The 71,511-nt window shown below is 47.3% G+C and overlaps 2 protein-coding genes and 1 long non-coding RNA gene across 3 annotated transcripts; 2 read left to right on the top strand and 1 right to left on the bottom strand.

Moving 5' to 3' along the window:
* Nucleotides 1-31,139: 31,139 nt before the first annotated feature.
* Nucleotides 31,140-42,179, bottom strand: LOC144142173 (uncharacterized). Its single transcript, XM_077673553.1, has 5 exons — nucleotides 40,705-42,179; nucleotides 39,476-39,613; nucleotides 38,396-38,515; nucleotides 34,855-35,115; nucleotides 31,140-33,319 (listed from the first exon to the last, which is right to left on the bottom strand). Exons 1-5 carry the CDS (start codon nucleotides 41,978-41,980, stop codon nucleotides 32,538-32,540), a joined length of 2,577 nt encoding a protein of 858 aa, XP_077529679.1. The 5' UTR covers nucleotides 41,981-42,179; the 3' UTR covers nucleotides 31,140-32,537.
* Nucleotides 42,180-44,059: 1,880 nt separating this feature from the next.
* On the top strand, nucleotides 44,060-56,110 carry LOC144143447 (uncharacterized). The gene is made up of 7 exons (XM_077675202.1): nucleotides 44,060-44,803; nucleotides 45,219-45,313; nucleotides 50,264-50,414; nucleotides 50,923-50,991; nucleotides 53,185-53,297; nucleotides 54,887-55,100; nucleotides 55,956-56,110. The coding sequence occupies exons 1-7, from the start codon at nucleotides 44,623-44,625 to the stop codon at nucleotides 56,108-56,110; spliced, it is 978 nt and encodes a 325-aa protein (XP_077531328.1). The 5' UTR covers nucleotides 44,060-44,622.
* LOC144142174 (uncharacterized) lies at nucleotides 48,034-50,019 on the top strand. The gene is made up of 3 exons (XR_013316872.1): nucleotides 48,034-48,124; nucleotides 48,186-48,230; nucleotides 49,959-50,019. It is a non-coding gene; the product is annotated as an uncharacterized LOC144142174 (long non-coding RNA).
* Nucleotides 56,111-71,511: the final 15,401 nt, after the last annotated feature.

Below are 71,511 nucleotides of genomic sequence, written 5' to 3' on the forward strand. Positions count from 1 at the left end.
GGTGCTTATGGCAACAGCACGCCAACGAGAACTCGCTAGCGCGCCAGTGCCAGCCTGCGCGCGTTTTGTGAACTAGTTTGTGGAGCCATGAACGTTGCGGCCCAAAAAAAAGGTGAACTCAATGTAGAAAACATGGGCAGAAAACGAAAAAGTTAACTTACAAAAAAAAAGCACGTACCCGCGGGGACTCGAACTCGTGACTTGCAAAACACTTGCGGCAACATAGCTAGCGCCCCAGACCACTCAACCACGGGACGGGATCCGCCGGCCTCGGTAATATCAGGTATATATTGTACAAGAAGTTTACACTTTTATTTAGTTTTGGCATTTCAAGCAGCTTAGGTGACTATTTGTTGTATTGCGCTCATGCAGTAAGCGGCCCCCGAGTTTCCACAATAGCTCACGTCTAGCAATTGCATTTCGTAGACGGAAAAGCGTTCGCAGATGCGTAGTCGCGTAGTCGTGCTGCTGACCGCTGTGCTTGTTCGCGCAGCGCAAAAAAGTGCTTCCCGCACCCTATTTTTACGCTGTACGGTAAAAATATCAGTCGATTTTATTTCCTTAGTACCTATGTCTGACTCTCCTCCCGCCTTCAAGAGGCCTTATATTTTCCTACTGGCGTACCAGTCAGCGAAGCGTCGCATGTGCGCTTGTGCAGCGCTTGTGTGAAGCGACCTTGACTTGGAGCTAGATACAGTGTACAAACTAACCAAGTAAAGAAAGGCCCATTCTTCCATTCACAAACGTGTCCTGGCTTCGTTTCAACTGAGCGAACGAATTGCGACGACCCGTCAGCGGCCGGCGGACGAAACGCTGGGCCGACTGACTCTGTCTGAAAGCCGGGGAGCCGTGCAGTAGCGCAGCCAATTGCGAGCTCGGCTCCTCGCGGCGTCACAGGAAAACGCCGCAGAAAATGGGCGAGCGTAAAGAGAGGAGGACAGCATTTTCTAATTACTTTTTCTACTAAATAAAATCGCGTAAACGCGCCCAGAGTGGTCATAACATGGCCTGGGGACTCCGGACTACAATTTGCGCAAGTAATCCCGCAATGTTTACACATCACTTCAGTGTCCCTTTAACTCGCTGACGAAACGCAGCCGATGACGCGCGCCGTAGTGGAGGGCTCCGGATTAATTTCGACCGCCTGGGGATCTTTAAAGGGACACTGAAGTGATTTGTAAACATTGTGGGATTACTAGCGCAAATTGTAGTCCGGAGTCCACAGGCCATGTTTCGACCACTCCGAGTGCGCTTACCCGAATTTAGTTTGTAGAAAAGTCAATTCGAAAACGCTGTCCTCATTTCTGCATCCTCGCCCGTTTTCTGTGGCGTTTTCGTGTGCCGTCAGGGGGAGATGACTTTGATTGAGTTAGCTAGTGCACGGCTCGCCGATCTTCCTGCAGAGTCAGTCGAACCAGCGTTTAGTCCGTCGGCCGCCGACGGGTCGTCGCAATTCGTTCGCTCATTCATTGATTGATTGTAAGGTTTAACGCGCCGACGCAACGCAGGCGATGAGGCGCGCCGTAGTGGAGAGCTCCGGATTAATTTCGCCACCTGGGGATCTTTAATGTGTGCCGAAATCTCGTACACACGGGTGTTTTTGCTTTTCGCCTCCATCAGAAAAGCGGCTGCCGCGGCCTCGCGACTCGCGACCTCATATGAGCTCAGCAGCGAATTCGCTCGCTCAGTTGAAATAAAGACATGACACGTCTGTGAATGGAAGACTGTGCCTTTCTTCACTTTGTTAGTTTGTACACTGTATCTAGCTCCAAGTCAAGGTCGCTCCACACAAGCGCTGTACAAGCGCACATGCGGCGCTTCGCTGACTGGTACGCCAGTAGGAAAATCTAAGGCCACTTGAAGGCGGGAGAAGAGTCGGTGAGAAGAGTCGGCGGGAGAAGAATCCGCAAATCCAACAATACGAAACGGTCAGTCTCGCCAGTCTCTCACCAGGAGTCCCAACAACGGAGCAGGTCACGTACCAAAAAGAACAAGGCTTCTCAACCGCAGTCATCAGAAGCGTGCTCACTACCAATAGACGAACAGATGCTCGTCCAACGTGATGCCAAAATCAAATTCGAGAAATAAAAAGAATGACAGAAAGCTTTTAATGGCATCAGCGAATTACAGGAACAGTTTAACTGCCTGAGAAACGACTTGCAGCAGGTAGCCGAACAAGTGCGCCAATTGCTCCAAATGGTCGACACGGAGGTTGTTAATGCAAGAGTAAGCACACCCGCTAAATGACGCTTTCGTCGCTTCCCGTTGCCAATCGGTTGATCATACAATGGAACTGCCGCAGCATCACGCAAAATGGACCTCTGCTTAACTATCATATATCTACGACGGGGCCTCTTGCTTTGCTTTTACAAGAAACTAGGGGACCGTATAAAATTCCTGACTACACTACTTTTATGGACCCAAAAATTGCTCATGCTTCCAAAGATCCGGCAAAACCAAAAACCGTCATTGGACACGTTGCGGTGCTGGTTCATAAATCTTTCCAAGCCGTTCAACATAGGTGGGATGCCGCTAGCATCTGTAATAGAGAGGTTATCGTCGTTCGAATCCAGCTTCTGAGAGGCAAACCCATGCTTGTCGTCTCCGTTTCCTACAGGCCACAATGCGATTGTAAAACTATAGACACTCACGACTGGATAACTCACCTATTTTCGCTGAAGTTTTCTAGTCCAATAATTAAATAAAGGATACTTTAATGCAAAAAGTAGCCTATGGGGATACTCTCACTCCGATCTACCAGAAAAAGTCTTAGAACAAGCCCTCGAACTCAGCTCCCTCCAGCTAAGAAATGAAGCATTTGTACCGACCAGAGTTGGGCTTCACACTTCTGAGCGGGACACCACACCGGACCTCACGATAACTACATCTGGTATAATCAAGGAATAGCACACTCAAGACTCCACTGGGGGTAGCGACCACTTCCCGATGTTCCTTCATCTCAACCAATAAATACAGAACGGAAGCCGCCGGTGACACATCCATTCCTGTTGGTGTTTTCAGGAATGGATGTGTCACCGGCGGCTTCCGTTCTGTATTTATTGGTTGTTCGTGTACTTTGCATTTCGTGTGTCGAGACGTTCCCTGCACCATTTATTTATTCGTGTAATTCGCATGAAAAGTGTTTTTGAACAGCTCCCTACCCTGTCTTTTTTTTTAATGGATGAAGTTGAATATTGCTGGGCTTTTTAGAAAAGAGTTTGTAATCATGTATAGTGCCACATGTATAATGCCCTTCCCTTCCCTGTTCCCTCGCCCCAACCCGCCAATGTTGTTAAAAAAAGGGTACACTGCAGCACACTTCCTGCCCCTATATAAGCGTGCGTGCTCCAACGTTGTATGTTACTCAAGATGAAGACTGGTCTGTTTCTGTTTTTATTCGTGCGTCTACCATTTTCTCAAGTATTTCTTCTGGCTCCTCGAGAAGTTTCTTTTACTGCTTATATATATATCTATATATATATAACACAGAAGTAAGAGTTGGCAGTCAAGAAAAACCTCGAAAAGCAAAGGGAAGGATGTGGTAGGTCATTGAAACAGATAAAGAATTTGGAAAGAAAGAAAGAAAGTGGATAAAAAATGCCCGCCAGGTGGGATCCGAAACCACGACCTCCAGAATACCGGTCTGGTGCGATAACCACTACGCTACCGCCGGGGCTACTTTAGCCTCCACTTTCTGGGGTATTTATGTTTAGGTATTTTTGTTTCCTGTGCTTGGGGGTGGTAGCCAGCTCCACTCGGACTACTCGGGGTAAAGGGGACCTTCTTTTTAACCCCCGGGCCGTGACTCGAGTGTCTACGACATGTCCAGAGTGGTCAACCAGCGTTGAACCCTCTTAAGCTGCCTATGGCACCAAGACTGCCAGAACAGAGGCCCTCGCTATTCATGTAGCGAATCAGGATAGGAAATGAGGGGCTCGTTGAAAATAACACCGAAATAAGAGTTGGCAGTCAAGAAAAACATGTGAAAGCAAAGGGGAGGATGTGGTAGGTCATTGAAACAGATAAAGAATTTGGAAAGACAGAAAGAAAGAAAGTGGAGAAAAAATGCCCGCCAGGTGGGATCCGAACCCACGACCTCCAGAATACCGGTCTGGTTCGGATCCCACCTAGCGGGCATTTTTTCTCCACTTTCTTTCTTTCTTTCCAAATTCTTTATCTGTTTCAATGACCTACCACATCCTCCCCTTTGCTTTCCGAGGTTTTTCTTGGCTGGCAACTCTTAATTCTGTGGTATTTTCAACGAGCCCCTCATTTCCTATTCTGATTCGCTATATATATATATATAAATATATATATATATATATATATATATATATATATATATATATATATATAAGAAAAGAAAAACTTCGAACAAGGTAAAAGCACGATTGTGGCCTACGTTTCAGCAAAGAGAACTTGCTTTCCTCGGAAAGCAAGTTCTCTTTGCTGAAACGTAGGCCACAATCGTGCTTTTACCTTGTTCGAAGTTTTTCTTTTCTTGTGTTCTCTACCATCTTCAAAGTTCTACTACTCCCTGGATTTTATATATATATATATATATATATATATATATATATATATATATATATATATATTGAAAGGGGGTTTATTGGTAGCGAAGCGCAGTCACAGAAACGGGCAGTCCAGGCTATGTCGGGCAGGCTAGTCTTCTGCTTCTTCTGTCTCGCGGCCGCTGCTGGCGATGATTCGTGAACCAGCCATACAGGCGGGTTGGCCAGTGGTTGCACCAATTTCTCATTACAATTACCCCCCCGGAGAAGAGAGAGCCATCCTGGCTGTTGCGTCATGGCGCCGAAGAAACGATCGGTTCGTGGTAAGGCTTCAAACGCTGCACGTGCACGGTTTCACGACCACGCCTTCGGAGGTCCGCAGAAGGGGTCGTAGGCTCTACAACGTAATTGACTGGGGAAACCCGTTCAATGACGCGGTAAGCCCCGTGATATTTCGACAGTAGCTTGCTGGATAGTCCCGGTGTAGTAGAGGGCACCCAAAGCCACACCAGGGAGCCAGGTAAATAGGTGGGGTCTGCAGCAACGTCATCATGACGATATTTTTGTCTCCACTGTTCTTCGGCAGTGAAACGTCGCGCCAGTTGTCGGCAGTCTTCCGCGCGTTTCGTGGCATCACAAAGGGGCGTACCCTCTGAAGGATCGGGTCGGTAGGGTAGGATGGTGTCCAGAGTGCACGAGGGCTCACGTCCGTAGAGCAGAAAATAGGGAGAGAAACCCGTTGTAGCTTGGGTGGCGGTATTATATGCGTAGGTGACATGGGGTAGTACGAGGTCCCAGTTCTGGTGATCGTCGCCGACGTACTTGGCGAGCATATCCCCTAGTGTGCGATTGAAGCGTTCTGTCAAGCCGTTTGTTTGTGGGTGATAGGCAGTAGTTGTGCGATGCACGACGCGGCATGCCTTGAGCAGTGCTTCAACAACTTGGGACAAGAACACGCGTCCGCGATCACTAAGGAGCTCGCGAGGCGCTCCATGTCGCAAAATGAAGTGACTGAGAATAAAAGAAGCGACGTCTCCTGCTGCAGCCGTTGGCAATGCAGCAGTCTCGGCATAGCGCGTCAGGTGGTCGATACCGACAATAATCCACCGGTTACCAGCGGGCGTACAGGGCAGAGGTCCATAGAGGTCAATGCCAACACGGTCGAAGGGTTTCGCTGGACATGGTAACGGTTGTAAGGGACCGACTGAAGTAGCGGGAGGAGACTTGCGGCGCTGGCACATGGCACATGACTGGACGTACTTCCTAACGAAGTTGTACATGCCACGCCAGTAATAGCGCAAACGGACCCGATGGTACGTCTTCAAGACACCCGCGTGACCGCAGGTTGGGTCGGCGTGAAGGGAAGCACAAATGTCGGCACGGCGATGGCGCGGGATAACAAGAAGCCATTTGCGTCCTTCATCGAGGTAGTTACGGCGGTAAAGAAGGCCGTCGCGTAGTGCGAAGTGGGAAGCTTGTCTGCGGAGGGCACGGGATCCTTGGTGTGGGAACGGTCCAGAGAGGACGGAAATAATGGAAGAGATCCATGGATCCTTGCGTTGCTCAGTGCATAAATCTTCCAAGGAGAGAGCAGAAAGAATGCTGTCCTCAGTCAAAACACAGGCAACCTCAGGAGGAAGCGGCGATCGGGACAGAGCGTCAGCGTCTTGATGTTTACGGCCCGACCGATAAATGACGCGTATGTCGAACTCTTGAAACCGAAGAGCCCATCGCCCGAGGCGCCCGCATGGATCTTTTAAGGAGGACAGCCAGCAGAGCGCATGGTGGTCCGTGACGACGTTGAAAGGTCGGCCGTACAAATAGGGTCGAAACTTTCCCAGCGCCCATACAATGGCCAGACATTCCTTTTCCGTCACGGAGTAGTTGAATTCCGCCTTTGTCAACGTGCGACTCGCATATGCGACAACGTACTCGCTAAACCCAGGTTTCCGTTGTGCCAGCACTGCGCCCAGGCCAACTCCACTGTCGTCAGTGTGGATCTCCGTGGGAGCGCCCGGATCGAAGTGCCGAAGAATAGGCGGTGAAGTGAGGAGGCGCCGCAAGGTCGTAAATGCTTCATCGCACGCTGGCGACCAGGCCGATAGATCACCGACGCCGTCAGCGAGAAGCCGTGTAAGCGGGGATATGATCGACGCGAAGTTCCGTACGAAGCGGCGGAAGTAAGAGCAGAGGCCGATGAAACTCCGTAAAGCCTTCATAGTTGTCGGCTTCGGGAATTCGGCCACAGCACGCAACTTGCTCTTGTCCGGGAGTATTCCATCCTTAGACACGACGTGACCCAAAATGGTGAGCTGACGCGCGGCAAAGTGGCACTTTTTAAGGTTGAGTTGTAGCTGGGCGTTGGTGATACAGGTAAGTACTTGCTGGAGACGTGCAAGGTGCGTTCCAAAGTCAGGGGAAAACACAACGATATCGTCTAGATAGCACAGGCACGTCTTCCACTTCAAACCTCGAAGCACACAGTGCATCATTCGCTCTAAGGTGGAAGGGGCATTACAGAGCCCGAACGGCATGACCTTGAATTCAAAGAGGCCATCCGGGGTTACAAAGGCCGTTTTCGGGCGATCAGCATCCGCTACAGGCACCTGCCAGTATCCAGAGCGTAAGTCCAGGGACGAAAAGAATTCAGCTCCTTGTAAGCAATCGAGGGCATCATCAATGCGTGGTAGAGGATAGACGTCCTTGCGCGTAATGCCGTTTAGGCGCCGATAGTCCACACAAAATCTAATCGAGCCGTCCTTCTTCTTTACGAGAACAACGGGGGAGGCCCATGGGCTGTTCGATTGGCGAATGATGTCCCGTTGGAGCATGTCACGTACTTGCTCATCGATCACTTGACGCTCGCTAGGAGACACCCTATACAGTCGCTGCCGCAGCGGCGCATGCGATCCAGTGTCGATGGAATGCGTGACGATAGAGGTACGGCCAAGCGAGGGTTGTGCGCAGTCGAACGACGAACGGAAACGGCACAGGAGTTCCAGAAGTTGACATTTCTGCGCGGGCTCGAGAGCGTGATCGATTGAAGCATGAAGCACGTCGTTGGAAAGCTGTGTCGTCGTCGAAGGGGTAAGAGCGGAAATGTCATGATCAGGCGTATTGTCTGGGACGTCAATGACCCGACAGGAATCCACGAGCTCGACAGTGCCAAGGCATTTTCCCCGTAGCAAGGAGCACGGGCTTGCGGACGGGTTGGTAACAATCATGCCAGTTTCGCCAGAATGAATTTTCAGCACAGCGAAAGGCAGCGGTATGCACCTGCGGCGGAGGAAGACCTCGGATGGCGTGAAAATGGCAGTTGCATCCCCAAAAGAAGTACAACATAGCGGTACTACAACGGCGGACTGGGGAGGAATGGTCGTGTCTGCGGCTGCGACCAGTGTAGCGGCGGATGACGCAGAATTATCGTCATAGGCGTCGTCTGGTAGGACAGAAAATTCAACTTCGGCACGCGCACAGTCAATAAGGGCGTTTTGCCGAGACAAAAAGTCCCATCCCAGAATGACGTCATGAGAGCAGTTGGAAAGCACGATGAATTCAATGACGTACACTACGCCCTGGACGGAAACGCGAGCCGTACATGCAGCCAAGGCATGAACGGGTTGGGAGTCGGCGGTTCGTAAGGATAGTCCAGAGAGAGGGGTCATAACTTTACGAATTTTGCGGCAGAGATCGGCTCGAATCACGGAAACTGCTGCTCCGGTATCGACCAGCGCAGCAGTCGCGACACCTTCGACTGACACGTCAATAACATTTGCGGGAGACAGTGGAGGGCTTGGACTTTTTGACGGCAACGCAGTTCTTGCCTCCGGAACTGCGGCTGTCAGTTTTCCTCTGTGGCAGGAGTGGAACGACGACGCATCGGCGAAAGCGAGCGGCGGCGCGGGGACTGAGAACGACGGTCGGCGAAAGGCTGGCGGCCGGAAGCCGAGGGCGCGTACGAGTCCGAAGCGGTTTGGGGCAGCGTCGGGGGGGAACCGTATGTGGGTCCGTAATATGGATAGCGGCATTCCGGTGGAGGACCGTTGGCAGGCAGTACGCGGCGGCGACAGTAACGTGCGACATGTCCTGGGTAGTGACACGAAAAGCAAATCGGCCGGTTGTCCGGAGTACGCAAGGGATTCATGGATTGAGTTGGAACCCGCGCCTGAGGAAAAGGTCTTGGTGGAGCCGGGAGTCGGAACGGCGTTCTCGTCTGCGCAAGCCGTCCCGCGACGTCGGCGAAAGTAATCGGAGCAGCCACGGGAGTCTGCTGGCTAAAAGAAGGCAGCACTTCCGCCACCTGTTCTTGAACTACATGCCGAAGAGTAGACTGAGGAACAGGGGCCAGCTCCGGAGTAGTATTTGAAGCGGCATGGCAAAGTTGTCGAGCAACCTCTTCGCGGACAATCTCTTTTATACGGACCAACACAGATGGATCGTCGAGGTCAACGGCTAAACTCGCAAGCGGCTCATTTTGGGCGAGTGGACGCAGAGTGAAGGCCCTTTGCTTGCGCAGCTCGTCATAACTTTGGCAGAGTCTGATGACGTCGCTAACGGTCCGGGGATCCTTGGAAAGCAGCATCTGAAATGCGTCGTCGTCGATACCTTTAAGGATATGTTTTACGTTCTCAGTTTCCAACATGCTGGGGTCCACGCGCTTGCAAAGGTCTACTACATCTTCTATGTAGCTCGTGAAGTCTTCTCCAGTTTTCTGAGCCCGTACTCGTAAACGCTGTTCTGCTTGAAGCTTGCGCACTTCGGGTCGCCCGAAAGCTTTCATAAACCTTTCCTTGAACTCGGCCCAGGTACTCATCTCTCGACGATGGTTATTGAACCAAAGTTCGGCGAGATGCGTAAAAGAGAAGCCCACGTTGTTTAATTTCATGGCGTCGTCCCACTTGTTGTGCGTGCTGATGCGCTGAAAGGTAGAAAGCCAGTCTTCCACGTCACGATCGTCTAGCCCGCTGAACGAAGCGTGGTCCCGCGGGCGTATGGTTCCAGGGCAGACAATCTGTGGCACCTGGCCCGCCGGAGTAGGCTGATGGACTGGTTCGTGGGACATTGTGGTGGGCAGCCGCCGGTTGCGAAGCTCCAGGTTTTACGATGGACCCGCACACTCCACCAATTGAAAGGGGGTTTATTGGTAGCGAAGCGCAGTCACAGAAACGGGCAGTCCAGGCTATGTCGGGCAGACTAGTCTTCTGCTTCTTCTGTCTCGCGGCCGCTGCTGGCGATGATTCGTGAACCAGCCATACGGGCGGGTTGGCCAGTGGTTGCACCAATTTCTCATTACAATATATATATATATATATAAGTATATATATATATATATATATATATATATATATATATATATTGTGAGCGCGAGACTACGAAGCGTAGAAAATCATTTATTTCACTGCTCCATTATCCGCATCACCAAACACATCGAGGAACGCTTCGTCTTCTACGAGACTGATCATCATCATTGTTAGTGGCTGGTCCGGTGTTCCGAGACGGCTTAGTCGTACAATAAACGCCTTACCTCACCGAGTAACCAAGGCCCTTACAAGTGGTGGAGGTTGCGCTCGATCCCGTCCTCAACGCCTTCCAAGCAGACCCCTGGAGCTCCGTTCAGGTAGGCGATTGGCTGTAGCAGCGATGCAGCGTGAGGCCGGAAGCAGTCCCGCTGGCACCTCCCCTGCTGCGCCTCTGGCATTTGCTACCACCAGCTGCCAGCGCGATCCCCCTCATTTCGCCGGGCTCTACCATGAAGACGTTGAAGACTGGTTGGGTCAGTTTACTCGAGTCAGTGCGTTTAACCGTTGGGATGACGTGGCGAAGCTACAGAACGTTGGGTTTTCCTTGGACAAGGTGGCACAAGCATGGTTTATTAACAACCACCACCGGCTCGACGACTGGGCCACCTTTTGTCAGGAGCTGCGCCAGATATTCGGTAGGCCAACCGCGCGGTCAGACATGGCGAAAAGGAAGCTGGCCAGTCGCCTTCAAGGCCCTGAGGAGACGTATGCTTCTTACATAGAGGACGTTCTCGCTCTATGTCGCCATGTGGATGCAAGCATGCCGGAAGCCGACAAGGTTCGCCATGTCCTGAAGGGCATAGCACCTTTTGCCTTCAACGCCCTTGTAATACAAAATCCTTCGACCATCAGCGATATCCGGACAACCTGTCAGCGCCTGGACGAACTGCAAGCCGTCCGTCTGCCAGCAAATGGTCTTGCTATGCAACCACAGGGGGACGTGGACCTACGCGCCCTCATACGTCAAATCATCCGCGAAGAGCTCCAGTTCAATGACCCGCCATCTCCTCCACGTGATTCCTTTCGCTCGGAAGCGCTCCAGTTGCGCGACCTCGTGAAGGAGGAGCTGGCATCCATGATGGGTGGGATGCCGACGCCACCCCCCATTACTACAACTCCCACCCCGTCCTACTCGGCGATGGTATCGCGACCGCCCCTGCCTCAAGATGCCCCGTTCGCACCCGCACATGTAACAGCGATCTCTGCAGCGACCGTTCCACGGGGGTACTACACCAACGTGCGAACCCCTCGCCAGGCTTTCCCGAGCGACCGACCCGTCTGCTATTACTGCGGGATCCGGGGACACATATCCCGCTTCTGCCGACGCCGCATGCAAGATGAACGAAGAGGGTACGCACCGTTTGAACGAGATTTCGGTTATCCTTACGGTTCACACCGTCGTGTCTATGATTCAACCCCGCGACGCTCATCGCCACCCTCTCCCTCGTTTGAACCGCCTCAGACCAATCGTCCCTCCCGCCGCCGATCACCCTCACCGTATCGACGGTCCGTGTCTCCTCTTCACCCGGCTTCCCACGTTCCCGACAACCACTCGGAAAACTAGCGCCTGCAGTTTTCGGAGGTGAAACTGCGTCGCTCGGAAAATGCTCAAGTCCTCCTCAACGACCATCAAACTTTTTATCTGTGCTAGTGGAAGGAATTTTTGTTAATGCTCTTGTGGATACTGGTGCAAGCGTTTCGGTTATTCATGCAGATTTGTGTTCGCGTCTCCGTAAGGTTAAAACTCCCTACACAGGTCCTTCACTGTGCAATGCTAACGGAGTCGTACTGCAACCCTCCGCGCAGTGTACAGTTCGAGTATTCATAGATGGCAGCCGTCATCACGTTCCCTGTGCAGTGCTTACTCCGTGTGCACACCAATTGATTCTGGGGTGGGACTTTCTATCTTCGGCGTCCGCTGTTATTTCCTGCAATTTACCGGCTGTCGAACTCACGGCTACCCACTTCTCCAGCGTTGATGATGAGGAGCCGCCTCGGTTGGTGGCACAAGCTGATCAAGTTTTGCTTCCTGGGCAAGAGACACTAATGACAATGTGCTCAGATAGGATTCAAGATGGTGACATTTTAGCCGTTCCTGCAGGGTCCTTCCTTCCTGAAGGAGTCGTCATTCCCACCTGCCTCGTTCGGTTTTCGAATGGGTCGGCGGTACTTGCTGCAACGAACGTCAGTTCAGAGCCGATCTTGCTGCCCAAAGGTGCTTCTATTGCTACTGCTGCTGCTGACAGCCAGGTCATGTCTGTTATGCCGCTTTGCTCGTCGTCAGCAGGCCAGCGCCTTTCGGATCCTGCATCGTCATCGGCCGCTCTTGTCGCAACCATTAGCTCTGACCTCAGCCCTAAAGAGGCAGAGTCCCTCCTTGCTTTACTTGAAAGACACGCAGCTTGTTTTGACTTCTCTTCGTCGAAGCTGGGGCAGACTTCCGCAACAGCACACCGCATTGACACGGATGGCTCTCGTATCATCCGTCGCCGTCCGTATCGTGTATCCTCGTCTGAACGAAAGATCATCGAGGACCACGTTTCAGACATGCTTGAACGCAACATCATGCGCCCTTCTGTTAGTCCGTGGTCGTCGCCCGTCGTTTTGGTTCGTAAAAAAGACGGATCAGTGCGTTTCTGCGTTGATTATCGTGCACTAAACAAAATTACCCGAAAAGATGTATACCCCATGCCCCGGATAGATGACGCTCTGGACTGTTTACAAGGTGCGGAATATTTCTCGAGCATTGACCTCCGATCCGGCTATTGGCAAATCCCGATGCATGAATCTGACAAAGAAAAAACCGCGTTTTCTACCCCGGACGGACTTTATGAATTCAATGTTATGCCTTTTGGATTATGCAATGCCCCAGCTACTTTTGAGCGTCTCATGGATACAGTCCTGCGTGGACTCAAATGGAGGACATGTTTATGTTATTTGGATGATGTTGTGATCTTCTCATCGACTTTTCCTCAACATCTTGAGCGCTTGAACGAAGTACTTACATGCTTAGCAAATGCTGGACTTCAGCTCAACACAAAGAAATGCCGTTTTGCCAGCAAAACAATCAAAGTCCTCGGTCATGTCGTCAGCAAAGAAGGCATCCAACCAGACCCTGACAAAATAACAGCTGTGCTCAATTTTCCTCGACCGCTCCAACAAAAAGCCCTCCGCAGTTTCCTCGGCCTTGCCTCTTACTTTCGCCGTTTTATTCCCGGTTTTGCCACCCTTGCTTCACCTCTCAACAGGCTTCTGCAATCCGACGTTCCCTTCACCTGGTCGGACGACTGTGAAAAAGCTTTTCACGCTCTTAAAGGTGCGCTTACTTGTCGCCCAGTGTTGTGCCACTTCTATGAGACAAGACCCGCACTTCTCCATACCGACGCCAGTGGGACCGGCATTGGCGCCGTTCTCCTCCAACGGGACGACCAATCAAGAGAGCGGCCTGTTGCTTATGCCAGTCGCTCTCTCACGCCCGCCGAAAAAAACTACAGCATCACAGAACAAGAATGCCTTGCCGTCGTTTGGGCTGTCCAGAAATTTCGGCCATATTTATACGGCCGCCATTTCACCATCGTAACCGATCATCACGCACTCTGCTGGTTATCGACTTTAAAGAACCTTACTGGACGCCTTGGACGGTGGATTCTTCGTTTACAAGAATACGACTTCTCTGTCACATACAAGTCGGGCAAGAAACACCTCGATGCAGACGCGCTATCGCGCTGCCCGCTATCGTCTTCACATACTGCTTGCGTAACGCCGCCGGCAAAAGCGTTGCCGCTTGCGCCTGTCAGCTCCGTTGCGGTCGGTGAACGCTTTGAGCTTAAAAAGCTCCAACAAGAAGACCACTATTGTCAAAGCATTGTCGTCAGACTGAGTGGTAGAACACAGCCTCCAAACAGTCGCTTGCGCCGCCAGCAAACAAAATTTCGGGTTGTTGATGGCGTGTTGCATCGTCAAAATTGCCATCCTACTGGAGAAAAGTGGGTTCCCGTTGTACCCCGGGCCCTGCAGCAGAAAATTTTGGAGGCCTTTCATGACGATGCGACCGCTGGCCACCTCGGATATCAGAAAACGTATGACCGCATCCGAGCCCGTTTCTTTTGGCCTGGCATGTCCACAAGCGTATCCAAGTACGTCGCGTCCTGTACCTCCTGTCAGCGTCGCAAGCGCCCTACATCACCTCCGGCTGGACAGCTACAACCTATCTCGTGCCCCGCTGAGCCTTTTGAGGTTGTGGGGATTGATTTGTACGGGCCGCTACCTAGAACTCCTACCGGTTACCGCTGGATCGTCACAGCTGTGGACCATCTGACACGCTATTCTGAAAAGGCTCCCTTGCGTACTGGATGTGCCGAAGAGGTCGCTAGCTTCTTTTTGCACCGCATCGTCTTGCGGCATGGCGCCCCTCGTGTCCTGCTAAGTGACCGGGGGAGAACGTTTCTCTCGAACATCGTTGCAGAAGTCTTGCATGCTTCACGAACTGTTCACAAATTGACCACCGGATATCACCCTCAAACTAATGGACTTACTGAAAGATTTCATCGCACGCTTTCTGACATGCTTTCAATGTACATTGCACCTGATCACAGCAATTGGGACCAAATACTCCCTTTCGTAACATTCGCTTACAATACGGCTACACAACGCACCACCGGTTATTCCCCATTCTTCCTCGTATACGGCCGCCAACCGTCCTCGCCACTAGACACACGTTTCTTTACCGCCCCTGTATCACGTTCTGCTCCAAGCACTGAACAGTTCATCTCTCGCGTGAAGTATTGCCGCCAGCTTGCCCGTGACCGCACTACTGAGTGTCAGCAGGACAGGACAGAGCGCTACAACGCATCTCACCGGACTGTTGATTTCCGACCTGGCGATGAAGTTTTGCTTTGGACCCCTTTCCGGGTTCCTGGACTTTGCGAAAAATTCCTTCACCGTTTCCTTGGACCGTACACCGTCCTAGAGAAAACCTCACCGGTCAACTTCCGCATAACCCCCGTAACTCCACCTGCCGACCGCCGATGCCGTGGCACCGAGATTGTGCACGTGTCTCGGCTCAAGCCGTTCCATCGTCGCCCTCCCGTGTGATTGCGGCCGGGAGGCCGCCTTATCGGGCGGGGGGGAATAAGTGTGAGCGCGAGACTACGAAGCGTAGAAAATCATTTATTTCACTGCTCCATTATCCGCCTCACCAAACACATCGAGGAACGCTTCGTCTTCTACGAGACTGATCATCATCATCGTTAGTGGCTGGTCCGGTGTTCCGAGACGGCTTAGTCGTACAATAAACGACTTACCTCACCGAGTAACCAAGGCCCTTACAATATATATATATATATATATATATAAATATATATATATATATATATATATATATATATAATTACAGTCACCACGTAAAACAACAATAGGCAGTTTTAGCATATCGTTACCGCGTTTGCGTTACCGTTTACCGGGTTTGCGGGAGTCGACTGCGCATGCGGGAGAGTTACCGTGAATGGTAACCTCTGTAACTTACCGGCACAGGCTTTACCGTCGCCAGCGAGCTTCCTGAGCAGACGAAGTTTACCTTCGCGTATTGATTACAGCAAATGCAGTGCGGTCGGCGCTTTATGCTTGGTACGGCCGAATAAAGTAATCCTACTTGATGCTGTTTATTACGTGTTTCTTGCTAAATAACGCTCAGGAAAGCGACAATCGACTATTTTTCTCGGATGGGTGAGCAAAATGGCCGTCCCTACTGGTTCTAAGCCTTGCCCACCTCAAATATTTCAGATAGGTTTCTGAGCTCGCAAAGTGCTTTTAGGCCTCCAAACTTGTGCTAGGCAAGGTAGTGTAGGTTACTGAGTAATTGCTACGACATATTTCCCTCATTTCTTGCCTAAATAATTAGCGCGGGGGCAAATTCTATTTCACCTTCATTCTAACTCTCCTCAGTAGATGGCGCCACCAACTGGTTTTCTTTTTTAAAGCTCTACAAGTGATGGCTACAGTATTCTCAAAACAACTACAGTTAGTGTGAATGCTTTACTACAAAAGTGAAATATTCAAGTTACTTTAAACGAATGCAAATCGATATGAGTAAGAAAATTATGAGTGATTTGCTTTGAGATTAATTCATCAGATGGCGCTACCTGCGTCTCGGCGGCCGGAATACGCAAACCGCAAACGGTGCGCTAAAACGTGCCCTACCGTTTTCAGCGGTAAACGGGAACTCAGGCTTCCGGTAACACGGTAAACGGTAACGCAAACACGGTAACGATATGCTAAAACTGCCTAATATTTATTACGACGTTTCGGCTGGGATCCAGCCTTTTTCAAGTGAAGTACAAGGGTCAAATACAGGGTATATGTAGGCTCGTAGGGAGCGCTGTGAGCACGTGGACACATGATTTCAAAAGTGTACAAGAAGGAAGTACAGGAAGAAAAAAGTGGAAAGAAACGTACTGCACGACTGGGCGCGCAGGTAATCCATCTCAATATACAACGCGGCGAAAAGCAAAAGCGAGGCACTTAGGAAGTTGTTTCCTTCAGCCACCGCCCACCCCCGCACAGCAATATTAAGAAAAGTAAACAAATAAGGAAGGGGTACTGAGCATCTCACTCCAAAGGAGCGGAAACAACCTGCCCCATCAGGCGGAAGCATAGAATCGACGATTAGTCATCCAGACAGTGGGGAACGCAAAATGGCAGAAGGCGACCTTGAAGTTCAAGAATGCAGGCGGGCGGATTAGTGAGGGGGCCGCGTCCTCAAAGGAAAATGCCGCCGCTTCCCGAGGAGACCAGATAATAGCCACAAATGGCTTATCCGCGGCCCGCGTCCCGGGCACAAGGCGGACAATGACGACCCCTCGATGGGCGCCGACGCCGACAGAGGTGTGTGTAAGCCACCCAAGAAGAGCGAAGGTTGTGCGAGGATTTTGAGAAATGACACACAAGGCAGGAAATAAAGAAAGAAACAGCACACAGAAAAAAGCAGCTGAACGAGCCCCCGGCTCATGACATGAAATGGATAGATAGAACAAATTGTTAGCTTACATTTGATATTTTTGCAAGTAACAAGGGCTTGCACATTATGAAAAAAGTAAAACAAAGATGTGACGCACGTACGAGAACAAATCTCCAGTGATCCAGGAAAAAATGACACTTAGTAGCTAGTCATCAATGGCAGTATGAGTTCGCACACAGCATTCTTAAACAAACTGACAAACGAAAGAACAAACAAAGAATACACGCGTACAAATCGTAGAACACGGGGAACCATAGCAGTGAACAAAAATAGCTTACAAAGTAACATTTCGGGCAAAAGAGCAATGAAGCACACGGAGAAAATAACTTATTCACAACACTAGACCGAATAGTGCTTGGAAAGTGTAATGATGGGATACAGAGAGATTTCGTGCATGAGAAGCATTAAAGCATACGGAAAAGTAACCTGCTGACAACGATGAACCATCCAACGCTTGAAAAGTGGTAACATGCGATAGGTGCCGCTACAAGGTCTAGGTTTGAAGGCACGACAGCCTTCCCGGAGACTCATTGATACCTCTTGTGAGAGTGTTATATTTGTAGATCAGATAAGATTCGCAGGCTTCGCCGTCGAAATGGGTTTTAAATCCTGATTGGAGCACTGTAGCCTTAAATTGGTCGAACGGGTGTTTCAAAGAGTTGATATGTTTTGAAAGAGGGAGATAAGGTTTTGTTTTTGCATCGGATCTGTGATTATAGATGCGAGTTCTAAAAGAATTTTCAGTCTGTCCAATATATTTCGCACGACAAGTACCACATTCCAGGAGGTAAACTATATTTGCAGTGTCACAATTGAAGTTGCCCCTGACGTGCATGGAAAAGTCAGATTCCCTGCTTTGAGCGCTTGTTGGTGTTATCATCAGACACAATTTGCACTGGGGTTTTCCACATGGTGTGGAACCTGTGAAACTAGTTTCTCTTGATCGAGATGATGTTATAATGTCTCTGATGTTTCTTGCCCGGCGATACACCACGCGTTGTGGGTCTGGAATGACGTGCTTCATTCTTTCACTCTGGAGCAAGATGTTGTGGTGTCTTCATAAAATTTCATTGACGTTTCGGCCAGATGCCGAATATGTCAGAATCAGATTGGTTTATGACCTCGAAGTGGAGGTTTTATTGCCACTAATAAGTCTGAGAACGCTCCTGTTCTGATGCCTTCCTGATTGAATCTTCAATGAGTCGTAGTGGGTATTTTTGTCGTGTGAGGTCAATGCGGAGCTGATCACAATTAGAAGCGAAGTCATTTTGGTTAGAGCAAATTCTGCGGAAGCATAGGGTTTGGCTGTATGGAATGGCCGTTTTGCAGTGTCTCACATGGCTGCTGTTAAAGTTCAAGTATTGGTGTCAGTCGGTGGGTTTTCTGCACACCGAAGTATCCAGTCTGTGTCCGTTAGTTGTTATCTGCACGTCAGCGAAATTTATTGTAGAAGTTGAATACTCATGTGAGAATGAGATATCACTGTGAGCACTGTTGTAATGAGATATGAATTGATTCAGGGCTTCCCCGCCATGAGACCAAACCAAGAAAATGTCGTCGATGTATCGCTTGTAAAACAGTGGTTTTAAAGGGAAGTTCTCCAAGAGCTGTGTCTCAAGGGTTCCAATGAATATGTTTGCATATTTTTGGCCTATTTTTGTCCCCATAGATGTGCCACTTATTTGGGCGTAGTGCGGGTTATTGAATTCAACATTGTTTCATTCAAGTATTAAAGTTAATAGTTTGGCCAAAGTGTTTCTGTCAATAGGTTTGTCCCCTTCAGAATTTTCGTAGGCTCTTATGACGGATTCGATTCCACCGGCGTGAGGTATGTTTGTATACAAAGAGGCTACATCTAATGTTACTAGGAAGGAGTTATCTGGTATCGTGAGGTCTTTTATTTCACTTAGAAGATGAGTAGTATCCTTTACGTACGAATTGAATGTGGGCGGGATTTCCCTTATAATGTTGTCGACATAGCTAGAAATGTTCTCGGTCACGGCTCCTAACCATATCTCCCCCTTTCAAAACATATCAACTCTTTGAAACACCCGTTCGACCAATTTAAGGCTACAGTGCTCTGATCAGGATTTAAAGGGACACTGAAGTGATGTGTAAACAATGCGGGATTACGAGCGCAAATTGTAGTCCGGAGTCCCTAGGCCCTGTTTCGACCACTCTGAGCACGTTTACGCGAATTTATGTAGTAGAAAAATCAATTCGAAAATGCTGTCCTCCTCTCTGCACTCTCGCCCATTTTCTGTAGCGTTTTCGTGTGACGTCAGCAGGAGAGGAGCTGACAATTGGCTGCGCTACTGCACGGCTCGCCGACCTTCCGCGACCGAGTCAGTCGGCCCAACGTTTAGTCCGCCGGCCGCCGACGGGTCGTCGGAATTCGCCCGATCAGTTGAAACTAAGCCACAACACGTTTGGGAATGGAAGAATGTGCCTTTCTTTGCTTCGTTAGTTTGTACACTGTATCTAGATCCAAGTCAAGGTCGCTTCACACAAGCGCTGCACAAGCGCACATGCGACGCTTCGCTGACTGGTACGCCAGTAGGAAAATATAAGGCCTCTTGAAGGGGGAGAAGAGTCAGCGAAGTCAATATAGGCACTAAGGAAATAAAATCCACTGATATTTTTACCGTACAGCGTAAACCTAGGGTGCGGGAAGCACTTTTTTGCGCTGGGCGAACAAGCACAGCGGTCAGCAGCACGACTACGCATCTGCGAACGCTTTTCCGTCTACGAAATGCAATTCCTAGACGTGAGCTATTGTGGAAACTCGGGGGACGCTTACTGCACGAGCGCAATACAACAAATAGTCACCTAAGCTGCTTGAAATACTAAAACTAAATAAAAGTGTAAACTGGTTATACGTTATATACCTTATATTTCCAACGCCCGGCCGCCCCCGCGCGGGGCCTAGTTGTCTGGCGTGCTAGGTATGTCATCGCAATTGTTTTGCCAGTCGCAAGTTCGAATCCTCGCGGGTACATGCTTTTTTTTTTATAAGTTAACTTTTTCGTTTTTCGACGATGTTTTCTATACTGAGTTCTTTTTTTTTTGGGCCGCAACGTTCATTACTCCACGAACTAGTCCACAGAACTCGCGCAGGCCAGCACTGGCGCGCTAGCGAGTTCTCGTTGGCGTGCTGTTGCCATAAGCACCGACTGCTTGCTGGCAGCGGACACAGGCCAGAATCAACAGACCCTTGGCCTGGTGCGAACACGCTTTTTACGATACAGGCATGAGTGAGGACAGCTGCAAATATGGGGGAAAAGCGCATGTATTTGAGCGTCTGCGGGGACGCGGAGGGTGTTCATGCACTGCGTAGGCCTCAGCTAGTGAATGCTACGATTCCAAGCCGTCCTGGGATGCTTATCTTATGCATTTTACAGCCGACAACATGGCAGAAGCGCGGTACTACGATTACTGGGATATTGAGAATGCCCATCCAACGACGCCATCGGATGTCAAACAGGTTGTTTTACAGAACCGAAACCGAAACCGAAACTTGTTTGATTGCTAACCTTGGGCCTCGTCCAATCACGGTGCCCCCTCCTCTTAACGTCACAGCTTAGTTGGTGCGGCCGCCGCAAACCGCGCATGGCAGTTTTTCTTCTTTCGCGCTTTGTAAAATAATTACCGATTTGTCAACCGGATACACGATGAAAATTGTGCTATTTTGAGCCAGTCTACGCAGTGCAAGCAAAAACGGGAGCTTGACAAATTCACTTCAGTGTCTCTTTAAAACCCATTTCGACGGGGAAGCCTGCGAATCTTATATGATCCACAAATATAACACTCTCACAAGAGGTATCAATGAGTCTCTGGGAAGGCTGTCGTGCCTTCAAACCTAGACATTGTAGCGGCACGTATCGAATGTTACCACTTTTCAAGCGTTGGAGGGTTCATCGTTGTCAGCAGGTTACTTTTCCGTATGCTTTAATGCTTCTCAAGCACGAAATCTTGCGGTATCCTATTATTACACTTTCCAAGCACTATTCGGTCTAGTGTTGTGAATAAGTTATTTTCTCCGTATGCTTCATTGCTCTTTTGCCCGAAATGTCACTTTGTAAGCTATTTTTGTTCATTGCTATGGTTCCCCGTGTTCTACGATTTGTACGCGTGTATTGTTTGTTTGTTCTTTCGTTTGTCAGTTTGTTTAAAGGATGCTGTGTGCGAATTCATACAGCCATTGATGACTAGCTCCGAAGTGTCATTTTTTCCTGGATCACTGGAGATTTGTTCTCGTACGTGCGTCACATCTTTGTTTTACTTTTTTCATAATGTGCAAGCCCTTGTTACTTGCAAAAATATCAAATGTAAGCTAACAATTTGTTCTATCTATCCATTTCATGTCATGAGCCGAAGGCTCGTTCAACTCCTTTTTTCTGTGTGCTGTTTCTTTGTTTATTTCCTGCCTTGTGTGTCATTTCTCAAAATCCTCGCACAACCTGCGCTCTTCTTGGGTGGCTTACACACACCTCTGTCAGCGTCGGCGCCCATCGAGGGGTCGTCATTGTCCGCCTTGTGCCCGGGACGCGGGCCGCGGATAAGCCATTTGTGGCTATTATCTGGTCTCCTCGCGAAGCGGCGGCATTTTCCTTTGAGGACGCGGCCCCCTCACTAATCCGCCCGCCTGCATTCTTGAACTTCAACGTCGCCTTCTGCCATTTTGCGTTCCCCACTGTCTGGATGACTAATCGTCGATTCTATGCTTCCGTCTGATGGGGCAGGTTGTTTCCGCTCCTTTGGAGTGAGATGCTCAGTACCCCTTCCTTATTTGTTTACTTTTCTTAATATTGCTGTGCGGGGGTGGGCGATGGCTGAAAGAAACAACTTCCTAAGTGCCTCGCTTTTGCTTTTCGCCGCGTTGTATATTGAGATGGATTACCTGCGCGCCCAGTCGTGCAGTACGTTTCTTTCCACTTTTTTCCTGCTGTACTTCCACTTGTACACTTTTCAAATCATGTGTCCACGTGCTCACAGCGCTCCCTACGAGCCTACATATACCTTGTATTCGACCCTTGTACTTCACTTGAGAAGGGCTGGATCCCAGCCGAAACGTCGTATTAAATATTGTTATGTTTTTCGTGGTGACTCTACCCATCAAACCAGTAACATCTCTGCGACGTCCCAAAAAGATCCGAACGTCTATGTCCCAGCAGTATCTCTATTAGACATCCGTACAACGTGCAATATTTTAATAAAAATTTTTGGATGTTGAGATAAGGTTGCTGGTACCCTAATGTCGGACGTTCTTTCAGCTTTGCTAAAGACGTACTCTCGATGTTGCTGCTGCTTCATTTGGGGACGGTATTCAGACATATTTTGCTGAAGTTGTTCAGACGTTGCTGGTATGGCTGTTTTTTACTTAGAAAATGTCTATCGCAGTTACATTTATTTTAACTACATCTGCTATACTTTATTTTCAAACTCTCCGCAGGCGTACTGTATTGAAGTTACCGAGGGGTTTTGTATGTGTTTTGTAAGGGTTTTGTACGGAGGTGTTTTGTGCAAATATTGTAATCCACCACTATTTCTTTGAACCTTTGACCTTCAAAACAGTAGCGCAATACCGAACCTCACGGAAAGAGGCAGGGACTTAGTGCAGAATTCGTTTACAAGCGACGTTGCCAACGAGCCTTTTAAGTTTTTTGGGGGGGGTTGGGGGTCATTGCCATCAAATCTGAACAAAATAAGATAGGATGATGAACGAAGACGCAATTAGCACAACTTTTCTTGCTACTTGATTTAACCTTGATGTTACGTATCGACTGCAGCTTCATGAATTCAAAGTGTGAGCAAAGCACTTTTCGGGGCTGCCTTGATACTGAGGTTACCGTCAAACGTCACTTGTAGGTTAAAGGGAAAGGTACTCTGCCTTTTTTTGCCTTGAAAAAAAAAAGTCGATGACACCCTCATTGCAAAAAAAAAAACTAAAAAGTCCGTGATGTTTTGCGAAGATTCGAGCCATAGACTTTCAAAGCACAACACCAGCACCTAAGTTCCAATCCACTCGACCACGCCGGAAAACAATGCGGGGACCCGAGAATTTGGTACCGTAACAGAGGCTGCCAACGAATATTGTCGGGTGATTCGTTTTGGTCGTATTTGACAAATTTCGGCAGTGCTAATGCTTGTTTCTTCCACACCGATCTTGGTGGCGAGGCTAATTATGCTAATACTGCAAGTGATGTAACCAAAGCTCCCTTATTTAAGCCAAGAAAAGCTATCGCGCTTCATCGTTCCCCCTATATGCAAGCTACGCTAGCCGCGAATGAAATTGAATGCACCGCCAGATTTCTGGCGTTGATAAACTGATCGTTACGCACCGATCTTGCAGACAAGCCCATCAGGCTAACACTACAAGCGATGTAGCCAGAGATCCCGTATTTAACTCGCAAAAAGCTCTCCCAAACCCCTGATCTCCCCGATTTAAGTCAAGCTAGCCATGGAGGAATCCGCGCTTTCGAACAGAAATAGCTTGTAATTTGCCTCAAGGCACCAAATTACCGCACGTTAAAAATAATGATTGTTTTCTGCGAACGTAATGACCCCAATCGAGGAGATGGACATGCAATCCGGACGATGTCGCCTGCTTTCGAATGCTTTCTGGCGCTGCGTCAACGCTGATATCTGGCGAGCAGCATATATACATCTGCGTAGCTACATACGAGCAGTGGGAGAGTGAACTTGCCAGCTCGGACCTAAGTAAGCAGCTTTGGCTCTCTGAAAGGGCGAAGACGGCAGGCGCACCAACGTAGTCCTGGACTGAAGACCCCGCCCACTTCGAAGCTCGGTCTACCTGTTCAATAAAGTTTCTCCTCTTCCTCCCCCTCCTACTCCCGCGTCAGTTCACGTCGCCGTGCATTTTGCCGACGCAGTTAACGCGGGGCGATGTCGACGCGCGAAAGCGCGGAAAACACGCTTCTAGTGGTTGCGGCCTCAGAACAAACCGTAAAATTACGGCGCCCACAACCCCACGGCAGCTGTATTTCCACCGCAGACCCTGAAATTGCCTTAAATGCCGTAATCTAGATTGTCGGTACAATTACTGTTTTCTTTAAAAAGTCGCTGCGCGGTGAGTCCGATCATCCGACAGTGGTTTAACCGCACTCCGTATCGATACGCCCCGATCGCAAATCCCAGCATAAGTCGTGCTGGGAAATTAGGTGGGCATCCTGGAAAATCAGGTGGGAATCCTGGAAAATCAGGTGGGCATGGTGATGAATGCTGGCAACTTTCCTGGGCAAGGTTTTTGTAGCTGGGAGTAGGTGGGAACTTTGGCGGTAGGTTAGGTGGGCACGGCCGCTATCCTGGGCAATAGTGGCGGCGATCGCTGGCCAGCGCGACCCACCAGAAGCTATCCTGGGCAATAGTGGCGGCCTGGCTGGTCAGCGCGACCCACCAGAAGCATGCTGGGTTTAATAGTCTTGACATACATGGCCGTAGCTAATTTACAAAGATTGAGGCGAATGCAGGCAAGGCCATATGAGCGCGTGATAACAGCGGTGTAGAAAACGGCAGTGCACGTGGATTAAGTGCGGTCGCTGCGGCCGAAACGCGAGCCTTGCGAGTGTTCGAAAGCAGTGGAGGGCACAGCCGCAGTGCTCATCACTACGGTCCGATCATGTCTGTACGCACATGTACGTAGGTTCAAGTGCTTAGCGAACGATTTGTATACTTCAAGCTTAAGACCCACTAGAGAATCTACGCCTGATCTAGAGGCTTTACCGAAGCCTATACTCGGATACAAGTCAAGAAAAAAGGGGCGTCGCCTAATCCCCCACTTCCACCATCCCCTTCCAGCCAATAGTGTCGCTCTATCAAGGTGACGTCGTGGCCGACCGCATTGCACCTGCGGGCAGCACTCGGAGCCACGCTTTCTTAATGCGTCCGTGCCGAAAAGTAGTTCGTAAGGGCGCCTTCACTTTGAGCGGAGATAAAAACCTTAGCTAAAATTTTTTATGTGCCCGTTTTAATGCAATGCGTGAAAGAATTTATCGTCAGCTGCAGTAGCGAGTTTCAATTATATTCCTGATGGTGAATTTCTGCTCTTCCGGGTTTTCCCTCAGCCGCTTGCTTCTGGCAGCTTCTGGTTTTATGCATTGCCGGCCCCATTTCCCGCCATGGATCCCGAAGAAGTCACATCTGAATGTGCTTCATCGTTCTCGACTGAGAATTGTGGTGCGTTGCCATCTACGCCACGCCGATGGTACAAGAAAAACAAAAGCGGCCGTGTCATCTGCAGCTGCGGACGGGAGATGATCCGGAACGCGTACGTTCGTTTGCGGCATCTTCACCCAGAGCGCAGCGTTGAAGAAACGGCCGCGACCGTGAGCGATCTTCTTGGAGTCAGCGTGAGCTTGGTGATGGACGTGAAGAAGGAGATGAAAAATAACGACGGAAATGTTGCGACGCCCTCCCGAAAGCGCCCGCGAAGCGCCGGAAAGAGACGACGCACAGAAGTGTACGACGACTTCACGAAGTGCGCATTGCGGTCGTCCGTGCATCGTTTTTTTCGCAGCAATGAGATTCCGACAGTGAAGGCAATTGCTGCGGATTTCAACGCTAGCGGCGATGTTACTCCTCTCAAGCCATGGACTGTGCGCCGCCTGCTGAATGACATCGGGTTCAGGTATGAGAAGAGGGGCCGGAACTCGCTGCTGATCGAGCGGGACGACATTGTCGCGTGGCAGCAGAAGTACCTCTACGACGTCGTCAGGTACAGGATGGAAGGTCGAAAAATCTTCTACCTTGATGAAACCTGGGTGAATGCGGGACACACGCTATCGACTGTTTGGACGGACACGACGGTTGCTTCCCACCACGACGCCTTCATGCGTGGTCTGACGACAGGTTTGAAGCAGCCGTCAGGGAAAGGACAGCGCCTGATTGTAACGCACATCGGCAGCGAGGACGGCTTCGTCAGTGGTTGCCTGGATATCTTTCGGGGTACGAAGACCGGCGACTACCACGAGGAGATGGACGGCACCCGCTTTGAAAGGTGGTTTGGCGCCGTTTTGCCGCAACTGCCACAAGGTAGTGTAATTGTCATGGACAATGCCTCGTACCACTCGCGGCTGGAAGAAGCAGTGCCTACGACGTCTTCGCGCAAACAGGTCGTTCAGGACTGGCTGACGTCCAAAGGACTTGCTTGGGATGAAAAAATGCTTAAAAAAGAGCTCCTCAGCCTTGTGACCTCTGTAAAGACACGGTACATCAAATATCGTGTTGACGGTGCAGCTGAAAGGGCAGGATGTATTGTGCTTAGGCTCCCACCCTACCATTGTGAGCTCAATCCCATTGAGCTCATATGGGCGCAGATGAAACGAGGTGTCGCAGCCAGAAATGCCACATTTAAGCTGGCAGATGTAGAGGTGCTCCTGAGGGAAGAAGCTGCCAAGGTAACAGCTCAACACTGGGCAAACGCAGTTCAGCATGTGATCAGCATTGAAACAAAGTTCAGGGGAGACGGTGGAGCAAGTGCGCATGTTCAACCTATTATAATCCATCTGGATGAAGATGACATGGACTCCGACAGTGACCTATCTGGTATCGAGTCCTTTGAAGATGTGTAAGGCGGCCAGCTATTCGCCAGTGCCGCCTTTGCCCCTTTCAGTTAGTGTGGAGTGCGCAATTTAGCTTAAGTAGGTGTGTTTCCATAGCTGCAGGAGCAAGAAACTCCATCAGACAGCAGAGAAGACCAGACATGCTGTTTGTGTGCGTTATTAAGACTTATTTCTGGAGTTAACTGAGCTGCCTGTGTGTGCTGCGTAACTTGTTCATGGTTGATTGCTTTGATATGTAGCTATGAGAATCAGAAGATGGAATTGCAGTGTTTGGTTTTTATTTCATTTGCCATTACTGAATCTTGTATGCTGTGTTGTAGAGTCGACAGGGATTTTCCAGTATGACAGTGAGGGTGACAAGTTATTTCAACAATCGATGCATGCTATCATTTGCTGTAGTGAACCGAGCGGTGTATTGTGTGGTGCTGGCTCAGGACTGGTTGCCTTGATATGTAGCTATGAGAATCAGAAAAGGCTGTTGCAGTGCTTGGTTTCTGATTGCATTTGTTGCAAGTGTGGTGCAGGAATTAGGCGGAATGAATGCAGTCCTGACAAGACACTGCGTGGCAGACGTATCCATAAAAGAAAATTGTACATCTCGAGCTAGAGGAAACCCACACTGTTCCAAACTATTTTCTGGAAGCAGGGCCACGCTTGCACTATGCGATAGTTTTCGCTGCACAGGGAGGATGGCTATTCGCATGTGTAGCATGAGGTGTGTGCAAGCAGAGTCAAGCGAGTTCGCAAATTCACTTCAAGCAGAATCATCTGCAGTGTGTGGCTCTACGGCTCCTTGTGCGACACTATATAAATGGCTATAAAGGCAAGTTTCACCTACAGGAAAAGACGCTAGCTCGAGTTTTCACCCCACGTGTTTTACATTGTTTGGACACGTATGCGTGTATTGGATGCAGAAACAAAGTTGCAAATTAAATGCCTACTTGAAAGCATGTAACTGAACATTGTGTGTCCGTGTGGCTGGCTGAGCCAAGTTGTCTTCTTGTAGAACATTGAGAACAAATAAATCTGTTTAAGTGTCTTATTGCTCGTTTCATTTGCTATGCATAATTCAGCAGTGCGTCTGTTTAGCTGTCTGAGCCAAATCTGACAGGATACAGCAGTGAGGACAAGAAACGTTGCTTCGGTGTTTTATTTCTAATTTGATTCTATTTAGCTATCTGCTGTCTTACGCATGACTTAGGATAAATAGGTTTTATCTGTTGCCTACTCCACTGGATAAAATGCAGAATCACAATGTTAAAAACAATCCCCAAAGCTTTAGGAAGGGGAAACAAGGTTGGTTTCAATCGATCCTCCCATGTATGGGAATCATTTCATGTAGTGCATATTTTGCGAGATTATAAATTTCCTCCTGAACATATGATCCGATTTTGCCTTTGCGTAGCAAGAAAAGTATGATATGCATTGACCAGTTTCAGTGCAGCGATGTGTACCATATGTGTGGTTCCATGCATGAACTCAACCGACATGTCATCAATCAGTGCAGATCACTACGTAACCCTTCAAACAGACTTCATTGCCTGTGTTATGAAGTGGGCATCAATTCATGTTCTGTCATTGTGATTTACACTCCTAATATATGTGTAGACATTGCACGAGTTGAGTTGCCAACAGTCCTGTGGCAAGCAGCAGCTTGCTATTTGACTTGGAGCAGCGAGCTTCTCGCTCCAGCGGCCACTTGTGACGCAACAGTGAGAATGGATGAAATGCTGAGCTGTTTTCCACCCTGAATGCTCTATTTTGAATTTAGAGCACGTGCATGCAGATGACCATTGCAGCAGCAGCTTCTTACTTAAGAGACAAACACAAGGCGGGCAGTGTCTATATAGCTTCAATAATGCACATCTCATGCAAGAATTTGATTTGGTGAACAATATGCATGCGCATGTGTAGAAAAAGCTGAAAGGTGGTTTATTTGATTTCAGTGCTGCGTTTCATGTCTTCACATGCATTGTTGCAGCTGGTCATACCGGTGAAATCTAGCTAATGCAATGTCACTATCGCGAACCACAGCTCATTCACAAAGCATAAACGGGACAATGAAATTGAACTTACAGTGGTAACACTCCTGTGGAATCTTAATTATCATAGACAATGCAAACTCAAAGCAGATGCCTATTCGTATTTAATTCACAAAGGTTTTTGTCCGAAACAACAACTTAAGGCACTCCAACAAAAAACAGGCGACAAAAACATACTTGCGGCAATTAACACATTTAACAATGGTATCTCAGCGTAACCGAGAAAAAAAATAGAAAGGTGGCATATTAAATCCCATCACGTAGCTAAGCTACAGCTCGTACGCATTCACGGTCAAAAAGTGCGAAAATTCTGCTTCTTGTATTTGGCAACTTGATCACAATTTGGGCGAATACGCTTGCGCTCGACATGGACTTGGGACACACGGCTCGACATATATGCTTTAACGAAATGCAGCGCGCGCCGTCGCGTGGCTTGCGTTTCGCCCCGTGCGTACTGTCCATGGCGTTAATAACTTGCTGGCGTAATCTACGAGAAATAAACAAGGAGTTATCGCCCCCTGTCGCAGACACTGGTGCGATAACGTGGGTAGCACAGACACAGTAGGTACTAAACGGTAGAACGGTACTTCACGCTCAAGGCCAAACGCCCGCACAGGATGACGACGACAGCTTCGTATCATACAGCGTACTGCAGTAACTGCAGCGGCGGCTGCTTACCGGCAACGCGAGCGCTCACAAAGCAGAAGAAAAAACACCGTAGCGATTGTCATTACCGAGCATGTTAAGAACACTGCACACAACACGCAAACAATGAATACGACTGAACGGCACTAAAAATCGTCCTCAGAGAGCCCGACGACGCCGACGGTTTGACGCGAACAGCGGAGGCGGCCATTTTGGTAGAAGTCCGGAAGCGCGGAAGAACATGTTTTGTGATTTCTTCCGTGAGCGCGGCGTGGAGGCGGTCTACCGCGACGTCACGTTGATACGGCGACACCATTGGCTGGAAGGGGGTCCTTTGATGAGGAAAAGCCGCACTTTTCTTGAGTTGTATCCGAGTATAGAAACGAAGCGTCACCATCGCAGGCCTGCGTGCGCAAAAGCTGGTGACGCGAACTCGGCGAAAATATCAGCGACAAGAATGCTACGCCGAACTTGCTCATATTCGAGATGTGCCGTTTTTGATCCAACGTTGCTCGCACGGCCGTCAAGAGCGCGCACTACGCGCTCGCAAGTTGAAAATCGCCCTAGCTTTCCGATGCGTGAGGCGCCACCATTATTTCCACATTCAATGCTGAGAAATTACGTTGTGTATATTAAACAAAATCGGCAACCACCTACAAACCTCCCTCAGTGAATTTGCGTAGATTTCTGCACTCTAGCGGCTGGCTGTCGATTTGGTACGGCCGTTAAGCATTCACGTCCTGCACGCCCTGCAAGCTCTTTTCTGTTTCTTTGCAATCTAATTGATCAATTACAGTCGATCAGCGAATAGCTGGATTCTCAACCCAATTACATTTTCTTCACAGGTAAAAGCCACAGCTGTGATCACTTATATCATGTATTTAACATAAAGAACTCATGACAGACATTCATTTTATATATGCTTTATTTGCACTTCAATTCTTTCCATTTTATTGGGAATATACAATGCTAAAAACATGCATACACAATCCAATGCAATGGAAACCATTCAACGTATGTGCTCCTTACACTTGTTTACTAAAACATATTTATACATTTATAAATGCCCTCGCACATTTACATATATTTACATATTTACATTTGCATATTTACACATGCATATTTATACATTTATAAATGCCCTCGTACATCTGTTAGGCACTCTTGCCCCCACCCCCGAAATGGCCGAACTCGCTACACACTGCTACGATTCACTGCAAACTGCATTCAGATTACCAATAACCATATGTTCACCCTTCCCATAGAGGTCAGACACTCCCCAAATCGTGCCAACACTTCACGTGGAGTCATCACAGTGGAGCCTGAAGATTCAAATGAAACAATTTTGAATTGGATCCACTGCGAGCAAGCGGACGTCTAGGCGGCGCAACGAATAGGCAAAACAAATCGAGCAGTTCTGACTTTCGACTCCCCTACGATACCACACGTGGTTAAATATTACATGGCTATAGTTAAAGTGTCGCCTTGCCAGCCAAAGAGAATGGTCTGCTTCGCATGCCACAGCATCGGGCACATGGCGAAGTACTGCCCGCACCAACCGGTGTGCCGCAAATGTGGGCGCAGTCATGCTGATCTGAGCCATGCGAGCGCACACTTTATTGTGTGGCTTGTAAAAAAGATGGTCATCTGGCGGTGGACCCCACGTGTCCTGCCCACACTGCCTCCCCCGCTCATACCTATTCCAAAGTGCAAGATGGAGTATCCTGGGCGGATCGTGTACGTTCTAATGGCTCCTCGAGCACCAACACTGCCGATGGACTTGTGCCTCCCCCAGCTAGCGCTACAGCGGATCCCCCACCTTCACTTTCGCCAACAAGGGATTCAATTCTGCAAACCGTACTATCCCAGCTTGATAGCCTTCGTTCTGAACTCCACCTGCTTCGTGAAGAGAACGTGCAGCTCATGGCGGAACTTGTAGCATACCGCCAAGGGTCCCATACCGTGCCCGCCCAAACAGCTCCCTCAAGCACAACAACGGCTCTGGCTCCTTCGATGCCTCGCTCTGCGGAAATCTTCCTCAACAAAACTATTGCTAACGCAGCCCTCACACCCCACATCATCAGAAAATGTATTCACCCGGCAAGATCTCCACCCCCTTACTGCCCCTACTATCAAACGTCAGTTTTCGCCACCCTCAACCACTTAATCTGGCACTGCGCCGCATTTTCCTTGTACCGCCCAATATCAACGCTTTGCCACGTGATGCCTCTCAAGACGACACCCCCTTCGAAGACACTAATTTTCTCACAGCCCTAGGGGAATTTGCCTAGAGAGTGGTCTCTCGAGATTAGTGTAAGCCAAGGCCTACCCCGGTCGTAGTAGTTGACTTGACTGCACTCACATGATCCCAACCCTAGCCTGGCTCTGCTGACCGCAGTGATCTCTTCTATGGCATTCAAGGACCCAACATTTGTGCTACTCGGCTACTCCTCCCTGCCTCTTCCCCATCTTCCCTTATTATGGTCGCATGGCCTTCCCTTTGAAATAAAGGATTACAACAACAACATGTACTTTCTTAAACACCCTCTCTTGCCTCAAAAACCCAGCCATTCGGTTCCCGGCTGTGGAGGTCGCTTTTCTGATGTAGGCGAAAAGAAAGAAGCGCCCGTGTGTTCAAGGTATCAGCGCGTGTTAAAGGCACTCAAGCGGTCAAAAATTAAGCCCTCCACTACGGTGCGCCTCATCGCCTGTGTAGCATCGGTGCATTAAACCTTATAATCATCAATCAATCAATCACCCTCACTTGCAAAAACATTACCTCAAAGTTCTAAAGGCCGCGAAAAGGTTGTAAGCAAGTTCTAGTTAACACGAGGTCGCGGGTTTGATTCCCGGCCACGGCGGCCGCTTTTCTGATGGAGGTGGAAAGCAAAAACGCCTGTGTGTACGTGATTTCGGCGCACGTTAAAGTTCCCCAGGTGGTCAAAATTATTCCGGAGCCCTCCACTACGGCACGCCTCATCGCCTGCGTTGCATCAGCGCGTTAAACCCTACAATCAATCAATCAAGTTCTAGTTAAACGTCTAACAAAAAAAGTTTGACAATACAGAGTCAGAATTAGTTTCACAAGAATGCAAGAAATGTTAAAAATGCTTTGAAGAATATATGCAGGTAATAAACATAATAACAACACAGCTAGCAGTTCAATTTAAGGCTGAGCACGACGTCGCGGGTTCGATTCCCCGTCGCGGCGGCCGCTTTTCAGATGGAGGCGAAAAGCAAAAACGCCCATGTGTACAAGATTTCGGCGCACGTTAAAGATCCCCAGGTGGTCAAAATTAATGCGGAGCCCTCCACTACGGCGCACCTCATCGCCTGCGTTGCGTCGGCGCATTAAACCCTACAATCAATCAATCAGTTCAATTTAAGACGAAAGGTATGCACTGCTGACCACAACTGGGGAGACACACTCCCTTGCCAAATTAATCTCTCTCAATTTTGTTTGGGAGGTCGCAAATAAATGTTTTTTCTACCTCCGGGAAGTCTACAAAAAGGCAGGTGTCTGCAATCTCTGTAGGCAGCAACACTTCCAAACATGTGTCGTGCGACAGGAAGCATTCCTTTATGTGTGGCACAAAAGAACGGACATCCGCAAGCACAACAGCTCTACACAGGAGCACAATCTGGCTTCTTTCCAGACACAAGATTTTTTCGATGCGCTTGTACTCCCTGTCGCATGTCCTCACAAAGGTTGTGTCGGACTTCGTAGGCCTTTTGTAGGCCGCGCTGTGGAAAACCTGCCTTGCTTGAACAAAGCGTTCATATTGCAGGGCCCTCGTGACAGTCGCCCCACAATGTTCATGAACAGCCCTTTGCTCCTCTCGGCTAAGAGTAGTAGGCTTGCCCACCCCCAGAAGGCACAGCCCATCATTCACACGAAGTGCGTTTTTCACATGGCTGTACCCCAGGAATTCTTGGGCAAACAGTTTCTCGCCGAGAGGTAGTCGAGGGCTGTTGATCAGTTGATGGAGCTGTTGGAACATTACCACCCTTTCAGTGATTTGGTGTGGCAACCCCTTGGAGGCTGACACCTGCCGAACTATGGCTCCATTGCCACCCTCGAACACAAAGGCCGAATGAGCCCAGAGTGGTCCCAGGGAGCGCACGGAGTGGGCCAGGTGCAGCAGCGCATGGACATTAAATGTCAAGAAACTGATGCCATACAGAGCCTGGCATCGTGACACGAAGCTTTCCAGAAGCTGTTCTGAAACAAATAAAAACACGAGATATTCGTACTACTCGAAATTCAATTTGACCCAAAAATGTAGTTTTAGAAGGATCCTAGCTGTAATGTTTCCCTAGCCCACAGCTCTCTCTATAGCAGTATTTCTTGACAGCTGTTGAAAGCCTTTGCTAAAAACAGACATCAGACAGTTGCAGAGTTGCAACTCACTCAAAAAAGGAACATCACCTCCTATTATTGTATTTGAGAGCACCAGAAATGAAGGAGAGGTCAGGGCTTGCACGAATGAGCAAGACATAAGCCAATAAAATATGACTTATTTCAACTGAAAGACCAACAATCCCGTATAGATATTAAGGCAAGTAATAATCAATTATGGTGCCAAATTTGCAACAAAAAAAATTCACAGAAAAGCATGAAGGTACTTTTGTTGCTCAGAAATCAACAGAAATAGCAAGCATTTTTTTCTCTTATCTGTATCGCTGTTCCATGGTGTCGCATATTGCGAACAAGCAGAACATTCAAGCAGCATATGAAGTCTAACCTACCATGGGATATGCATTTTAATGTGAAAGCATTAAACCACCCATTAAACGAAAAAGACAGTGTGGGCAGAAGTAGTCACAGGAAGTTGTAAAATTGTTCCCAACCCGTGTGCCTAGGAACCATTCGACAGCCCACGCATTCCACACCACAAGCTTAAGCTCTGCAGTAGCAAAAAGTGGTCATCTATGTAAGTACACTATAAATAAAGTAAGGAAGTGGAAGAACGGAGTGAAATGAGTGAACAAAATGAGCCAAACAAGGAAGCGAAATTCCCCATTGCCAACTGTTATATTACAAATTTGCACGAATTAGCTTAACGTAATACAAAGGAGACAGACCAAAGCCATTCAAAAGTGTTAAAGTAAAAGCGGATCCCTAAGTAAGAGGACAGGGCCCTTCGACAATTCAATGCAGAAACAACAATGCGTCACCGGCATTCAGTCAGACGTAATTGGTTTCTTGCATGCTTGCGTCTTCTCTGAGCTTTTTCTTTTAATTTGTAAACCCTTTTAGTGTGTTCCATGCAATGCGATCAGATTTTATTGAGTTTAACGAGAAGTGAAAATTTACTTTCATGATTTTTTATGCAAGAAATCCTTGCTGTAAAAATGGCTTACCTGCAACAGACATGTAATACATGCAACTTTATTAAGATGCTCTGGTGATATATTGGTGAACCAGCAACATTAGTATGGCAGCACAGATAACTCCCTGTAATCTGTAGTGCCCTATTAAAAAGCAGCTTTTTCAGCAATACGTGCTCTGCACCCATGTAGGAATAGCAGGGCTTTTTGGGAAGTGCAGACTAACACAAATTAAACAGCCTTCACAGTACGTAATCTAAAGCCCTGTGAATTCTCACCAAAAGTAAATCAGTTGGCAAGATAACTCGAAAAAGGGCATGACAGCACACTGAACCTTATAGCAATATGAAAAATGTAAGAAAAATAATTCAAGAACGAGGGGCTAAAGGCAGTAAAGCATGCAAAATGACCCTTCGAACTACATACCTGCTCTGTCAATCTCGGAATAGGAAAGCTGCTCTTGCAGGAGTGTGTGGAGTGCTTCCGTGAACTTTACAAGGTGCCTCCAGTAAAATATGGAGAGAATTCCATGAAGGCACGGCACTGCATAAAACAAAATCCACTGCCTCCACTCCGACGCCTTCCAGTGGCTTCGCTCTTTTAGTGACTGAGGCAGTCTGGTTACGCAGTGTGGAGGCTTGATGGCCAGCAATCTCGCGTCAATCTTCTCAAGTGTTGAGGGGTCCCCTGCACAAATATATCACGAAAGAAATTGTAGACTTTGCTCAGCAATGTGCTATTTGTTTATTTATGCAGATACCTACATTGTCTTCATGGCTAGTTATGCATGTAGGAGGGAGAAGCAAAGGAGAATACAAAAGAAAAATAATACAGCTGTCGCACATAGAGATTGCATTTCTTTAACAGTAGTTCTTGAACAAGAATGTTGCATACATTTGGATACAAAAATGCTGCCCATTATTTGCAGGCACCACTGGATATAACGCGCTTAGAAACAAAATCAGAGGGTTATTCACACTGATTTGCTTCTCTTGTCCCCCCAAAAAATTTCTGAAACTGGGACTGTTAACAAAAACCAAGTGCTGTTTTTGCCATCACAAATTTTTTCCGTGCCACTTTCTTGCTTACAACTGATGAACTGACTTATGCCTTCAGACTTATGAAGGGAAAGAAAAATAAAAGCTTAAAATAGCCTTTCATGTTGTGGATAAAGCAAATTCGTCACCACAAGAACCAGAACCCCAAATGGCTGTTTCCATTTATGCCAAAGTAGGCGCTCAAATATTTCTGTTCAGGTTTTACTTTTTGCTGTGCTGTATGTAACAAAAGATAATTATGTCCTCAGAATGGAGCACGAGACATTTTCTTGTAGCAGTGAATGAGCCAAGCTCGTCTTTGGCAGCGACAATAAAAGAGGGATGGGCCGAATCAGCTAGTATGAGCAAAAATGGGCATCTGTCGACATTTCGGTGCATATTAAAGATCCCCAGAAGGTCAAAATTAATACAGAGCCCTCCACTACAGCACGCGTCATGGCCTAGGTTTAGCTTGGGTGCATAAAACCCTACAATCAATTAAAATGAGTTAGTATATGGGAGGCGTAGAATTTTGCAGTAGTTAGTGGCACAAGAGTTACCCAGCTACATAGCGGCAAAATATGAGTGGTTAGAAATAGTGAAGCCCGCATATACACACGTACTTACTGTCCAAACAATGCCTGCCCACAAGGGACAATTTGATCAAACAAAGACAAATAGGCACTAATAATGTATTCAGAAATCGTGTTAAAATCGGTGCACGATAACCAATAGTATTTGGAAAATTTACTGACAATTTTTTTTGTTCAGATCAGTTCATAATAGGTAATGAATTACAACTCACCCATTAACGGCCAACTGCACTCGAATTTCACCTCGACCAAATTTATTTTTAATGCGTAGTAAGTACCCACCCCGAAATCAGCTGGGACACAAGTGGTAGCCCCTGAAATGGCTCATTTATCAGCCAGAAGCGTTTAAAAAAGCTCTGCTGCAGACCACGCCGCACCTGCCGGCGGATCGCATAAACAGCCACAACGTGCCTGTGACGTTCCAGCCGACGAGGACTTATTCCTCTGGCCAGCCACGCATCTGGAGAACCGGTCGAGCTCTGCTGCGCACGCTTCTCCATTTGCTGCCCCGTGCGTGCGTAGAGCTTGCGCGCAAGACTTTCTCCCGAGCGGCTAACCGTCCAGCCCAAAACTCTCTCAATGGTCTGGCCGCTCGCTGGACATCTGCAGCATCACTGCAATGGCCGCGCTCTCCACGGTTTCGGTTTCAAAATCGTCGATTTTTGCTGAGCACTTGTGGCGACCATGCGCGTATTTCAGCTGTGGTATATTACATGTTGCTTTCTTTTTCCGCAGACAATATGGAAATAGGGTTTCCAGGAGGTCAAAATTTTCATTGCAGTTGGCCTTTAAAACTGCATAAAGTGTTACCAATTATGAATTACAGTGCAATTCATGGCCTAGATTTCAGTTTCAGCTGCTGAGAGCCCAGAAGCAGGTGTGGGGTGCTACAGAGGTTAGTCAATGTCAACCAAGCATGACACAAGCTATGTTCTTCGCTTTATGAGCATTGACGGCAACCTTTCACAACCACCTGTATGAACTTCCACCCTAGCTCAAATAAGACAGTCCCACCTCATTCAGTAAGTTCAGAACTCCTCAATGTCAGGGCAGGCATGGTGAAACAGGACAAAGACGTCATGCCCCTTTAAAATTTTTAGCTTCTGCAGTTATTTTTGTCCTGCATGTGTTTCTCAATCTTAGTCCCAGCTAATATGCATGCTAATACGAAAGGGAAGGGACAGCCCAATCCAAGTTTGACCAGCTGGAACCTTGTATGTCGCACACCGCCATAAGTTTGATGTCAAAGAGCAGCTGAGTCGTGTCATTCCCAGGCCGCCCAAAACTGCAACAACATTATTGATTTCAAACTGGATCTGTTTGACGTTTACAACCATAGGAAGGCACCATTGCAGCTCCTACACTTGGGGACAACTTTCTCTGGCAATGCAGTTAAGGCTATAGAGCCATTCGGGACAACAAACTCCCAATGCGTCGGAGGCGGCGGCGGGGGCGAGTGGGGGGGAACTTACTAACTTGACTAGCTTAAATCGGTATAAATGGGAATCACTAAGCTCACATGCTGAATTGTTTTGCTGTCTGCGCTAATGTTGCGCGGTAGCGTAGCCCCAAGCTGGCAAATCAGGATGGCTTGGTACTGCTGTATCACCCTTTGAAAGACACTCCTCTCCATTTTCTTTCCCGTGACTCACAGCCGGGCTACAGCGGTGGCGTCTGCAGCCCTAGCCCGGCCGTGGCTGACGCTGCTGATGCGTTAGGGATAGCGACCCAGCGAATTCTGAGTAACGGTTGGCAGAATCTCTCGTTTCACTCTTTGTAGAGCCACGTGTGTGAATTGAAGTGACGTCGCATGGGCAATTGTTGTGGGGGTAGTTGACAGCTTTGCTTTCCAACCACCTTAAGAGCGTAGATTGGAGCCAATTTTTTTTTCTTCCTAGTGTTAGTGTGTGTGTGTGCTTTTCCTTCTTTTTTCATTTTTTACCCTGCCTTTATTCCCTCTCTCTCCTTTATCCCTCCTCTTTATCTTTCTAACATCCCCTTCCCCCACTTCCCACCCCCCAACCAGCAGGCGTTCCGGTGGCAGTGTCCACCCATAGGCATTGAATTACACAGGCTGGTGTACGTTCCTTCCAAGTTTATGTCCAGTTCAGTATTCCTTTAAGGGTAATTGGTCTATGATCAACGTAAACGACAGGAGCTTCAAGAAAAAGAGTGCTAGAAACCACGACAGAAAAAACTGAAGAACGACGAGACACATGCGCTTTGTCTCGTCATTCTTCAGTTTTTTTGTCGTGGTTTGTAGCGCTCTTTTTCTTCAAGCAATGTGCACCAACTGGCCCAACGGCTAGTTTACTAAGACAGGAGGATTGCATTTACCAATGTAGAAGTTCAATCCAGAATTGGAAGACGACAAAAAAGTCTCCGTCAGTTGCCTAGTAACACCTAGGAGGGCACAGTGCATGTATTCCACGCTGAAGCCATTGACAAGGTCCAGACCTGCACAAGGAAAAGTGTAAATAGAGGCTGTATTTACACTTGCCTGTTCATACAGGCAAAAAGTCTGCGACATCAACAGGCGTGAAGCCTGTTCACTCGAGAAAGTAAAACCTACAGTAGCAATGCACAGCCTCAAGAAAAGTTTTTAGCAAATGAACATGAACACAAAAAATAATTTTATATGCAAAATCCTCAACGCAGTTTTATCAGCTTTCAAAAAATGTAGTGAGACACATAGAGGAAAGAAAAGCTTGGAAGAGACCCCTAGCAATTCCTGGGAATTATAAAATGTGTGGCGGAAAACATACACCTCAACATGTCAGTGGCTGACTTTAGAACAGCCACTTCGTAACGGCATTAAAGCGCTGGTACACAGAGGCCATCTTTCGCGACTTGGCCAACATTCAAGGGTTCATAGTAGTGGACAACTGGATAAAGTAAAAGTGCAGGAGGTTTTAATTGGAAAGCAAACCAGAAGGGCAATAAGAGCCCCCTCAAAATGACATCTCCGGGTGTCCCACAACAGGCCATCTTTGCCTTTTTTAAGTTTTCCTTTCCTCCACAGTAAGGAGTCGCAATTATACCTAACACAAGTGCTATCAGAAAGGACAAAAACATGGCTCGCATGCATGGCTTTAAATGAATGTTGGTTGGCTTTTAATACATGTTCTGAAACACTGCAAGGACGTCATTAAAAGGGAAAGCACCAGGAGTTATAGATCCCTTTTCACCGCATCTTAATGCTCCTTCTAAATGTAAAATGAATCGAGCTTGTTCAGTGAGCCACATGTTCAGCCTCCTATCTATACTATGCAGCATAATGTTCATCATGTTCCATTATTCCATTCAGCAAGATTTTCTAATGAACTAGTCATTGAAAGATTGGACGTGTTGGGTTGATTTCAGCCTTTACTTCGTTTCATACAACAGAGCTGACAACTAAATAATCAAGTAGCTTACCTCGCAGGTTCATCAACGCAGATGGCCCTTTTATGCTGTTGACAGTGTCCTTGAACACAACAGCAAGTTCCATATTTGTTGCAACCGTTGCTGATGTTCTGGCTTCCGGCGGCTCTGTCATGGTGTACCGCTTACTCCCTTGAGGCATAGTATAGAGAAATAGTGAATTAGATAAAAACCTTTGAAGTACTTTTCACATGCTGCTACGCCAACAACTGTGGTAGCTACCCTAGCCGCTGCAACTTGCCTGATACGTTCCGTATGGGCTAGTTTTGAGGTAAAAGAGAAAGGAAGTATTTTCTAACTGCATTAAAAATTTGTAACATCATCCTGAGGTCTGCATCTTCAGTTTCTTGACTAAAAGAACATGACAAATTATACCCCTCTGCGAGTGAAGCAGCTTTTCAGCTTCGTTAAAGGTACAATGACCTCTGCGCTGTCTTATGTGCAGCTGCACTTTGCTATAAGCCCACGTGGTTTATAACTTTACTATTTAGTTTGAGTCTAGAGCCTTAGTTTACCTGTACTGGGTAGCGGAACAGAAAACTTCATGTACTGTTTGCGGCCGCTGCACCAATTACCCCCCAATCTCCAGCGATGACTGTGCTGGCGCCACCACCGCTCTCTTTAATTGTGCTGTCCTCCAGGAAATAGGAGAGAACTTGTATCTTTAGGACTGTGTTAAGTACTGCTGAAGGGCATGCTATCATAATGAAGAAAATACCACAGTGACCAGTGACATCTCAGTCACTTTTCACATACTTTCATGCTATCTCAACTTTCAAAATACTGATCCGTGATCATTTTATGCCTAGTATCAACTTTTCGCTTCACACAGAGGTCTGACGGGCTAAACACACTAAAGTTTTGCTTAATTTATGCCTCAGACACCAGCTAATTGGCATGGAGGATGGTGCAAGTGCAAGAGCACTTTTGAATGCAAAATTTTAGTTTTGAAAAGGAGTGTAAACCTCCTAAAAAAATCATAAAATGTTCTGTGCATCCTCAACCTTAATCTCGGTAAGTAATGAATAACTCAATTCAACATGACCCTGAATCTTTCTTTAAAAATGGTGCAACAGCAACAATGTATAACAGAGCCAAAAACAGAAGTGCAAACATTACACCAGCACAAAGGATAGGAGCACCCGCAGGTTCATTTCTAAGCAATCATGCGTTAATGTGCTCATGCGTAAGAGAGCTAACGGTTAAAGAATGCTCCTACTAACCTGCAATGTGCTCGCCGTGGATCAAGCACCATGGGCAACCAAAGTAGCCGTTGAAAGGCACCATGTTCAGCACAGCCGCCCTAGCTGGGGCGTCAACAGAGCAGCTCAACACGACTGTCCTGGTGACATGTGTGTGGCTCATGTATTCCCATTTCAGCGGCCTTATAGAGTTGACTTCTGCAACAAACTTGCTCAGGAACAGCTGCATGTTCGGGTGTGTTTTGCCGAACCAAAGGCCTGCTAGAACACAGTTCTTAAACCGCAAATGAGGAGGCAGTTCATTTACAATGAACTGTACAGGCCAGACAGATGTCTTCGAGGATTTCCAAACTGGGCTCCCATCGGTGTTTACGGTGAGTGTCAGATCGTCCCGTGTAAGGCTTCGTTCTTCCTTCAGTCTTGCATAACATTCGCTGCTTGTTATGTCCGTTATGTTGCTTGCGGGCTGGTGAAGCTTCTCCAAGTTTTTATGTAGTTCTGCTTTCGTTTTCTCAATTAAGAATCTTACTTGCTTCTCCAGGTTCAGCATTACAAAAAATGAGCCCCGGTCCCTCAGCATCTTAACTGTCTCAGAGTGGTTGCACACTGAGCAATGAGCCTCGTCCAGGTCCACATTCATTTCAGCACTGCACTGCTCGCATACGTATTGGTACTGAACCACATCTTGGGTCTCGTCAGACCACAGTTTTCGGAACAAGTACATGCTTGGGGGCAGAGCATTTGCTCCAAAGAGGAAGTTGATCAGTTTCGTCAGGTCGCCCAGCGCTGCCCACGACAGCCCGTGCGAAATGGCAAATGCCATTACAGCAGCGATTGCGCCCGTTTTCGTCACCTGTGAGTTTGGTAGAGTTTGGCCATCGAACTTCGCAAAGCCTGCGCCGAGTAAATCATACTCGTCTGCAAAGTCGCCTTCAAAGTCGCCGATGGTTTCATCCTCGTCGCTCGACTCACAGCTGTGCTCCGAAACGTAATCGTCTTCACAGTCAGGTGGAACTTCATCGCGTCCGCTATCGGCACCGACTACGATGTAATTGTTTTCCGGGTCGTTAGGAGGTACCCCATCGTGTTCACTATCGGCGCCAACTTCTGGAACGGTGCTCGACGCTGTGGTGTCCGTTGACGGATGCTGGTGCCCCATCTCGGAAACGCTAGCAGCTGCTGTTTGAAGCGCAGCGGCATTTTCTTTCGCACGCTTGTAAAAAGTCGACGCCGGCACTTGAAAATAGTTTTCCGCGTCTAAATACTGTTTCCTCCGCTTCCTAACTTTGTCCGACATCGCCACAGACGCACTTGCAAGGGAGGACAAAGAGGATTAGCTGCGTCGAGGCGGTCTAGGCAGAAAGAAATGCGAAGTATTTTCAGGAGGTGGAAGTACAGACGTGAGATATGGTGTTCAGCAGCGCTCAGGAAAGGGATTTTAAAGGCTGTTCCTTTTGCAACGGGTGGTTTCGTTTCGTTGGTTTTGTTTCGTTGGTTTCGTTTTCTGGTTTCGTTTTTCCTGCTCGCTGTATTTACACTTACGATATTCTCAGTTTAGCGAATGAACGCGATAACCTAGGTGTATTTTTTAATTCGGCGTATGTTTTAATTGTGAGTCATAGCTAATAATTTTAATAATTGAAAGTGGCGATGCTCGGATCAGAGCCTAGGCTCTGATCCGAGCCGAAATTATTGCTAGAACTAGCTAGTTCTTGCAATAATTTGCAAGAACTCATTTGCAAGAACAAAAAATTTGTAAAAACCTAACGCTCCTCAAACGCAAAAGGGCGTGCTGTACGGTTTGTTGGTACACTAACTTCAAGAAAACACCTCAGACGTTGGGACTAAACAAACACACAACACAGGCGCTGTGTTGTGCGTTTGTTGCTCCCGTCGCCTGCGCTTTGCCTCTTCCATTCCTCCAGCTTTTCAGAGCTTCCCGTATTCATACTTTCGGCCGAAAGCGGGACAAAACACCGTCTTACAAGCAGGCTACGGGACGTCGGGACCACAGCCGCAAAACAGGGACATGACCCGCCTAAATCAGCAAATCTGGTCACTTTAAATTTATGCCTACTGCTATTTTAGACGTATTTTGAAAACGTTTTTTCAGCGTCCGCACTGTTGAGGCCAACGTCGGTTGACGCCAACCTACAGGTACTAGTCGACGCCGTCCTATTCTTTGGGTGGAAGAATGGAAAGACGATTGGAAGTTTGGCATAAAGTAAATTAGGTTGACTTGTCGTATCGAAGGAATGGAGATCTGGAGCAACAGATCTTTGGACTGGTGTACGCGGACAACGTGTACTGTTGATGGCAGATAATGCGGAAGACCTGCAGAAAATGAACGACACGTGTAGTGAAGAACGTACCTAGGCCTAAATTTTAATCCTCAGTAATCGGAGTATATAACGAAGAATTAAACTAATAGGACGCCAATGAGGATTCAAAAGAAAGCCGAGTCACTAGGGATGTGGCTAAACGAAGGAATATGCTACAAATGCTAATGAAGAACATGTTAAAATGAAAGCATGAAAGGAGGACGAAACGTGAAACATCGAGCGGACAGGGCCAAATAATGGTGCCGGTGCTCAGGTTTCCGATTGTCATATTATGCTTAAAGTTATTTTCCTGCCGGGACTGGAAGTTAACCAGCTAGAAGGCAGTCATGTAATTAAGACAACAAATATGCGGTGGTACAGGGGGATATGGGCTGGGATTCTTTCGAATCCAGGGAAGCGCAAAACAAAATACGCATTGCAGAGATGCCCCGAAATTTAGCAGACAAGATGTGGTCAGCCAGAGCGCACAGGTACCTGCACCTTGAAAATCGCAGGAAGTGAACGCAAAAGCTCATGACCAAATACAAAATTACCGGGGAAAATAAAAAAAATCTGGGATGGTTACAAAGAAAGTGAAGGAAACATGGACGCTTTCTGGGCAAACGAATGATAAACAAATGATTATGGGGTGCCAAAAAGCAGGCAAACAGGAAGTCAGAAAAAAGAACTTTTGCGGCAACGATAAATGCGGTGCGTTGCTTTTCGACACTAGAGCTGCAGCTCGTGTCGCCCCAGGATGAGGCAGTGGTCGTGGAAAAGTTGAACCACATAGTATTGAAATGCCGAAAGATCCAGCCAGCAAGAGGAAGTCCTCCTTAATGAGGCAACGGGTTTCACCGTTGCTGGGACAGCACTAGGCATTAAGCATTACGCACGTTGATAGGTTTGTTCGGGAGAAAAGGAGGGCCAAGTCGACCAAGGGCCATTGCACCCTGAGATAGCGTCATACCAGCCGGAGTTTATTACAAGCGAGTAAGGGAAACGAACTGGAGGAAGCGGCTTTTCCTCGAATAGTGGCATATTCAACGCACACCTGGGAATGTTAATCGCTCGCTTGGCACTCTCCCCTCGGTGTACACACACAGATTACGTGCCGCAGCGAGGGGCTTTGTGCGAGGCCAGCAAGTGTGAGATGGAGCTGCAGCGTGGCCACTGTCACCCCTGAAGAAGAAGCCGAGCCGGCTTCGAAACGTCGGGTTTTCTGCCTTTTGCATTGTATTGGTTGGAGCCTAATAAAATCTCAGTTCAGTAACTTCCCAACCAGACAGAAGTCTGTCGAAATGTTCACTTTCAAGCGAGTAAGCATGCGAGTATGTGATAGGCAAGGTGGCGTATGCTGTCACCCCGATTCAAAGAAGAGGTCAACACGGATCATCATCATCATAAAGCAAGTTGACCTGTGAAGCCTTCCATAGGGAGGCACACCAGTGAGGCACACCAAATTCTTTTGTGGCTTTTGTGCATCCTCCATGCTTTTGTGGCCTAGCAGCACCGGCAGGACAGCGCAAATCCTCCCTGTTCTGTGACAGCGCAAAATTCTCCCTGTTCTGTGACAGCGCTTCCTCGTTCGCCCTTGGAGTGCTTGGAGCACGTTAACATGCTCGCGTACGTCAAGTACGATGACAATTTCAAGTGCATCCTACCAGTTCACCTGGTGAAAGGTTTTGCACCCAAAGGGGAAGAGGACTTCGATCCTTCCAAGAAGATCCAAGCGTTTTGGATTAGCGAAGATCGGAAAGTGGAGGGCTTTTACCCAGGATTTGTTCACGCCTTGGCAGGTAAGCAAACACAACACACCCTCTACTGCCCGCAAAAAAAGGTTTTAGTTGGCATTTCTTACGACCGTAAACAAATAAATATGCACTAATTTTAAAAAATCGCGCACGTGACCTGCCTATGCAACGATCGTAAGATGCGTCCATAGGAGAAAAAAAACAAAAAAACACGGAGGCCTATAAGACCACGGCACGGTGACACTTTATCATTCAAGTAGATTCAGTTATGCAGATCTGTAAATTTACTAACGCGGTCTGTTAGCGTGCAGCCCTGAAAGCATACGCAGCGACAGCGAAGACCTAGGTGAAAAAAGTAACGCAATGGGTACCGCAAACCGACATTGTGGACATGAGTATTTCGATTCATTTAAGGAGTTCAAGGTAAACGGGAAACCTATTTATACGTGTTACTTTTCAGACTCGCTGGTGTCCATGCGGACCAAAATACAGAGTATGAGGGAGCCATTCCCACGAATACTGCAAGCTGAAGTGCCGAAAATGAGCAAGAAAAAGGTGGGTTGTCTGTGTGTGCAGCCAGTAATGGTTTGTTCTCAGCATGCAAGTTGTGTGAGAACATTTGTAACTGTAAAAAAATACACGTAAACGTGAAAATACGAGCGAGATTATTGAATAAGTAAGCGTGTACGCGAAACATTCATTGCTTTATTTAGCTGTAGAGCAAGTGAATTACGTACTTTCTGCAACCTTTAGGCTGTGCCAACAGCCAAGGAGGCCAAGAAGAGGAAGCTGGAGGCCTCCAGCACCCTTCACAGGCACATTCTGGAGGATTTCAACACCTCGCAGAATGCATCGGTTTGTAAATCTTTTTATCGTAGTTCTATTTCGAATGGGGCAAGGCATGAAGCCTGATATTTGATTGCCTTGTTACCCCTGCTTGAAAAACTGCAGAAATTTTGGCCAGTTTTGTTGCATGTAAATTTTAGCATGGCACCATTGTATATGTATTTGACATAGTGGAATCCCGCCGACCGCTGAGATTTTCTGCATACAGGAGGAAGCTATAAGTGGGTAGCCATTCACTACTTTATAACAAAGGTCCTGGGAAACTATAAGTGCATTTCTACCTATTTGCCTATCTTGTGGAATAGATGGCTAAGCATAGTTTATACAGTCGAACCTCGTTGATACGTTTCAACAGAAATACGTGAGTGAGATACGTACAAAATGGGGAAACGTATGACCCGCCGCAGTAAAAAAAAAAAAAAATCTAGAAACAGATGTGAGCATCTAATCGCCTTTTTTCACGTGTGCATGTCTATCAACGCCTGCATGCTGCGGTCATTTGAGAGCAAGACCTCCTTTTCTAAACACTGCACTTTTGTGTGCACTGTGATTGTCCTTCGCGTGAAAGTAGCTCCGCACCGCTTCCAAGCTGACTACGGCCTGAGCATATGTGGCCGCGGGAGACACCACCTCTTTCTTCTTGTCGTTACCGCCACATTTCTCAGAGGCTTCGCCCAGTGCCAGCGCTGCTTCATGGCACGATTCCACCACGATATATTTGAAAGTTAGCATTTCGCACGTTGGGACGTCGTTATACAGGCGATAGAGGCAGCTGCATTACCATGCGCTGCAGGAAAACCGCCGCGGTGACCCAGGCGACCCGATTGTGGCTCGGCACCTGCTCATAGCGCCGTGGGTGTGAGACTGAGTCTGCATGCATGTCAGCACATTTTTTGTTCACCGTAAAATGTACCGTCCAGTTGTAGTTCGATAAAGTTTTTAAAACTTTGAACATACTTACCAGGAAATTGTGTTATCCAGGGATGTAGTAACCGGGAAAAAAACAGCGTAACGCTATGCGGCATTTTAAGAGTTCACAATAGAGAGCATAGTAAGCAGGAAGTTGTATGAAACGAGAACGTATCAACGGAGTCTTACTGTATATCAAGGGTCCAGTGTTCTAAATACCCACACAGTGCAAAACTTAACAAAATGTCTCTATGACCAGGTCAAGCTAAATAGAGTTAAGCAAAGGAAACATTTCATTTAAGTTGCCCTTGCCAGTCCATCCTGAAAACACCTTGTGGGGGCTTTTTAATTTTCAGCCCAGTAAGTCACGGGACAGGGCTGTGTCTGAATTGAAGGCTGCCCTCGACCTCTCGGAAAAGGCTTTGAAGAGGGAGAGGGATGAAAAAGAGGAGGCTCAGAAGGAGGTGAAGCGCCTGGCGGAAGAGCTTGAAGAGGCAAAGGCCATACGAGAGACTGACGGTGGCGTTTCTGGACAAGATTGGTAAGCACATATTTCTTATTACTGTGTCAATCCCAACTTTAATGGCAACAGTACCTAGTTCTGCTTGCATTGCATCCACTCTGCCAGTCCAGTACAACTGTTGCAGGCACAAATGATACATGTACAGTGTAAGGTGTACTACTTTTTGCAGCAAAGGGGGAAGCTTTGGCCACGTGGTTTGTAGTGTTATTTTAACAGCGGGGTAGGTCAGGTGAAAAGGAAAAAAAAAACGCGATGGACGCTGACTGACAACGAAGTTGCAGTTGGGTAGCTGTGTAGTAGTGCCAGATATGCATTTTGCAACGCAAAAATGAAACCGAAACTGCTGGAGACTGGCTTAAAATGCCAGGTCCGCTTGTTAAGCATGCAGGGGACATTAGGAATCGGTTTTGGGCAGAATAAATTTACCCATTCTTCGAACCAATGCCCACTAGTGAATAGCTAGTGGCATTTTTAAATAAACATCACTCCAAAACGTTGTCAGATAGCAAAGCTGACAACATAATTTGACATTTGACTTGCTAGGAGCCTTTTGATCGAGAAAAGTTTTGGGCAATGCAGCACAACCATAAGCAGCTTGCCTTTTTGTCAAACACAGCAGCGACACCCCCTTTCATAACTTGCACCTCAGCTCACAAAAAAAGCTGTCAAAATCTGTCACCAGAATGGTAAATTTAAACTGATTCTACAAGTGGGATGCCTAGACTTGGAGTGCATTGGGTTCATGAGAAACATGTTGAAATCAGTGATATTAAGCATCGATCACTGGTGATGTATTTGTACTTAAATAGCCAACGTAGTGAAAGATTTCAGGTTGCAGATAAGGAAATCTATTTAAACAGAACCTTAAATTGCAAGATCTGTTTAGTTCATTGAGTGCCTTTTTCCTAATAGGCACCCCTAATCTTGCTGTTCGCTTCAGCAGAATCACTGTGAGGTTTGGTTGCATTTGAAGTTTTACCTTTTTGTTGAAATTGCAGAAATAGCGCGTGACGAGGCACGTAAGCTGCGGCCAGACCCCAGAGGCGAGGTCATCGCAGAATTCATTCTGCCACCGCCACCTGGTGCAGGTAATGGTTGTGTTCACGACTAGTCCTTAGGTGGTGCTCAAAGATACTTTTTTTTTTGCAGCCAATGGGGACGGTCCGGGACAGGACCTGGTGGGACAATACCCAGGTATGCAAAAAATATGCCAGTATCATCTCTTCGTTACAGTGTCAATGTTGCTAGCCCTGTTTGGCTGCAGAACATGATAGCTTCCAGCAGATACTTCTCAACAGATATCACTATTTTCATTTTTTGAACTGGAGGTACTATACTCGGTGACAACTTAAGAACGGCACCGGAAGTTGCCGCTGTGCCTTATCACCGTAGCCGGATGATTCTCCGCGCGGCGCAAGTAGGGCGTTACTGGGATATTTTGAACATGGCCTGGGCCGTTCCCATGATTTTGTGGACTTAATATGCTTACAAACGACTCCAGTGACGACAAACAAGCTGCGTGAGAAAAGGCAGACGATATCACGCATTCATAGCGAACCCCTTTCAAAACGCGCGCGCACTGACGTCACGGGTCCGGCGCTTTGGCGGAGTGATACACTACATGAGGTGGTGCCGTTCTTGAGTTGTAACCGAGTATAAATATTTTGCCTCCTGCCTTGCTTAAGTCAGAAAAAGATGGTGTTATTATTTACCCTTTTGGAAATTATAATGGTGTACTAGTGCATCTACAGCAGTTGTGTATACTTGTCCTGGATGTAGTGCTTTAGGTTTTCGAATATTTTTCAGAGTTGCCAGAAGTTATGTCACGAGGGGAAGGGCTCATGCTATTCTCGAAGAAGCCAGATAGTTGGTGTGAGGGGGTGGCACACACAGCGAGCTGTTTGAGTCTTTGTATCTTGTGCTCCTGTATGTCATTAGAATTTAAATTGCTACGACTTTTGGCCTTGCTTGTTTAAGGAAGTTAATTCACAGGTTCTACCTGTGAGTGGTCTCTGCTTAGTTTGTCACTTTAAATAATCACCATGGTTTGATGACGGGCTTTTGAAGTACAGTAGACTCTCGATAAACAGAACTTCAAGGGACCGGAAAAATTAGTTCTGTTTAACAGGAGTTCCGTTTACTGAGAGAGATGTTCTAAGGTTCAAATTTATGTGCGTACACACTTCTAAGGGCATTTCATGGAACTCTAACCACTAGAAAGTGACTGCAGCTGATAGTTTTCAGAAAGCAAGAAAACTACAAGAAGCGTAGGCACAGCATTCACAAAGTTGATTTGGCAACAATGAGTCGCTGTGCACTACAAAGTGCGTCAATTATTTTTGTTTGAGTCCTTGCAACTGCATCTTCACGGAGGCTAGAGGCCTCAACTTAGTGAGTGCTTACGAGCCACCGAATTTAGAATACGGCAACGTGGTAATGAAGGACGAATAGCACAACGATGGCACGAACGAGGCGACAGGAGGTGAGCCCTGTAGCCTCGGCGTCTAGAATCGAGACCGAACGACTGGAACAAGAACTGCGATGTTGCATTCGTTGTGCTAACACGGCTAACCACATACGAGACGAAGCTTACAAGGCCAACAAGGCTAAAAACCATGGAGGAAGAAAAAAAAAACAAGAACGAAACAGCCGGAACCGTAAAAAGCTGATTCTCATGCCAGTGGATTTCACAAGAAGTTCCATTTCTGGTTCCGTTTACACGGTGATGCGGAAATTGTAGTTCTGATTACCGAGAGTTTTTTTACGTTATCTCAATACAAAACCAACCAAATTCCAGGCAACTGTTCCGTTTAAGCGATTTCCGTTTATCAAGATTCTACTGTACCCTCGTGTTGCAGGAGCACGTGTTTCTTTCTCAGCTTGCATTCAGTGCGTTTGTGTGCACATGCACTGTTGTTGCAGAGGATGATTGCATCATCCCAGGTTACCAGGGGCCAGCTGCGACTTCAGAGGACCGTGAGGTTGCTGATCGTAAGTTAGAATTTTTTTCTGGTAGTGCATAGCATGAAATGTCGATGTTTTTACTTATCTCAACAGCTCCTGCATCTGTACGTTGTTAGAAATGAAATTGCTGGCCGCCATAACTTCCAGTCTCGCTCATTCGAGAAATTTACTCACAAAGGTTACTTGTGAGCAAGTTTATTTGTGAGCAGTCTCTGCATCGGTTTGTATTTTTACTCATTAGTATTTGATGAGCTACTTTTGAGGCACCCATCGTGTTGCTGGAGCACGTGTTTGTCTCAGCTTGCATTCACTGCGTTCATGTGCACATATACTCTATTATTGCAGAGGATGATGACATCATCCCTGCTGACCAGCTGCCAGCTGAGATGGCAGAGGAGTGTGAGGTGGCTGATTGTAAGTTAGAATTTCTTTCTGGTAGTGCATAGCATGAAATGTCGATGTTTTTATACAACATCTCTACAGCTCTTGCTGATGCGTGTCGTTAGAAGTTAAACTGATTGGTTGATTGATTGTGGGGTTTTACGCACCGAAGCTAGACTTGGGCTATGAGGTGCACTTTGGGATTAATTTGGGCCACCTGGGGATCTTTAATGTGTGCATAAATCTAGAAACATGGGCATTTTCGCTTCTTGCCTCGATCAGAAAAGCAGTCACCGCAGCCGGGATCGAACTTCGCATCCTTGGGCGTTAGAAGCGAGATTGCTGGCTGCAGCAACTTTCAGCCTGGCTCATTTGAGAAAGTTTGTAAAGTATACTTGTGAGCAGTCTCTGCACAGTTTTGTAATTTTACTAATTAGTATCAGATCAGCTGCTTTTAAAGTACCCTCATGTTGCTGGAGCACATGTTCCTGTCACAAGTTGCCTTTGCTGCGTTCTTGTGCATGATACTGTATCATTTCAGGGAATGATGCCGTCATTCCTGGTGGCCAGCTCCCAGCTGCGACGGCAGAGCAGCAGAAAGCAGTAGGTGGTAAGTTTAGATTTTTTTTTCTTCTATGCATAGTATGAACTCTCTGGCAGTTCTTGCTAGAAATCTCGGCAATACCTGCTTTATTTTTTCGCTGGCTATATCAATATACCGCTCAGACCATGCCTTGTAAATGCATTACAACAAACAACTGATTCAGTCATAACAGAAGCTGCCAAGATCAGTTGCCCAAAATCAGTTGCCCTTTTGCTGTCACGGACGTACCGGTATGTTTTCGCATTTCCCCTCCGCAGTGTCACTGACGTACCGGTACGTTCTCCACTGTGCGTTCGAAAATTCGCGTCATAGCGCCTGGACTGTACGCACCATCTGTCGAATCTTTTTAGTAGCTTGTATTTTCACTCGCTAGCTCTCTGCAATGGTATATTGACGAGTACGGAGCGACCGCACCCCGCCTTTGTTGCTGGGTGGGCTTGGTCGCTGCGCACGCTGTACTGTCGGGATGAGTGACCATGTGATTACTGGTGCGAGGGTTGTTGTGCTATACGCAACGGGTTTCTAAGTTTTTTTTATTCTGTTCCCGCGTCTGCTACGGCGTGCCAGGTTAGCCTAGCCTCTCCAATAGACTGAATGACTTCGCGACTTCGCTCGCTCACTGTGCCCTCACTTGCCACTGTCAGAAGCAAATGAGGTTGTATGAATGTTGTATCCCTTTTTTATCTCTATCTGCCATCATGATTTTGCAATGTCATTTCTGTGCGTTGTGCGAGCTGCTGAAAGTGCACCCTCCATGCGAGCGGTTACTTTCGTATGGCTGACCGCGCGGGGCCTTCGACTGTGGACAGGGGCGATGGTTCTTCCAGTTCCAGTCCGAATACGAGCTGAGCTCGGATTCGCATTCTGAGAGTTTTTTATCCGAGGAAGGGGTGGGAGTTCTACAGCTTCAGATTATGATGTTCCACAGCTTCAGATTATGATGTTTCAACTATTGAATGAGGTTGTAGTCCCGGAAGCGGGCACGAAAAACTTAAAATATCTTGAAGAAAGGCGATTTCTCACCTACGCTCGTTCCTTTCGACGCGTTACGTTCCGGACGCTATCGCAGTCAAATAAATCACTATGCTCCTTCACAGATATTCCGGAAACCAGGCCGACACTGGGGGTGCGTCACGGCCAGAAACAGCCAGCAGTTAAAGGGTTAAAAATCTTTCATTTATGCTGTAACGGCAGATAACCTACTAGTAGAGATGATATGTTTATGCTTTTTGTCATGAATTTTGCCATCAGCATTGCTTTATCTCTTCACTGTAAACTCACTGCCAAGCCAGAAACACAATAGTACAAGAGTTAGCTGCTTTGTCTTGAGCACATTTTCTCCAATTTCCTGCAATTGTGCATAATCAGCATTCTGATAAATAAAGCTTTTGCGCTGCCTTAGAGGGTGAGGATATATGCACTGCACTATAAAAGTGTCTAGTTTTACAACATGTGGGTTTGAGCTAGTTGGTAATTTATTATAATATTTTGAAGCGCCAAATATTTAGACGGGATGAAAAGGACAGCGCATGTCTCTGTCCTTTTCCTCCCCTGTCTAAATATTTGGCACTTGAAAATCTCTTTTGTTCGGTCACAAGCACAATTGCTGCTGGCCACATTCCTTGAGCTTTATTGAAAAAATGCATTACAAAGAAAAAATTCTGAAAACCCGTTTCGATGCTCCGGGTTCTTTTCACACGACGAGATGGCTGAACAAAAGCTCATGCAGTAATGTTGGTTTGAGCCAAGGTACATCTACTCATATAGCAAATGTTTAGCCCAGATGTTTGTTGCATAATTTTGGTGCAGCGTGGTAATTAATCTCTTTAGGCAGGTTGCTATTCTAAGCACTAAGTACAACTTCGGGATTCATGGATGCATGTTAAGGGCCACCAACTCAACGGCCATTCAGCTTTGAGACCACAATAACGCTGCAACCTGGTTCAAGCAGGGTGATTAGGAGGTAGTCATACTGCTGTTTGCAGCATTGTTGAGAAAAATGCACCACTAATCCACAATTGTTCGTTCTGTGTTGGTTATTGCATTTCAATGCACAATTAAGTAACCATGCTAGCTGAACTTTTTTTAGGAGTTTTTGTGTGCTTTGAATGCAGTGCATCTATCTGACCATTACAGTTGCATTCAGGTGGTGATACTTCAGGCCTTATTCTTATCTTTAGCTTTTTTTTTTTTTTGCAGTGCCAGCAACTTCTGCACGGCCGGTGCCCCCTGCAACTGTTGCCAGGCCACAGTGGCAGCGCGTGGTCCCCCCTGGGCCTGTCGTCAGCACATTTTTAGTTGCAGATGGGCAGGTAAACAGCATGTTTTCCTTTCTCAATGTGTATGCTAATGAAACTAATGAAGGCACAAAAAGTGCCAAATTAATGTTCAATTTGGAGGTCCATATCATTTGCCTTTAAAATTGCTATTACAGCTCGAAACAACCATGTGTAGATCCAAAAGGATTGGTTAAAAAAATGTTTCTGAGGTAAAAAAAAATTTGACAGTGTGTGTTTGTTCGAACTAATGAAATTCACTTTTGTCAGGTTTCAGTTTGGTTATAACAGTGCAAAGAGGGGGCTTCAACAGTGAAGTTATATAAGGTATTATACAGGGCATATAGTGAAGTGTACTGAGCCTTGGCATTTTTATTCGATGGAGAAAGGCCAAACTAAAATGCCAATTAAAACTAGCCTGCCAGTGATAAAAAGTAGCTGCATATAAAAAACTGGAGGTACAGTAAAAGCTCGTTAATTTGAACTCGAAGGGGACCATAAAATTCTTCAAATTATTGGACGGGCGCTAAGATGAAGTGACATTGTGGCACACTGTGGGAAGAACACACGGAAGCCACCTCTGAACTCGTTATCGCGAATTATTAGGCGCTACTACACGCTTGTTGCACACGCCACGTGATCGCAGGCCTAGATCAGCAACTGCGACCCAAAGAAAACCTGCAATGGCATGCGCCGGAGCGCAGGCGCCGGTGGCACAGCGCCCGCTGTGGAAGCAAAATAAGGTGTCGCAGCAGCTATGCTGTTGTTTTTAGTTTCGTTTTGTATCTCAAGTAAATTTGATTTGGTTGAGATTTGCAACACATCCAAATCACTCTCAGCCGACTTCTTCGGGGAGCGATGAAAACCAGGGGACCACAGTTCGAATTAACTGTTGGCTTAAAGTTGGGCAATGCATTGCAGGGCCAAATATGAGTTGCGCAACACGAAAGCAAAACTGAAACTGTTGTGGAGGGTTTGTGAATGGCCCTGTGACTTTTAGAGCTATAACACGTCCTACAGAAACATGCGCAGTGGCAATAAAACTGCCTTGAATCACAAACTATGTAAACTGGCGCTATTTGATATTTTCAGAGGATTCACATCTGATTCACCATTGGTGCTTTTGATAAAAAATGCTGATTGGCAATAATTACATGTGGTGCACCTTTTTTTTGGGTAGCTGTGATGTGCGGCGACCACACTCAGTTTTTAAACTCATGTGAAACGGATTTGTGTCAAATAAAAATAAAAATACCTGATTTTGAAGGCGCATTTTCTGAGCTAACCAGAAATAGTTGGTTTGCTTAGAAATGCTTCGAATGTGGTGAAAACCTGGACTAAAGCTATGGACAAAACTGAACAAATTTGTAAAAGCCGGAAGAGTTCATCGGCCCAAATGTAAATGTAAAGAATCACTGCATATTGCAGAGCATTGTGGTGGCATGTCTCTGAGCTCTATCTCTCTGCATCAAATGGTATATCGCGATCCTAGTCACGTGATTTGGCCTGCTAGTAAAATTAAGGTCCAACATCAATGCACCCCCATTATAAAGTAGTGAGATTGTGAAACTCAAATGATTAGGGAAGAATTTTATTTATTGCTGTGACTTGTTTTGTAATTGCAGGTGCAGATTGGTCCTGAGTTGACCATGCCGGAGCCAAAGTGGCATTGGATTCTGAGGGGCACGACCGATGGCAAGTTCACCTTGGACTTGGCACGCCACCTGTGGAGCCAAGAAGAAGCTGCGGAACGCAGCTTGACTGGGCAGGCGTGCCGCAGCATGACTGGGGCAGCCCAGAAAGTTACGGCCTCACCGGTCAAGGTGGAAGTTGTAAAAAGTATGGGAGTATATCTCTGTTAAGAAAGTAACGAGTGATTATTATCATGAAATAACAAAGTAACACATAAATGAGCAAGTTAAACCAATTTTCAAACTTTTCTGCATAATGCACAGATCTGCTTGAACGACTGGTGGTTTACAAAGACGTGCAAGTAGGCAGTAAGCTCATATATTTTCGATTGGTCATTCTATAGGGTTTTAATCAGAAAGTATTGTTATGAACTCAAGGGTATAGAAAAAACTTTAAGATCCTCAATTTCAGGTTAGGCTGTGTAGTAATTTAAGGTTTAAATCATGGTATAGCTTAAAACTTTGATGAAGTGCATAAAATTTGTGGAGTGGAACCTTGTTTGGGGCCTAATTGCACACAAAGGTGAATTAGATGTGCCTCTGATTTGACAATAATGTGATCATCAGCTGCTTATATTATGCCACTTATGTGCTAAGAAACAAAAACCATCAGTAACCCATTTGCTTACAGTTGTTTCTAGTTTTCCTTTTTTTTTTCCCCAATAATATGCTTCATTTTTGTGCTGCTGAGCACGAGGTCGCGGGTTCGATCCCTGGCCGCGGCGGCCGCTTTTCTAATGGAGGCGAGAAGCAAAAACGCCCGCAGTGTCTACGAGATTTCGGCGCACGTTAAAGATACCCAGGTGGTCAAAATTAATCCTGAGCCCTCCACTACGGCGTGCCTCATCGCCTGCGTTGCGTCGGCACGTTAAACCCAACAATCAATCTATACGCTTCATTTCAGCACCTTGTATTTTACACAGTTATGATTTTATTAGGTTATCGTTTCAGTTTATTTTTAGAAAGTGTGGAGGGGTATACGTGGTTTTCATGTTTCTTTCAGACTGCTTGGCCAAATATGTGGAGCTCCACCCACTGCCCGAGCCCCCTGCGGACGTACGTGTCAAGAATGCGCGGAAGTACCTCCGCAACTTTTTCACGGAAGCGGGTCGCCAGGGCAAGCGAGTCCGCCTGCCGAAGAATGCGCAAAAAAATTAACCTGTGGAGTGAGCGCAGGCCTTCACGTTACTTACTACACATGTGGCAGCGAGTGTCTGCAGCCATACGTGTATCTATGCATGACAACTTGCACACAGAGGAGACAAATTTATGCATCGTTATTTTGTCGTGGGCTCCGAGCTATAAAATTACTCATTTGGACATGGCGGCTTTTGCTACTGAATGTTCCGATTCATGTGCTGCTCAAGACAATTATATGTTCCGAGTATTTTTAAAATATAGGTCAGGTATATAGTGCTACACTGGGCTCAAAAATGCTGCTACGGCCGCCATCCTGTCATTCTACGACCCAGCAGGTTTTCATTCCCGCCATTTTCACCGCCGTACCCGGCAGCTTTGTGCCCACCATTCGTCCCGGCCTACCCAGCAATTCTGTACCCACCATTTTCACCGCCGTGCCCAGCAGTGCCCTGCCCACCTAACCACCCGGTATTCAGAATGGCGGGGATCCCACTACAATAATCCACTATTTTGGCCGGCAGCAGCTTCCGCCACGCCCGGCGTGGCGGGATTTCGGACAGGGACTAATGGGCAGGGATCGGCTTTTTTCCCCATATGCGCACGCTTACACGACGTCCCGATCATCGTCCCGTCCTCCATTTTGGATACCCCGTCGCGCCACCTATATTCGCTGGAAAGTGCGAATACTCGTTGAATTAGATGTTTTTGCTTTGCCGATTGCGTTGGTACACCGCTGCTTACATATTTGAACGCCGAGTTTCTCTCTAATACGGAGAGCTTATATGTATGCCTGCCTTAGACAGCGCAGTAAGTGAAAGTATCTACCTCAGTTTCTTTTATTATAAGTAAACATCGAGGAGAAAATCTCAGTACGTTTATTCATTTGCGATGTATTTTGTCCGGCAATTAAGATATGCTTTACGTGAATCTTAGGATGCAGCAACTGAAGCAGCCCCTGTAGTGTACTCGAAATGTATTTCGGCAAAGCTTTTTTAATACCATTAAAATGTATTTTCTATAAATATTTTTCCTGCATCGAGGGTGTATCTCTACCATGTTTATTTCACAAACGTAAAATGCATTAGAAATATATTTCGAATATATTCGGAGTATATTTCTATGCGTCAGCACACTTTTAAAGTATGCTCAGAGGGCTGCTCTAAATGTAGTTAGGTACGCGTATTTTTATATTTACAGTGCATTTACACCGTGATCGTTTTGCGGGTAGAAATACATTTTCAATATATTCTGAATGCCTTAAGCAAGTATTCGTGAGGTTCAGTACATTCTTAATCTGTTTGAAGGGTACTTAAAGGCACTGTATTTTTTCCGCATTTTTAATAATGTATTTTCAATATTTACTAAAAAAAGCGAAAATGCAATTTTTAGGCACTTAAAATACATGTACGAATACAAAGCATATTTGAAGTGCACTTCAAGCATACTCGTGGGTATTTCAAACGTGTTACTTTTCGCTTATGGCCCTTATCCTCCCTCTCCTACCCCTCCTCTTCCCTCAGTTACACTCAGCCCGACGTTTGAGCAGACAGTAGACTTTCGATTGATTGATTGTAGGGTTTAACGCGCCGATGCAACGCAGGCGAAGAGATGCGCCGTAGTGGAGGGCTCCGGATTTATTTCGACCACCTGGGGATCTTTAACGTGCACCGAAATCTCGTACACACAGGCATTTTTTTCTTTTCGCCCCCATCAGAAAAGCTGCCGCGGCAGCCGGGAATCGAACCCGCGACCTCGTGCTCAGCAGCGCAACGCCTTAGCCACCGACCCATCGCGGCGGGTGACAGTACTCGTTCACTTCCTCCCATAAGTTTTTAAACAAGCATATAGTACCGCACAGAACCGATGCTTCTTTTTTTCTATCTTTCGAGTGAGGAAAAATCCATAGAAGTAGCTCAAAAGCGTTTTAGTAATCACAAAGGTCCGCTAGGCCGGAAATGTTCGTAAAAAAATAGGACGCGACCGGTGCAAGAGTAGAGCGCATATGGGAGAAACCTGATGGGGGTGACGGAGGCGTAGGGGCAAACATTTTTGTGTTTTGGCAAGACGCCACCTTATGCCGGATCTTCCTTCAGCAGTGTCACCAGTAACCTCCATTGGTGTGTCGTTCACTTTATAGATGGCTTGTCACTGACGATATCGAATATACTAGTGAAGTACTTGGCCAACTGATAGCCTCACAAAGAAATTGTACGGAAGTAACTATTCGCAATGCTCTCGTAATAATTAATTTTGGAGACAGATTGATCAATTCGGCTGCGTAAAAATTGCGGCAGTCAAAATCGTGAAGAAAGCGTTCAAATGCGCTAGATTCGCCTTTGCGCAGTTAACTTAATATCCTCGTGTGGTATCAATGTAGCATTTAGGTGTGCCTTTTTGTTTAGGCCAGCTTCGGCGCTAAAAAATATTTGAAGTAGAATTTAGCATCCCACACACTAATATTTCAGTTAAAGCAAGTCTCATGTCAGCAGCCGTACCTGCTTTATCAGAGCTTATAAACTAAAGGAGAGAACTTTCTGCCAATAATGGCCATCATTAGCTGACTCACACAAAGGGAGATTCGTGGTAGAGGTTACTGCCACCGCCAGGTACTGCATGCCATAGAGTCCCCGCGGACAAGTGGCTCGTTCCCCCGCACCATTGTATTTCCCGCCCACCGCGACCCCTCCTTCTAGAGGTCGTCACGTACACACGCGCAATCCCTGTCCGGAGATCTTTTCTACGTGGGTGGCCGCAGAGAAAACGAGTAGTCCGCGGCCAGATGCTTTTTGTTCGTCTTCGGACATTTGTTGGCCAAATAGGAAAGAAGTAATTCGTGGCCAGACTGTTGCCGTTCGTGTACCGCCTTACGCTGGCCAAATGGGAAACGATTACTGTGTGGCCAGACGCTCTTTGTTCGTCCTCAAACGTGTGGTGGCCACAGAGAAAGTGTTTACTCCTTGGGCAGATGCTTTCCGTTCTGTGGGGACCTAGACTGGCCAAACAGACAACGCGGCTCCCGTGGCCAGACGCTTGCTGTTCGTCGTCGGACGTATGGTGACCTATGAAAAAACATGTTCTTTGTGGCCAGATGCTTCCCTTTGGTGTAAATACCTAAGCTGGCCGAACAGACAACAAGTATTCCGTGACCAAATGCATGCCAAAGAACATAAGTTCTCTGGCAGTCCAAGGTTTGCCAATGGCCAAACAGGCCAAGCATCGGCCAAAAATAAGCCAAAGGTTGGCCACGTTTTCTGTTCTGCTTGGAATAATAAGAATAATAATAATAAATATTAATAATAACAAAAATAACAATCTATTGTCTTGAGACACCCTTACAAAACTTTTTTGAAGTCGCCGCGTATCACGCACAGTTCTTTCGATTTTATTGAAACATTTTCCAGGCTTGCAGTTCCGATTGAATGTAGAGGTGCCACGATGTATATGGAAGCTCTCTTCCACCTTATGGGACTCGGTATTGCCCACACATCTTTTCTTGTTTAAAAATGGCTCAGTGTGCACTGCAGGGGAAAAATCAGAGCTGGCGGCCCCCTCCCTTCGTCGGAGACCAGGCTGTTGCATCTCACATTTATTTCCTAACTTGCCGCTGAAATATCTCCAAGACTGGCAAGCCCGAATCATTTCGTCCGCATGCTTCCACATCTTTTCTAAAGTTGACCACGTTAGCCCGCCAAGTTTAAAGTCAACGCCCGCGCTACGACGAACCCAAAGAAAATGCGGTGCGCCCGGAGTGCGACGCTCAATCACTATCGCAGGTTCGCAGGTTCGATACCGAACTCAGGAAGGGGCCCCTTAGGGGCTAGGGATGTTGGTGCCTCCTGTAGTCGTCGTGGTCGTAATCGTCGTCTCACCCCCGCAGGGGGCATCTGCGCAAGTAGATGTTTGGTGTATGTGCGACACCACGGACCCCGAGCACCCACGTCTAGCCGTGCGTGGCAGAGCCGTGTCCGGGGAAAAGGGGAACCTGGTGGTTGAGCCAATGCCGAGTGTTTGGACCTTTAAGGCCCCTCGGCAAAGGCAACACACCACTTTGACCCACGCTTCACGTAGACGGCACCTCCGGCCTGACCCGACCGGGGGGAATCGGCAGTCGCCTCTTCCTGCCCTCCTCTACATCTTTTACTTTCCTATCCTCTTTCTAACAACTTTCCTGCCACCTTCTCTCTTCTTGGTTCTTCTCCTTTTCTTGGCGGCTAGGGTTAACCTGATGTGGCTAACAACCCTGTGTTACGCCATATGTGGTTATAGCCGTGGTGTAAATCTGGCGCAGGCAGGCCTTGCTTGCAAGTACCTGTCGCGTCCCCTTGTTGGGCCCCGGGGTGGGCGGATGCACCACGGCCGAATAGAGTTTATTAATTCATGGCTTCTTCAAAACCCCGCTCCAAACACGATCGGTCCCTGAAAAGGGGCCGCACCGAAGTTTCCTTCCCACTACTCCCTGCAATCGCTGCCCCTAAACCGGACAACTACCCCCGCTTCCTAATAATCGAATCAACAGAAAAAGAAAACCCCATCACTTCCAAGTCTGTATTTCTGATCTCGAAATTCCTTGAAAACATTGTGGGCAAATCTTATAAGGCTAAAAAACAAAGAACTGGTGAACTCCTAGTAGAACTCAATAATCAGCAACAGGCAACAAGTCTTCTCAACCAAACCCGCATGGCCGATCTAAATGTCAGGATCACACCCCACCGCAGCTTCAACAGCTCGCAGGATGTGATCTCTGAGACGGATCTCCTAAACGAGACAGACATCGACCTCCTCGAGGGCCTCAAAGATCAAGGTGTGACGGCAGTGAGGCGGATCACCATCCGGAGAGACAACAAAGAAATAGCCACGAAGCACATCATCCTAACATTCGACCGATCCACACTTCCAGAACACATAAATGCAGGATTCATCCGTTGCCCAGTCTGTCCATACATTCCGAACCGCGCCGCTGCTTCAAGTGCCAGCCGTTCGGTCACAGCACTAACGCTTGTCGCGGAAGACTAACCTGTGCCAAATGCGCCCAGAACGATCACCCCACTGATAATTGCAACACACAGGTCTTCACCTGTGCCAACTGCCAGGGACCCCACCCAGCATACTCCCGCACTTGCGAAAAATTCCAAGTAGAAAAGAAAATCATAAACATAAAAGTAACTGAGAACATTTCCTTCCCTGAGGCGCGAAAGAGGTTCGCCTCTTTCCCCCTGGGGAGGTACGCAGACGCAGCTCGCCGGGGGGCGGAGCGGCGTTCCACTTCGGCAGGGACACAGTACTGCGACGCAGACTGTGCCCGGCCCGAGCCCCCCGCTGAGTTGCTGTTGGCAGCTAAATCCGTCACCGTGCCGCAGGGGGAACCTTCAGCGGTTGCGGTGGCAACCAACACGGTTGGGAGTGGTGCCGCTCCTTCCGGTTCCACTCCTCTGACCCTCAGTTCACCTGATGGCACGGAGGAAATGGACGCGGAGGGACCGGCAGGTGCTTCCACCTCCGCCCCACCGCCTGTGCCACCCTTGGCACCCCTGGCGGTCGTGGCCCGAGAAAAGGGCCCCCGAAAGGGTCCACAGTCCAAGGAGCCCGACAAGTCGGCAACTCCGAGGACATCTGAAGAGAAAATGGACGCCAATCCGTTCGTCGCTGCTGCGCAGCGGAAGGGACGGGATCGGACGTCACAATCCCAAGAAAGAAAGAAGCCAGCCAGAGTAACCGCCCCGAACGACACATAACCCCACATTCCAGTGGCTCCTAACATAAAATAATGGGAAAAGAAAATTTAATACAATGGAACTGCAGAGGCCTGTTTAAGAACCTGGATGATGTATGCGAGTTACTGCACTCCAATCAGCCAAGTGTCACGTGTCTCCAGGAAACACACTTGAATAAAAAACACACAAATTTCTTAAATAGTTACCTGGTGTTCCAAAAGGACAGAGAGGGCTGCACATACTCTTCTGGTGGTGTGGCCATCGTTGCCCGCAAATCCTTGGCATGTCACACCATCCAGCTGAACACTGTCCTAGAGGCTGCTGCAATCCGAGTAATAAGTTTTAATAGGCTAATCACGGTGTGCTCCCTCTACATCCCACCAGACTATCACTTGTTGAGCTCCGAGTTCGAAGCTCTTGTGGATCAGTTACCTGAACCCTTCATTTTAATGGGTGACCTCAATGCACATAATCCTCTGTGGGGCTCTTCTAGAACAGATGCCCGAGGTCGCCTCATCGAAAAGTTCTTAACATCATCGGGAGCATGCCTGTTTAACAAGCAACAGCCTACATACTATAATATAGCGCACAACACCTACTCACACCTTGACCTTGCTATTGGCTCTGCAGTACTCTTTCCATTTCTTGAATGGGGAGTGGACACAAACCGACCTAATCTAAAAACGTTGCTTAAGGTGGCGGTCCCACACCCGCCATGTTGGAATTAGTTCAGAGTTTGCCACCAGACTACGCCACCCACCCGTGGCGGACGAAAATACCGGCACAGGCTTTCCGGGCGCGATGTTCCCCGTACCGGCGTCCCCTACCCTCCGCCTGCGATTCGCGAGGGGAGACGCTCCTTTTGTCCGAACCTGAACCATGACCAACCGATTCTGTTCGCCGCCGTGCACGGGGGGGGGGGGGGTTGCTGGATTGGCCCTGCCTTCTTTCTCGCCGCGAGTTGCTCAGCGCTCGGCCTCCGAAATCGCGCTGAAGAGCTTTTGCTCTGTACACGCGCGTAGCACAAATAAAACAGAATAATCAACTAAACGTTTCACTGTTGTTGGGGTGAAACGTTGGACGAATGAGCAATATATATGTCGCCAAGATTGCGAGCGCACATTACTAAAAGAGCAGAAATAAAGCTCGGTGTAAAGGAATGAAGAAAGAGATATTGTGAAAATTATCGGCGTCTCTTGATATATTTCAGGCGGTTTTTCTCAATGAACCGCCGCTAAATCGTCGGCACGGGCCTTGCGTATTTCCTTCTATCCTCGTCTTTCCCGCTGTGCAATAATGTCCTCTGTGTTGATGTCATGGCAACTTTAGCCGGAATCAGAACACCTTTGGACCCTAGTATGGGTTGCAAGCTAAGTCTGGCACAAAAGTTTTTTTATCGTATTACATACATAATACTGCAAATATAATAGACTGCGCCATATGCGCAAGTATCAGATGGCCTGTCTTCTATTCTTGCCTTCCGGCACCAAACGTAATTCATCATGCATGTTCAAGATAGAGGTCAAAAGATGCCGAAAGCATTTTGTCCGGTCAAAGGAAGCGACAGGTGCGCTGTTGAATTTATCCTGGTGCTACTGTTCGAAATTTTTTTTCCGACATCACATGTCTTTGTGGCATCCCACGTGATCGCCTCGAAAATATAACCAACATCTCACTGCGGCAGTCAACATTTCGTAGAACCTTTCAGCCCACATGCTTTGCACTGCAATCACGGCTTTACACCGGATAAACTGAGCATAGCACGCCGAGTCAGAGGAAATATTTATTTAGCTTCCAACATAAATATTGCAGCTGGTGGTATGAGAGGGGGGGGGCGAAGTGCGAAGACCATATCAGCTTCAGCATATACGTCGCTCAGCGGCTTCAGCTCCCACAGGCAAGCGCAGGAGATCGCAGGAAATTGCTTTTCAACCCACCCTTGCTTCCCGGTGGGAGTTGGCCGTGGCCGAACTCCGCTGTAAAAAAGGAAAAAAAGAATGGGTGAGATATGTGCGGGTCTAGGCCCACTCGTCACAAGTCCACTCGTCATAGGCCAACTCGCCACAAGTAAACTGGTCAGGAATGCCAACTCGTCATAGGGCATTTCGTACGAGGAATTCTGGTATCACCGGAATATTCGTCACACGGGAAAATCGCATTACGAGCTTCTTTTGGAACGTCAAGCGATGTTTCCGCCAGCTATACGTCGCCCATTTAAAAAGTGATGTAGGCTAGCGAGTGTGCTTTCCAAGATTTTGACGTAGGCAGTTAGGTGAATGTGTCGTCATACCGAGCTAGTTATATTAAAGTGATAATTGCATTCAAATTTCCATTAGATAGCACGCAGAAAACGTAAACAAATCTCAGTTGATATGACGTTGTGCTATTGAGCCTAAGGAGGCGGGTTCGATTCCCGGCCGCGGCGGTCGCTTTTCTGATGGAGGCGAAAAGTGAAAACGCCCGTTCATACGAGATTTCGACGCACGCACATTAAAGATTACCAGGTGGCCAAATGAATTCGGAGCCCTCCACCACGGCTCGCCTCATCGCCTGTGTAGCGTCGTCGCGCTAAACACCCACAATCAATCAAATCAACAACTTCAAACTTAATGCAATGAGTGGTCGTGTGTCCTTCAGTGTTTACATAGAAAAACATTCTCCAGCTTAGCTATGGTTCAAGCCTTGCGGAGGTTAGTGCAAGCTTCGCCATTTATTTATTTATTTTTTATTCGCGGACTGACCATTGGGGTGCGGGTTGAATTCAAGGGCAGGTTATACGCGCGAAAATACGGACGTAGATCACCTAAACACCCCCCTGACGATAAGCACTTGAAGTGCAGGTCGCGCTGACCTCTCACCCCCTATCCCTCTTACCCCCAGAGAAAAAAAAACCAGCTCTTTATGCGCATCTGCTGGTCGTACTGATCTCCCCACGCCCTCCTAACAGCCGTAACGAATTTACTATTGTAGAAACCAGCCTCAGACCGGCTTTCAACGCAAATTTCCGGTCATGGCTTCTAGGCTTTTGTTCACACGGCCGCGGTGCAACGAAATCCATGGGACGAAAAGGCACCTTGCACCAGAGTTCCTATCTCGAGATGGCACTGTACCAAAAGTCCGGTGTGACGAGTTGGCCTATGACGAGCTTTCCGGTGACGAGTGGGCTTGTGACGAGTGGGCCCACTCGTCACAAGTCCACTCGTCATAGGCCAACTCGTCACAAGTAAACTGGTCAGGAATGCCAACTCGCCACAGGGCATTTCGTACGAGGAATTCTCGTATCACCGGAATATTCGTCACACGGAAAACTCGCATTGCGAACTTGTTTTTTAAGCGATGTAGGCGAGCGAGTGTTCTTTCAAAGTTTTTAACGCAGAAAGTTAGGTAAATATGCCGCCATACCGAGGTATATTAAAATGATAATAGCCTGAAAATTCGTATTACATGACACGCAAAAAAGTAAACAAATTGTTATAAATGACGCAGTGAACCGGTTGTACATGAAATAAAAAAAAATGTTTATTGTACTCTCTTTGTACTGTTGTACTATTTGTACTATTGCACTGTTGTCTCGTTGTGTAGGCGTCTTCAACGCTGGGTTGAGACGTTGTTCACTTCATCAGTACCGGAAGCGGATGTTGCGGGCAATATTCCGAAGCGTATTGACTGTGGCTCAGCCGTCGTGATCAGCCAGGATTCTTGCGATGCGATCGTTGACATCTTGGTATTTGCGAGGGAGCCGTAGGGGGTGCCGTCCGACGATGACTACTACCACCACCGTGAAAAGCGACAACGGAACAGGTTAACAAAGCGCCCCACAAGATTTTTTGGCTTGGGCTGGCCCGAATATGTATACAGTGCAGTGAAATAAAGATTATTATTATTTAAAAAACAATTGTCCGCCGCGGTAGCGCAGCTGGAAATGACGCTGTGCTGTTGAGCCCAAGGAAGTGCGTTCGGTTCCCGGCCGCGGCGGACGCTTTTCTGATGGAGGCGAAAAGCGAAAACGTCCGTGTGTTCGAGATTTCAACGCACGCATATTAAACATCCCAGGTGTTCAAAATGATTTCGGAGCCCTCCACTTCGGTGCACCTCGTCACTTGTGTAGCATCGGCGCGTTAAAACCCCACAATCAATCAAATCAACAAATAAACAATTTCAAACCTAATGCAATGCCTGGTGGTGTGTCCTTCAGTGCTTACATAGAAAGAAATCCTCCAGCTTAGCTATGGTTCAAGCCTTGCGCGAGTTGGTGCAAGCTTCGCCAATTTTTTTTTATTATTATTATTCGCAGACTGAAAGCGGGGGTGTGGGTTGTATGCAAGGGCAGGCTATACGCACGAAAATACGGACGTACACCAACTCAACACCGCTGACGATCTGCACTTGAAGAAGTGCAAATTGCGCTGACCTCTCCCCCCCCCTCCCCAGCAAAAGCAAAAAAAAAAACCGCTCTTTATGCACACCTGCTGCTCACACAGACCTCCGCACACCGTCTTAAACAGCCGTAACGAATTTACCATTGTAGAAACCAGCCTCAGACCGGCTTTAAACGCCAATTTCCGGTCAGGGCTTCTAGGCTTTTGTTCACACGGCCGCGGTGTAACGAAATCCATGTGACGAGAAGGCACCTCGCACGAGATTTCCTGTCTCGAGATGGCACTGTACGAAAAGGCCGGTGTGACGAGTTGGCCTACGACGAGTTTTCCGGTGACGAGTGGGCTTGTGACGAGTGGGCTCGTTCCCGCCTCTTTCATATTCGTTAGTACAAGTGTTGAAAAAAAAAGCAAATTGAGCGAACGTGTGCCTCAAACTCCTGCGTAATTCGCGGGTCGAGTGGAAGAGGGCCGTAATCGTTGTATGATAGAGACTAGAGCAGTGCGGGTGACGGAATTTCTAGGCCCGGCCCGACCCCGCCTGGCAGGCAGAGACACGGCCTGGACCCGGCCTGAACCCAACCAAACAAGTTAAAGCCCGAGCCCGGCCCGAGCCTGACAGCATTTAATAAAATTACCCGAGCCCGCGCACTGCTTTTTAAGCTCAGCCCGAGTCCGCCAGACTCAAAATATGAGCCCTGAAAGTTTGGTCTTTCTAGAATAAAATAAGCATATTGAATTTACACTTGTTCAGTGCTCACACCTGTATTTGTACAACATAAATATCCTGACCTAAAAAATGTATCTTTACAGAAAATTTTGGTAAAATAGGCGCTGCATTTTCAACAGTCTTCGAACTTAAAGCACACTGAGGATCGCGTAAATGATGCTGAGAAATGTGGGCATTTTTATTTATGCATTTCTTGGGCAGATATTCCACGTTTCGTTATTTCATTAAATTCGTTTCCCAGAGAACTCTCTTTCCTACTTGTTTTGATGTTAGCACACTGCTGAGAGTTATTGTAACTTGTACTTCCCTCAATTTAATTTGCCAAGGTTCGTTGTCGATTTGTACCTGGTGTCTATCTATGTAGAGCTAAGCATCCTCCAATGTTCACAAAGTTTCTTACTCAAAAAGTCGCTTTATTGGCAAAAAGTAATGTTTATAAAATCTGTAAGAAAGACCCAAGCGTACGTTAGCTTATCCTTGGTGGTATGGTGTGCACAAAGGTCCAGGTCACATTTGTTCTTTTTTTTAGTTTGAAAAACAGAAAAAGACAATCATGTACTGTACAACCAGAGTGCTCTCGTTTCCTGACCCGTTCTCTCCCACTATGCTAATGAAGTCCATACGTTTTCTTTTGTTGGCTTGAAGGCTTTCTAAGGGGAATACATCATTTTGTTATTTGTTTAACATTTCCACGGTGACAGACTGATAGCACCTTGCCTCTTTGTTTTCATTTCCCACAAACGATCAATGAGCCGATTTTTGTTATCAACATTCTAAATTCGCGGAACGACTTCCGGGACTCAGGGTCTGCCCGGGCTGGCTCGGCCCGAAAATGTTTTTGTTCAAGCCCAAGCCTGAGCCCGGCCCGCGCCCGAGAAAACGCGGGCTACCTGGGCTCGGATTTTTGGGCCATTCCGGGCCCGTGCTGTGCACTAACTAGAGAACTACCCAGACCGCAATTTCTAGGCCCGATCAAAACCCTCCCGATTGAGACGCGGCCCAGGCCTGGATCCGCCCGGGAACGGCAAACATTTAAAATGTGAGCCCGAGACAGACCAGAGCCCCACAGATTTCGATAAAATAAGCCCGAGCCTGCCAGACTGTTGTTAAATGCCCTCCCCTAGTCCGACAGGCTATCAAAATGAACTCGAAGAAGTGTGCTGTTAGCTTAAAAAGCGTAAGCACAAGGCTAATACGACTAATTTGGATTTAAATTTCCATTAAGCTTGGACCGAACTTTGCATAACTTAAATATCCTGACTGAGAAATTGTGCTTTCAGTAGTCGTCGAACTTCAATTGCCACTTCATTTGCCAGTCTTAGAAATCAAGCCACACCGAGGATACTTTAAATGATTCCGGGCAAGTGGATAAGTTTTTGCAACATTGCAATTCTTCAGCAGATACTGCAGCTTTGGCTGTTGCATTACTTGATGAAATTTGAGGAGACGATGCGTCCGATTTCACCACTTCATTTTAGTATTTTCCTGTAGTTACGTTTGCAGCATTATTTTATCTGCACTTCTGTTCTTTCTTGGCTTTATTCATGGTTTTAAACAAAATTCTTCCCAGAAGAAATTATGGGCTCTACTTCGAAAATTGGTCCTTCAAACTCTGCACACAGTGCAAAGTCCAGGTCATGTTTGTTTGGTTTGTTTTTGTTGGAAAAGCAAAGGGAAAAGACAATCATGTTGTGCTGTGTGGCTGGAGTGCCGTCGAATTCTGGCCCACTCTCTCCCACTATGCTGATGCGTCCCAAATATTTTTTTTGTTGATGTAAAGGCTTTCTAAGCGCAATCGTCTTTTTATCACATCTTTTAACAGCGCCGTAATGAATTTACACTTCACTTCTTTTTGTTCTCACTTAACCTGAAAGATCAACAAAAATATTTTTGTTGTCATCAATTTATAATTTGCAGCACAGGATTGCTGGGCCTGAGGGACGGCCTGTGCCGCTCGGGCTGGCACAGCCCGAAAAAATTTTGGTTCAAGCCCGAGCCCGGCCCGGGCCCGAAAAAATGCGTGCTACCTGGCCCTAGCCCCCCCCCTTCCCCCCCCACCAGTGCCCACTATGTCAGACTAGAGCAACTAAATAAAACTTCGTCTAGTGGCTGTATGTCATACTACCTAGCTACGCCACCGCACCCAACTGTTTTAGGGCTCTGTTCTTGCGGTATGCTGTTTTTTCGTGTGCTGTTTTGTCGCCGTACTGTTCTGTTGCGTGCACTTTTGTCGCTGTGCTGTTTTGACGCTGTGCGGTTCTGTTGTGTGCGCTTTTGACGCTGTGCCCTTCTGACACTGTGCTCTTCTGTCGCATCCCTTTTGACGCCGTGCTGTTATGGCGGTGCTGTTTCGTCGCGTGCTGTTCTGTCGGTATAGCGCTGTAAATAGGGACTTCCACCGTCACAATGTGTGATGTGAGAAAACCTAAGCAAGGCCGTGTGCATTAGAGAAGATAAAACTAATTAGCCGAATACAAAGTACTCCTGCTCCTCGTTTTGCCTCTCAGAGAGACGGGATAATTCGCCACTTTTCCTTAACACAAGGGGGATTCAAACCAATTTCAATAACTTCATGCAGTCATATACGTACTCAGCCACCTTCAAAAATTACTCAGCCGCCTTCTAAATCACTTAGCCCCCTCAGGAAAATAACCGTTTGAACTATTTAAACACATTCCACTTGGGATTATATTACTGTTTTCATTAAAACGTTATAATTATTTTTGTATTGCTCGGGAAGGACCTCCTTATCGTTATTCGAATAAGATGGTTCTTGGATCACGTTTTATTGATTCATTTTTATGAAATTTCTTGAACGACATGGTTTATTGAATGTAATTTTCCGTTTATCTGCCCGTAACACTTCTTTTGAAGTACAGAAGATAAGCTTCAACCTCGGACTTCATTTAGTTGTACTCTGGTGGTGTGTTTGATTGCTTCATAAAATATTTCATATGTTTTATTAACTGCCCTTGCGACCTTGCGAATAGGCATCAGCACTTTTTTAATAGATCCCAGCGGAATCGCTTATGACTACATTTAACGTAACCTTTATTAGTTGAAATTTCCCCGCTGATATAATGTAATTTAGGCAGCTCATTTCCATTTTTCGATTTGATTTAAGTTGTGGCGGCTGAGCCTAAAGTTGTGTAGTGCTGCTGGTGACTGTACGCGCGTGTGTTTGCGTGAACGCCTGCGTGACAGAGGAATATATGTGTGGGGGTGTACATATGAGCGTTGAAAAGGGTGATACTACAGTCAAACCCGGTTATAGCGAACTGTAATATGCGCTGCGATTACTTCGCTATATCCATTAGTTCGATATAGCCGAACCCGCCTGTAACGAATTTTTTTTTTGTTACGAGTTCGTAATACACGGACCCCCGCTGCCAACCTCACATAGCGAAACGAACACATAGAGTGCGCCATTACCTTACAGAAAACAATCTATTGATTGCTTACAACAAACCTACTTTCCGCCTTAAATGCCTACTTCGCAAAAGAGCGGAGATTTTTGTTATCACTTTCTTTTTGGCGAAGACAATAGTTAGCACCACTTCAAGTCCATGTCCTTCAATATCAAATCAATATTGGCTGACTGGATAGGATTAGTCGCGAATCCCGTGCGTCGGAAACAGCTACGGTAAGTGTCGGGCGTCACGTCGCTCCATGCGAGTCTCAACATCTCAATTGCCGCTCCGAGACCCCATGCATTTCGGTGTCAATTGTAGGCGCGCCGAGTTCGATATATCCGATGTTAACTTCGTTATAAGGGATATGTTTAGCATGCATTTTCGTAATGGATTTGGTTTTGTTCGATATATAGCATATTCCGCTCTATGCGGGTTCGTTATAATCGGGTTTGACTGAAACTCTCTCCGTCCTGGTGTGGGGCTCAAGGACGCACGAACAGATAGGAAAACAGGGAGGGGGGGATGCGGGAGGTAAATAAGGGGGAGGAGGTGCGCAGGTTCTTCGTTACCTCCCTTCTAATATGTCTTCGTTATTCTTGCTCTTTTGAGTTTAGGAGCTCCCCTTCCGCATGCCCCTTTGAGTTGTTGACCGTCACATCAACTCCCCTAAGGCCCGTATGCGGATAAAAAAAAACCGGCTCCAATCCACGCTATGAAGTGGTTAGAAAGCAAAGCTTTAAACGACGCTCACAACTATTGCCCATGCGACGTCACGTGAATTACCAGAGATTCTGCCAGCCGTTACCTGGAATTCGTTGGCGGCGTCACGAACGCAGCCGCGGCGACGGCCGTGAGCCAGGAGAAAGAACGGAGAGGAGCGTATTTTGAAGGGTGAGACAGCGGAACTAGCCATCCTGATGTGCCAGCTCGGGGCTACAACACCGCTCGACACAAGCGCAGGCACACAAAAAAATTCGACATGTGAGCTTAGTGATTGCCATTTATACCGATTTAAAATAGTTTAGTAAGTTTGAGAATTGCGAGGAAGCTCAGGGAACTTTTATAATTGCTGTTGATCAGAACCAGTTCCTACTTTCGCTAATTTCTCTTTAAACAGAACCGAATTGGCATTCACCAATTTATAAAATAGAGTCCCATTCGTGGCAAGCAGTGCCCAAAAGGTAGCGTT

Source organism: Haemaphysalis longicornis, unplaced genomic scaffold (genome assembly GCF_048455015.1).
Source record: "Haemaphysalis longicornis isolate Haplotype H1 unplaced genomic scaffold, Haemaphysalis longicornis Haplotype H1 scaffold_6, whole genome shotgun sequence".
Classification (NCBI taxonomy): domain Eukaryota; kingdom Metazoa; phylum Arthropoda; class Arachnida; order Ixodida; family Ixodidae; genus Haemaphysalis; species Haemaphysalis longicornis.

What these genes read in the sequence shown, in the direction of transcription:
- LOC144142173 (XM_077673553.1), bottom strand. Translation starts at nt 41,980, where the DNA reads ATGTCGGACAAAGTTAGGAAGCGGAGGAAACAGTATTTAGACGCGGAA. An exon ending in CCACGGCGAGCACATTGCAG is followed by an intron (nt 39,614 to 40,704) that starts GTTAGTAGGAGC and finishes CTATGCCTCAAG; the next exon opens with GGAGTAAGCGGTACACCATG. An exon ending in TGCGTTGATGAACCTGCGAG is followed by an intron (nt 38,516 to 39,475) that starts GTAAGCTACTTG and finishes TTCCTTGTGCAG; the next exon opens with GTCTGGACCTTGTCAATGGC.
- LOC144143447 (XM_077675202.1), top strand. Translation starts at nt 44,623, where the DNA reads ATGCTCGCGTACGTCAAGTACGATGACAATTTCAAGTGCATCCTACCA. An exon ending in ATTTGTTCACGCCTTGGCAG is followed by an intron (nt 44,804 to 45,218) that starts GTAAGCAAACAC and finishes GTTACTTTTCAG; the next exon opens with ACTCGCTGGTGTCCATGCGG. An exon ending in GCAGCAGAAAGCAGTAGGTG is followed by an intron (nt 50,992 to 53,184) that starts GTAAGTTTAGAT and finishes TTTTTTTTGCAG; the next exon opens with TGCCAGCAACTTCTGCACGG.